The sequence below is a fragment of the Myripristis murdjan genome, chromosome 5 (genome assembly GCF_902150065.1).
Source record: "Myripristis murdjan chromosome 5, fMyrMur1.1, whole genome shotgun sequence".
Taxonomy (NCBI): Eukaryota; Metazoa; Chordata; class Actinopteri; order Holocentriformes; family Holocentridae; genus Myripristis; species Myripristis murdjan.
This window is the reverse complement of record NC_043984.1, coordinates 7,184,935-7,246,001: the sequence shown is the minus strand read 5'-3', so window position 1 is coordinate 7,246,001 and position 61,067 is coordinate 7,184,935. Positions and strand designations below refer to the sequence as shown.

The window sequence follows — 61,067 nt, the reverse complement described above, 5'->3', positions numbered from 1 at the left end:
CTTATGGAAAACATTTTATATAATATATAATTCCATTTATGAGTGTACATAGAATAAAAATCGTTAAATAGCTAAACAAAGAAAGTTTAAAGAAAATTACAAGAAAAACAAACAAACAAACAAACAAACAAACAAACAAACAAACAAACAAACAAACAAACAGGGAGTGTACTTTTCTGCGGCCGACTGCGTACTGACGTCTAGAACTCGCAGAAGTTGAAGAAGTTAGAGTCGGTCCCCAAACCTGACAGCTGAGCTCGGCGTTTTTTAAAGCAGGAAATTCCTATTTACCACGTTTCCCGCAGAACTAGAAGGCATCATTCAGTGCGGGGAGGGGAGTTCTGACCCGGATGTTAACTTGTGTTTTCCGTAGCAACAACAAAACCAACCGCTAACCATTAATGTGCTGAATCCACACACCGTTTTTTTTGGCAAAAATACCCGACGCATCGCGAAAATGGTAAGATGTTATGTCTGTTTAACGCTTATTTAATACCTTGTGTTGATACTGTTGTCATATCTACTGCAAATGAATTCACACGAGATATTTTGATAAATTGCTAGCTAGCCTGCTCATGCTATGACTCGGAGCCAGGGCGTTGTCAACCAAGTTAGCGTTAGCCGTAACGGACTGTAGCTGTTAGCTGTGCATTATTGTTTAATACCTTATTGAACCATGTCGTTAGTCATATTACAGTTTACTAAGTGAGAAGCTAACTCATGTTGCCGTTTGCTAGGCCGAAGTAGAGGAGACTTTGAAGAGAATCCAGAGCCAGAAGGGAGTGCAAGGAATCATTATTGTCAACTCAGAAGGTAACTAACATCATTTAGTAAAAACTTTTATTTTGAAATGCGTTATTCAGCTTCTTCACAGGGAGTCGTACTCCTGGATGGTTTCTACAGATTGTTTTTTGAGTGTTATGCAGCTATGAAGCTGGTAAACAGCTAATGGTGCCTGCACACTGTAACTCCAATATGCAGCTGCTTCTTCCCTTCTGCTTTTTTTTCTCTCTGTGCCCATGTGATACAACCAGTGCAATCCAGTTTCACTCAATTACATGCTGTTTATGTACTGCAGAAAGAACGCTTCAGGTTATTATCACAAACTTATAAGAGGAACTGTTTCACAGATTTTTTTCTTTCATTTTCTCTCTCCTCCTTCTCCTACTCAGGCATCCCAATCAAGACGACCATGGACAACTCGAGCACGGTGCAGTATGTGGGCCTGATCCACCAGCTGGTGATGAAGGCCAGGAGCACCCTCAGAGACCTCGACCCCCAGAATGACCTCACCTTCCTTCGCATCCGCTCCAAGAAGAATGAGATCATGATCGCTCCAGGTGAGGGGAGAGAGAAACTGGGTGCTATTTAAATCAGTCATGTTTTCAGCTTTTCTACCAGAAAACCCACAAGAGCATCCCTGACCGCGTTAAACCTTGCTGAACCTACCTAAAGTTTTACTTTGCTGAATAATAATTCTTGCATCACATTGACTTTCTTAGACAATAACAGAATGCTCACCTTCTTGTTTTGTAATGTGATTTCTGAGGAATTTGAAACTTGATCTGCATGAAGGTACAGGGACGTACAGTGACAGAATATTTTGACTGTTAAAACAAAAGAATGATATAGTTACAAATCTTTGGTAGGAGAGCCAATAAGCTAATTTTGGACACTTGAAAGGGATCATCAAGCCCCTGAGTGAAAAGTAATACTGGACCCCTGAACTGGCTAGAAACTAAAAAGGGAGGAGTGTTACATTTCTAGGGCTCCTACACTGTCTGGAAAAATATGAAAAATGAAAAAAATATTAGTATGGAATATGATTCTGGTAATTCCTAGGTCTGTATAAGTGTGTAAAAAAGTGAGAGCGTATGGAAAAATATTTGTGTTTCCAAACTGTTGCTTGTATTAACAGTTTTTTAAAAAGCATAAATTGCAGTAATAAATTTTAAAATATTATTTAAAATATTTTGTTTACGTTTGGAGCAGGCAGCTGACACAGACAAACACATTCATGCACAGGGGCAGTTTAATATCTCCAAGTCTGTTCTATAATTGTGGGAGGAAACCAGAAACCAGACCAGGAGAACATGGGCAGGCGACAGTCGAATGCAGGACAAGCTCAGTCTGTGTTCGTCCATGGTCTCCCTTACATTTACCTTTTGCACAGCAGATCTATGTATTTTAGCCCCTGAAGAGATCATGGGACATAGCCAGAGCCACATAAGGCTCTGAATTATTCTTGGATTAAGACTTAGGTATGGGTTCCAGAAGTGCCAAATATTGTTGTTCTCCCTCCAGATGACCCAACCCCCTCACAGGTCAATGGGAAAATCCTCCTCTTTCATCTTGTGTGAGGAAACAAATCAAGAGTTGTGACACTTTGAGATTTTTGAGGATTTCAGTCCTCCACCTTAGAGTGATATGATGTGAAACTTGTGGAGAGAGTGTGACAGAGCAAGCCCCGTTCATCTAATCTTGTCAGTCAAAGGCAAAAATCAATCAACAAGAGTGTTTTTGCTCTTCAGTTGTCGGTAAAAGTCATTCTCCAGCGCTGGCTGTTTCAGTAGATTGCAGTCAGGCAGCAGTCACACACGAGAAGCTCTCACTGCCCCCTGGAAAAACATGAGGTCGTGTTTATAGCCTCTGCATTGCAGTTTACTACAGTCAGCAATCAGGGAAGATTCAGCATTTTATGACCACTCTGTGTTTGAGATCTGCTGGTGATTTTGTTATACACAAATCAAAATATGGTGCAAAATCTTTGTTCATAGTTTTGAAGCCATTACAATTAATCTGACTGTGTTTAAACTCTGAAGTTCAGTTTGAATCCGGAACCTGATTTTTATGTAAATATCCTGCCCTCTCCTTCACAGATAAGGACTACTTCTTGATCGTCATCCAGAACCCCTCAGACTGAACCAGAAGGACCCATCAACCATTTAATTTTTGTCTTTATCTGTCTCTCAACAGCCATATGTTTAGCTTTGTTTCGCTTTATGAAAAATTCCACTTTAGTAGAAGCTCTTTTATGCACTTACTGTACAAGGAAGTAAAGGCAAGGTATATGAAATTGGTTCTGTGCAGTTGGAGTGACAAAACTCTGTCCCTCATTCAAGACGTCTGAACCATGCGACAGTCAGTCGGTTTGGTACTGGACTTTTTTTTTTTTTTTTTTTCATGTATTAGCATTCCATTTATGTCTCCTCTGTGACTGTCTACTTTGCAACATGTCACTCTGTAGCAAAGGTAGCTTGGGATATATTGTCTTGCAAGATAGACATAAGAAATGCATGCATGTCTAAAATGCCCATGGCTGAAGTCAGAACTGTAAAGCTGGACCAGTGTGTACGTGTGCAGAGTGCACAGCAAACACAAAGAAACACATCTTTAAGTCTGAACACATGAAGTGCTTGTGTCAGTTTTAATTTAACTGAACATTTGAAAATTTAGGATTTTTATTTATTGTTGTGTTGGCAACAGCTGTTGAAGTGTTTCTTTGGTGAGCAGCGAGCTCCACACTACAAACATTTCCCTGCTCTTGCCAAGTCATTGTAGTTTGCGTTGGTTATTTGTAACAAATAAAAAGTTGAAAATGTTGTCTTGTGTTTCCTTTATAACACTACATTCTGCTAGAACAAATAAAGGTTGTAACATGATTATATTGTGTGAATAGGTGTCATAAAGTGTAGATCAGTCTAAAAAACGTGTCTTTATGACATTTAGTGTTGCTCTCATTGAATTTGTAGTTCAGAAAGAATTGGTGTAAGAGCCCTTTAAAGGGAGGGGATGACGTCAGCGCCTCGGTTTACTTGCTTTGTCCAGAGCTGTTTGGGTTCAGTAAGAGAGCAGACTGACTGGGGGTCGACAAATAACACCCAGCTCTATTCCCTGGCTTTAGTTTTGGAGCAAGTTGCGTTTGAAGCAGCTGTACTGTATATTTAGTGTCTTATAGCGGCGTAGTAACATCGACAGACATGCCATCCGACAGACCTTTCAAACAAAGAAGGACATTTGGTAAGAAAGCAGAAAGGTAGTTGGCTAGCTGGCGAACCAGCTGGCCTGCTATCGACCCAGCTCATCTTATCCGTTGTCAAGTGTACATTGTGTTCATTTGTAATGTCATGCTCACTTCACAGTGTCTGGAAACACTGCTTTATGCTCTAAATGGATAGGAAATCGAGCTAACCGAGTAAATTTCAGTCGTCAGCGAAGTGTATGTCTTAAGAAGTTAACATGTCTCGAGTTGGGTATATTTTATTATTATTTTGCCGTAATTCTATGGAAGTAAAGGGTGGAAAAATATTGTCAATAACAGCACTGCTGTAGATGGGCTATTGCCGTACAGCCAGCACCGAAAAGGCCTTTACCCCGCTGACTGCTAATGTTAAAAGGCCATCTGGGTCATTATCACATTAGCCTTGTAGCTAGCTAGGCCGGTGATTACAAGCAGTCTGCCAGCTGGACAGCTAGCTGACTCTATGGTTAGTTTACGTTTCAGCTCAAAAGGAAAACAACTTGTGCTGACACATTTCGCCAGTACACGTGTTCTGTGAATTATGTTGTAATTTGATGCCAAACGACTGCTCTATGTTGGGAAGGGAGGAGCCAACAATCAGTCCATTGCATAATGTCACCAAAGAGAGAAATGTGGCTTAACCAACGGCTAGAAAAATAAATAGTCCTGTCACTGGGTCGATTCGTTTAGTGTGATCTCCTGACAATGTTACTTGATGACCACAGTTAGGAATAGCATGGTACACACTCATTAAGTGAGAATGCTGCACACTGACCGACCCCCCCTGGCTTTGGCTTGTGGCTGTAGTCAGCCTGTTTTACTATGTATTTCATCAGCACTTGGGTGAAAGGCATCATGACATTGGTTTGTGGACTGTTTGTCGGTGCAGTCTGTGCTGCTTTGGCACACATTACTCAGATATTACACAACTGTGGAAGCCCATAAACAGATGTGACTGCAGGTCAATGTCAGGTATACAGCAATGTCTCCAGAGCTGGTGACCTACTCAGAAATATGTTTTCAGAAATGTGGCAAAATAATGAAGATGTGATCTGGTTTAGGTCCTGTCAAGGAAACATTAACTAATCAGTTTTCAAACTAAAGTTTTCAAAGTGTGAGAAAAAGAGAGAGACCTAAACTTTGTATTTTTAAAGAGGTTGAGCTGTTTTGATGCAAAGCCTAGGAAGGGCATTATCTCAAGTACAAGACACAAATGGCTGATTAGTGGCTTTCTGGTGAGCAGAATGGCCGCAGACATTTTTTGTTTATAAGCAGACCCATATCCTCGAAACAGCAAGGGTGGGGCACTCAGCATCTTACTTAGCTTAGGAAGGAAAATACTCTAAGAATTACACAAAAGAACCTTTCACAGGCACGCCTCGATGTCATTTGAGCTTTGGACTTGCCAGCGCTGGAAAAAGCCCAGGTTTTTCTGAAGTGGGGCAGTAGGCTATTCTTAACCAAAGAAAGAGCAGGGTCTGTTGTAAACCCAGATAACAAGGAAGTAAAAACATCACAAACATCAAGCCTGTGATGGACAGAGAGGACTGCTGAAGGAAGAAAGGGAGACTTGCACATACAAATTCTATGCAAAGTTATTAAATATGTAGATTGAGTTACCACACACAAAGAATCAAAGTGTACGCATGGATTGCTTCTTACAGAAGATGTTTGCAACAGACTGCGTTCTTTCCAAAGCAAAGGACAGAAATGTTAATAGCAAAAAACAGTGATTGATAGATATAAAAAATTATACAGCAATATTATGTAGCCTATAGAAATTCTCCAGACCCTTGTATTGATTTGTTTCATTTATGCATTTCATTTTCATTTGATTTTATGACATGCATTTTAGTGCACTGTATTAAGTGCGTGCATTGATTTAATGCAAGTAAATAACAACTGGAATCTTGAATTACATTGTCTGGAGTGAGTTTGTCACCTGATTTATCATATGTTGTATATTTTAGTAGCCCACCCAAGTGTTAAGTGTCAGTTGTGTAGAGTACATACCACTAATAGTATTACTACTACTACTACTACTACTACTACTAATAATAATATTATTATTATTATTACCACTGTTATTGTTAGTATTATCATTACTCCAGTATTAGAGAGGTGGGAGGTTGCGTGGTCAATTTATATGCAATTATGCCTCGAATGTTGCTAAAATGTTAGAATTGACTGGTGAGGAAGTAGTCTGACCACTGACTGAATCCTAAAGAAAAAATGGTAATCTCATAATGATTCCTGAGTGAAATTGACTTCCCAGATGAGGGGAAGATGCAGATGAAGGGAGGGAGACAGGTCAAAGGGGGGGATGGCACCTAATGTATGCAGAAAATCTGCTGGCAACTCCATGTATATAAGTGGAGACTCGTGGTAGTTGACACCCTCCCCAACTGACATGGAGCACATCAGGATTTGGCAACAAAAGCAGGAAAAATCAGAAAAAACTAGACAACATGTCTTGTCCTTTTTACCTGTAAACCTGTAAACAAATCTTTTCCACAGCTGCCATTTTGACATGAAATAGCAGGTAAACTCAGGTGATATTAATGAAGGTTCTGTCCCACTGAAGTGTAGCAGAGTCTTTGCAGTGAGCCAATGTGAACAACAGCAGGATTGTGGCTCTGTTAGACCTGAATGGACTATAACCTTCATTAATGCCATTAGTATATAAATTTGATTGGGATTTAATTTCTATGGTCATCAGTAACACCTGTGCTTACATGCTACTCATGTCAAAATGGCTGTTATGAAAAGGGTCTGTTTGCTGTTTAATAAAATGTATTTGTTATGTCTGAATGCTTTTAATTGTTGTTTTTCTGTACTATTTTGTTTTGACTGTATTTATGACCTGTCATAAAGTCTTATTACTTTGTTCTCTTACTTGTTTTTCAGCATGTCTGTATGGAGTCTGTTTTGGCACTTTAAATACATTTGATTGAATTTGAAAAGACTAAAAGTCTGGACATCAGTTTACAAATTTCTCCTAGTTCGAGGCTGTAAATTAGCCATTGGAACCTGTTTGTCTTGGGTCTCAGGACTGCTGGAGCAGAGACACATTTTAATGAACCTGATTCCCTTGGCAAGAATAAATTTCCAATTAAGAGCTGAAAGACTTTTCGAAACATGGCTATTAGTATTAGCAAGGAAAAGTTTGCCTTTTATCTGTTTAAAATGTAGTTTTTGAGTTTAGGCCTCATGTTTATGAATTGTCTACCTGTCTTTTTTGCCCACAGCTGACCGATGCAAAGAGGTCCAGCAGATCCGTGAGCAGCACCCCAACAAGATCCCTGTAAGCCACTGTAGCTTGTTAAAACATGGTTTTAATACACTACACTGTGCTACTTTCTTTTACACCACAAAACAATGGCCATATTTTCAAGTAAACTGGTGATCCATAGTCCCAAGCCTATTCAGTTTCATGTACATACAGTATGAAGACTTTCATGTAGACACAGGGATGGTGTGTGTGGTGTGTATACAGTATAAAAGTACAAGCTTTGTTTTAGCAAAATAGTCTGTAATGTGTCTAACAGCTAGGTAGCCAGGCATGTTTGTTTGTTGGTGTGTCAGGCCAGTATTGACGTTTTTTAACATCAGCCACTATCACTCCAGATCTGATGGAGGTGAGCGTGTCATTTTACTCGACATCATCAGCCTGCAAAATCTGTCTCACACCGCCCTGCAGAGCTGCCACCACACCCAAAAGAATTCCATTATTCTGCATTTCAGATAGTGAAGAGTTTAAGTGTTACATGTTGGTCGAAATCCTGTTTGAGAGGCTTTTTAACCACGTCAAAAATACAACTCTGGAGTAAATGCTGAATGACTGCATTTATTTGGCTTTTTTTGGAACAAAATTGGTAAAATTTATTTAGTATTAGCGCTGAGTATCAGCTATTGGCAGCTTCAGTTTCAAAGTCTTGGTAATGGCCTGGAAATATGCATATCAGTTTCACTTCTTTCCATAAACAAGTACATGTGTTATATCATTTTAACAGGTTGACACTTGACATTTTCGAAATGTGACATGTGTAGCCTCGTGTCAAACACTGACAGGCGTCAGCAAAACTAATATATGGGAGACGTATTTATGTTATGTTGTCTTACCTGTTCTACCCCCACCCCCAGGTGATTATTGAGAGGTATAAGGGAGAGAAGCAGCTCCCTGTTCTGGACAAGACCAAGTTCCTGGTACCTGACCATGTCAACATGAGTGAGCTGGTCAAGATCATCAGGTAAACACACCCATGCATATAAAAGTCTATACCTGCCGCAACCAGTTCTGCCTTGACTGATAATAACATGGAGTGTCTTGGTAAAGTTCACTGAGGAGTGTCTTTGGTGTTGCACATAAAGTATTTGTGTGTGAGCATGGCTGTCTGCACTGGTATTTCTGAATTGAGCAGGTGTAAGTGTATGCTGTGTGTGTATGTGTGTGCATGCACGTGTGTTTGGCAGGCTTGCTTAACCACTTTGAGTGTCGCGTTTCTCCAGCTGCCATTGACCAGCTTGTTTACGAGTCTGAACACTGCATCACAAATGAAAGAAGGGTGAATCCGTCGAGGAACACTAAACCTCCAATTGTAGGTTAATGGGGCAGTAAGTACAAATTTTACGGCCCTCTAGCACAAAATGACCATAATAGATCTGCAGGGGGCTGATAGGGACGTTAATCAATACCAGTGACTCAACCATAACTTCAGCAGCTGCTGAGATTTTCTTTCCCCAAAAAGTGAAAACTCTCTTTCCTGCCTGGATTCTGTTTTGAAATGAAACTTCCCATCCACTAGAGTTTCAGTTTCTGTGTGACACTGTTGCTCATGTCGGGTGTGGGCCACTGTAGCTCAGGCGACGGGATGGACGAGGTGCAGAAGGGGGGGGGGCGCTGTGCCAGAGACCTGTGTACGATGAGCATATCAATGCTGTTGCATTTCAAGTCCTAAAGTTCATAGATTACTTAAAGGGATAGTTTGACCATTTTGAAAGAATGATATTATTTGATTTCCCCTCAGCAGTTGGACAGTAACAACAGTGTAGGACAGTAGTGGTGCTATCTTCCTGTCATTAAGGTAAACTTTCCCCAGCTAACATTCTTAAAAGTGACCTTTCTTACTATGCTACCTTACAAATGGTATTGTCTTGTACGGTTTCGTTTTGAAAAATATCTAAATTCAAATTGATGAAAAACAAGGAAATGTTAAAAATCTAATTTGAAACTGTATGAATATAAATATATATATATATATGGGAGGTTATGTAAAGTACACATCTAGTTAAGCAAGTGTTAATTTGGAGATTGAAAAGCCTTCCACACACACTCTGCATCAATCCAATTTAGCCTCCTTGAAAAAGAGCAAGGTTCATTAAGAGAGTAATTAAAATTACCATTCAGTGAGCAGTTTCATAATGGAGACGCAGTCCCAGTAATTTAGATTTTTTTTGTACAGTGAGTATTATAGATTAATGTATTGTGATTTTAATGCAGCCTTTCTTCAGAAGGTCCCAGGTTGTAGTTTGTATATGTCTGCTGATTCTGCCCTGCATTTGATTCAGAAGTACTTGTTGTTGGTTTTTTTTTCAGTTAAGTAGATACCAGCACAAGGCTTTGCCCAGCCTTTTCTCTACTGCTGGATTTGAATAAAGGCAGTAACTTGTTCTGCTTTGACCCTGTACTCATTTTGAAGGGGTGGGTGGTGGTGGGGTTAGGGTTAAGCAGGTTCTGTTCAGTGTTCCCTGGATGGAGGGTTCACTCACTGCTGTTTAGGGCATACTTTATTTTTCACTCTAAAGTCTCACTTTGTTGCTTCCTGTGGGCAGAGAAGTACACATAATTTCATTTGGGCTGAATCTATATATAGGTTTTCAATGAGAAAAATGAGGTAATCTTCTGTGTTGCAGCCTTACCTTGTTATTTAAGCTAGTAGCATGGGTGTGCTTTTAAAGAAACATCTTTAGCTAAGTCATGCTAACAGTAATGAATGTGTCTGTAACCTCCACCTTTCAGGGATGTGATTAAAATGGCAATATGAAAATATAAAAATATGAAAAGTATGATTTAAAACTTGAGAAAACATGAGAATGGTGGAAGAAAAGCAGGGAGATGTTTTAACTCCATTAAAACTGAACAGGAATGATGTGTCCAAATGAAAAGAGGAGGGTAAAAATGATGTCTACTCTGAGTTCTGCAAGTGGAGAAGTGCATAAATACAACATGGGTGGATGGCAGGGACAGAAGGAATGCGGTAGGGAGGGAGGGAGGGGGTGCTTTGTAGTTTCCAGGTAGGTCCAAATGTGCATAAATGATGCAGCATTTGATCCAGAAATAGTAACGCTCCCACTTCTCTCCCGTCTCACCCCCCCTCAGGCGTCGTCTGCAGCTGAACCCCACGCAGGCCTTCTTCCTGCTGGTCAACCAGCACAGCATGGTGTCAGTGTCCACGGCCATCTCAGAGATCTACGAGCAGGAGAGGGATGAGGACGGCTTCCTCTACATGGTGTACGCCTCGCAGGAGACCTTTGGCTGCTAGAGGGAGGGGGGGGCTGGAGGAGGAGAGAGTGGAGGACGGGGAGGCAGGACATCTTCAGGTGCTAGGAGAGGAGAGGAGAGGAGAGGGGGAGCTCCAGGGGAAAGGGGGGGTATTTGGCGACAGAGGAAGGAGTTAAGAATCACAGAACCAATCTTTTCCCCCTCTAATCCCTAAGCTAGAAGCCACCAGACACCAGGGCCTCTCCGCTTCATTGCCTGTCAGAAACATAAGTCTACGTGACAGATACCAACTCTCCCCATATCCCCCTCTCTTTCTCTCTCTCCCTCTCTTTGTTGCAGCCGAGCGCCTTCCTCATATCGGTCAGTACATACACTAGCTACAAACACCAGAGGACATGTCATGTGTTTTCCCCGCCTCACAGGTAGAGTTGTGTTTCGGTAACAGAACTCCGATGGTTCTGGGTCTAATTCTGTCCTTTCTTGTTCCTTTGGTCCCACTTACAGCTGTGCTCTCTGATCTGAGGGGGTACACAAACCAACCAGTGACCTTGGAAGCTGGCTGTAAACATTCATTATAGCACTATTGATACAGTTTTTTGTCTGCCCCCACAAAAAGGCAAAGAAAAAAGGCAAACCTTAAAACCAGTCAGCTGCTTGCGAGGCAGACATTGGAGTTGACGATGTAATTTGAAGCTTGGCTGATAGAGTCACTGATACTGCTTGGTATTATACCCTCCGATATGTACGCAGATGGAAACACGGCACAGTTAGCTTCATAACTATCCAGTAAACTGTTGTGCTCATCAGTCATCATCACGGCAACAACGGACGTGCAAGCTACAAGATATTGTTAGTGACTGTTCTACCTTTTTGATTCTATTTTTTTAACTCACGTTTTTGTTTTTATAATTATTGTCTTTTTGTTTGAGGTATTAGACGTAGTTTAGTTTGTGTCATATATCTGGTTTTGTTTAATAGTGCATTTTTTTCTAGTTAGCCTGATTCTCACCTAGCCAACTCACTGCTGGCTACCACTGAGCTGACAATCGGGCTGAAAAAATACTGTAATCACGGTACACATTATTTACAGTAATCTCACGTGCAATACTCTATCCCCCGTGATGCTCTTGCAGATTCCCACACCATGAAAGACACTACACAGAGGAGCTGTAGCAGTGTTAGCTAGCGCTATTCATCGTATGTCATCTGTCCTAACATTGCCTTGCCAGACACTTCACTCTCTTCCTTGATAACAGCTACTGTAGCTACTAATAGTGCTCAGTCAAGGAGGGAAAGTTAGCTTAGCACCCGTAGCCACGTACTGCTGAGTTTGGCCCTCGGCCGGCAAGTCAGCAGCACACTCACAGCCATCGCCGAGAGGTTGAATTCTGCTAGTCGTGCCCTGCTTCAGCCTCAGCGGCCACTTTTCAGGCCACTGCCATGTTTGTGTGTCTTTGTCCTGTAAGCACAGTACATCTGTAGAATCACCAGTTCACCTGTCAGTCCTCCTGCTCAAGGCTCTCCCACATTCACTCCTTCATACATCTTATTGTCTCATTAACCAATCAATCAGGTGAAGCAGATTAAAGGGATACTTCACCCATTTTGGAAAATGTGATATAACTTCACTTCCACCTCTTGCTGTTCTGTAGGACAGTAGTGCTGCTATCTTCCTGTCATTGTTGCTGAGTGCTGGATACTGGATGGATGCTCCAAATGCTAACTGTTAGCCTCCTGGAGCATCCAGTCAGTATCCAGCACTCATATAGCACCACTACTGTCCTACAGAACAGCTAGGAGGGAAGTGAAAAAAAAAACTATTTTTCGAAATGGTTGAACTATCCCTTTAAAGACGTATCCAGTAGATTTTAGGCAGCCATGTTTGAGTGGTGACATCGGGGAAGCAGGGCTTCCAAGTTAAATGCTTCTTGTCCTTGTTTGCAAGAAAGGTGGTATGTTCAAAACACGCCGCTCCCCTGAAGGACTAAATCCACCTGTTCCTCTGAAACAAAATCAAAATGCAAGTCCAGCAAACAAGGGAAACATTGGGCAGTAAGCATTTACCTTGAAACCGAGTGCTCTCGTTTAGCAGGAAATGAGGGGACATTGATGCCACAGGATGTAAACACAGGGTTACAAGCAGAGGCACATTTGGGTGGCGCGGTTAAAAGCCTAAAATATCCTGTTTTGTATTTTGAGCAAAGGTGATGCAGCCTGCTCTTGGCAGTAATGGAAACCAGTCAGGATATCAAATCGCAGTAATGCTTTTCACCCTGAGGTGGGTAAAATAAGCCGCTGCACTTGAGTTGTATCCCCAGTGTGAGACTCCTGTGAGGGCGATGTGCCCCTCCCTGCCCCATGTCGGAGAGCTTGTAAGATTGCAGCGTGTGTTGTTTTGGTAGTATCCAGTTGAGCATTAGGGATATATATACATTAAAAAAAGGTATTTAATGTAGGAAATGAATGAGCTTCTTTTGCACATATATTAAATTAATACAAATATTAAAAACAAACCTTGGCATTGAATTTTTTTAGGAATTTAATTACTGTATCTATATAACATAATTATTCTTTTTCTATCTGCTCCACTCTTCTCTAGGGCACTGCTCTGTATCTGTATGTTTGCCTGTCTGCCTTTGTTTAAAAAGACTTTCTAGATACAAAAAAAGGTTGTGATGCACTACCTTGCATGTTTCTTTCTTGACATTTTCTTTTTTTATAAATGTATATTGATTTTATGCAATAGGTATAATTGTTTTATTTAAAAATGTAAGAAAAAAATGTCTTTTTAGATGTTTCCAAAACCAAAAACTGAAAATATGTATGTTTGCAACAACAACAAAAAAAAATGTGTGCGTATAAACGATCATTTAATCAATCCTTACTAAAAAGTGTGTTTTCTTTAGGCTTTCTGACATTGTCACTATTTGGAGGGGTGTACATAGATGCATTGCTACAACTTTATTTCCAGCATTTGCCAATAAAAAAATGTTGCCTTGAAAACATTTTCCTTGTCATTGCTCAATGCTTTGCACTGATTGCAGATATAGTGAGGCTCTAATACAGAATTAGCACTCAATACATGCTTCTGTAGTTATTTTAAGAAACCACGCCCTATCTACTTTTTGCTCATTTTATATGTAGGCATTTTTAAAATACAGTTCCAATACATGTCCCATCACAGAGCGAGCCATGTATTTAAAGAAGATGCTTTGGGTGCATTTGGGGGTCATTTTGGAATCCATTGGCTCCTCTGGACCAACTGGTGGAATCAGGTCCAGGTCAGAATTGGCTGGAATTACACTTTAATGAGATGCAGACACTCTTCAAAAGACTCAAAGCCAGAAACATTCAAAGATGTTTGTCCGTGAGGTAAACAGTGGATTATGTTGAACCGAGCTCTCTATCACCCTTGCATGCACACATCTTTTAAATGAACTTTACCAATCATGTCCACTGCATGTGGCAGTAGAGGGTGCTAGAGACCACCAGTGAGTCACCTGGATGAGAGAGCGTGTGCATTTACCGCAGATCAGGATAATCCATGCGTGGTTTTACTGTCAATATTGGCTATTGATAAAAGATCTACATGTCATAACCCTTCTGCAGCAGTTTAACAGATAACATTACTACTTAGTGATAAACTGAATTCTGATCCAGGTAACTTTATCAGACAATATATTGCAATAACCTCACACAAAGGATGCTCGGGTAAAAACTGGGTGATCTGCTTTTATTATACAAGACAGAGGCAAAAGGACAGGTGTCGTCCCCTCAGAAATCTTCACCAAGAGTTCACCAGGTAAGGCTTCATTTCTTACAGTTGGCAATCACACAAGAAGAATGAAGTAAAAAATATTGTACATTTTCCACTTTTCACAATGCTTTCTTTTCACACAGCTTGTGAAAATCATCTCTGCTGTTTAATTTCCTGATTTTTCGAACTGACATTTTTTCCTCCCAAGTTTTTTTTTGTCCTCCCTCTTTTACAGAGAAGCGTTTCATGTAAGCCTTTCATACAATAGCAGTGACAATTAAATTAGACTCTACCTCCATATATTGTTACTGTCAGTTTGCTGCACACTCCAATATTAAAACTGTCAGGTGCTTTCAGACCTGAAAAAGGACAAGTAAAAAACATTACTGTGTTCAGATGAAGTACCAGAGAAAATGAGCATCAGTTAAATGCTAACATGCAACTGCATGCATATCCTGTGCCCTCAATTATCTTTTTTTCACACATCTTTTCATGTTTTTGTTAGATCATGTCGTCTTATAATTAAGATGTAGTAGTGGGTTAGGGACTTCCACAGTTGGTGTCTGAGGTCTGAAAGCATCTGACTCAAGCTGACTTTCGGAGTGTAATGACCCTTTACGGTGGTGATACACTTGACAATTTGTGAGGGCCAATGTAGATGGGAATCGCTCGGCTGTAGGCATCAAAGTGAGACAGGATGAAAAATCTCTTCAAAGGATTTCATGGCTGATTTTAAGTGAGTAAAGCAACAAAGCTGTGAGAAATGCCTGGGTGCTGTTGCCCATCAGTGTTGACCAGGAAGTTGCCCTGTGCCTTCAGGGAAGTGATTCAGCAAACCAGGGTCCAGTTTCCCATCAGTTTTCAGCATTAAGATTTTTATCTGTGGCACAGACTGCCATTGACAGAGTTACACAGATTGTCTACCAATGGCAGCTGCTAGTCATTTCGACTGAATGGACACAGGCACGGGAATGAATCTGATTTCCAATTCTTTTTGGCACAGGCTCCGCATCTTTCTAGCTGTGCAGAAAAACAGGCCAGGGTTGAAGCCACATTTGTGCAAAAAAGCATTCAACATCAGATTCTTCCACTCCTGTGTAAATGCAGTCTCAGAAGCTGGGTTGCTTTCACTTGAACCATTTCCATCCCCAATTAAAGCAAACTCCTCCAGCAACAGTATCGCCTCAATAACAGCAGTCCTGCACTAAAACTGATGTCTGATTACCTCCAGTCCCAGTCAAAATGAGGTTACAGCTGCGCCCGTTTCAACTGCCAGAAATCAGTTGGTACACCTTGTTGTCTGGTTAAAAAAATGTGAAAAATGTTTAATTTATTTGTGAGGTTACTGGAGGAAACCGTGTTAAGCTTCAAACTGACATTGGACACAAAATGGTTGCCATAAACTGTCCGCAGACAGAAGCTGTGGCTTCAAGTGAAAGCAAACCGTTTGTGTGGAAGGAGGTGTCTGATGTCAGGAAGATGGTCTAGCAGCTTGTCGGCCTCGATGCACCGCAGCAGAGCTCCTCAACGGTGGGACGCCGGGCAGACGGCTTATGTCAGGCTGAGGGGAAGAGGAGGGGGAGAGGAGAGAGTTGAAGTTGTGAGGAAACTGTTTGGACTGTGTCTCGCTTTCTAAAAGATACTAAATGTAGTTTTTGTCCTCTAGGGGCACTACAGTGCACAGGGTCTCTTGTTTACACTGCATCAGGGGTTGGCAACCATGTGCCATGGAGAGCCGAGAGGCTGCAGCTTTTCATTTCAACCCAAAACTCCACCAGGTGATGTCACTGATGACCTCACCTTCAGGCAGAGAGGAGGAACTAGTCAGTGAAATCAGCTGGTGGAGTTTTGGGTTGGACTGAAAACCTACAACCTCCCGGCTCTCCATGGCACATGGTTGCCTACCCCAGCATTGCATGTACTTCCAACATGTCATGAACGTGGGGGTGACCTCTTACACATGCTGGTAATCAACATAACTTTCAAATTATTCCAAAATAACACTTTGCAAATGCCCAAATCTGTCACTAAAAGAAATAAATGCCCTATTTCAATTATTCTACAATATCAATTTCATGATTTAAATTCATTCTTACTTTTGGAGTTTTGGTGCTCCAAAGTCAAAATGTCAGGTGGTGCAAACACAAATGCACGCAAATATTCCTTCTTTGATCTCATTTAACCCCTTCCATCATGCATACAAACCATTTGTACCCAAAAGAGTCTTCCCTGTGAAAACACTTAATTTTGCTCAAAATCAGACCTAATACTGACTGAGTGCCTTTCCTACCTCAAATGACTTCTACTAAGCCTTATTGGGGAGTGTTGGGAACGTTGTATTGTTTATAGCAGCATGTGTAATCAGTGCCCCCCTGCTGGGAGGACATGTCATGTAAACAGCACAGAGACCCAGAGCGCTGCAGCACCACTAGAGGTCACAGACAGCGGGTGCCTTTCAACCTTCATATCTGTGGTTGACACAGGATGATGGGGTGGGAAATGTGGGCAGTCTGGACACCGAAATGTGTGTGTGTCTCGACCGTAGCTGCACTGAGTTGAGTGTGTGAGGTCTGTGTACTGGATGTGTGTACATGGTTAAAATAAACCGCATCTCCAGTGTGGTGAGTGGTTATTAAATGGACAGCTTGTGGAGACGAGCTTGTGAGAAAGGAGAAAGCGTCACAAATGCTAATTTTATACAGTATTTTTGTGAGTCGGCATGCAAGTGAGAGAGTGTGTGACGACACGTAGTGATGAGTCACTGTGAATCTGTAAGCACACAAGTCTTGCTAAGGTTAGGTGTTACAATAATTTGTCTGTGTGTAAAAGAACGAGATGTGGATTAGAGAGCTGGTGCAAATAATTATTTCATGCTGCTTGAACAGCCAGATGGATGAGAAACATCTGAAGTTAGTACAGTTACACAAAACTATTCCAAAGTTAATTTAGCAACAATTCTAGATTATATTAGAAACTCTAGATTATATTAGAAACTGATTGTCCCTGTGGTGGACATTAACAGCAGTTAACAGTGTGAAATATATAAAAGCCACAGCTGCAGAAAAAAAAAACATCAATCCATGCAGCTGAGTTTCGTGATATTTTTCCCAATATTATAATCGATCTTCATGCACCTTGTATTGGTTTTTTTTTTATGCATGTCATTTTCATATGGGGTGATGGCATATTCATTTTAATGCACTATATTAACCAACTACATATTAGCCAATTCTGTAAAAAATAAATCCAAATTAAATCAGTTTTTCACATGAATTATCAAATGTTGTATATTTCAACTGGTGTACAAATTAAAATGTATTGTTATTACTATTACTATTATTGCTATTGCACTAGGTTGCATTTTAAGATCTTTGATACATTTCAGCCAACTCCATAAAGTACTACAATGTATCACGATAAAACTGCATCATGAGGTCCATGCAAATGCCCAAGCCCAACTAAGAATGTAGCAAAATGGGTTAACAGACATTAAAACAGAAAAAAACAGATGAAGTCAATATATAACAAGTAAGAAAATATAACAAACGAGAACAATGAAAAAAAAAGTCAAATTCTGGATTTTTATTCCCCCAGTGACCAGATATCATCTCTGTATACGCTAATGGCACTAAACCGTGTGTTTGTGTGTGTGCGTGTTTGTTTATGAGTCACCTGTCGATCAGTGAGTCTCTCATGGTCGTGGCGATGGCGGAGGGCTGTGCCGTGTCGCTCAGTCTGAAGATGCTCTCGATGACGGACAGCTCGGCGCTGGTGGTGTCCAGACCGCAGAACGCACACCAGTCGTTGACCACCATCCCTGCCGCGATCACCTCGCTGCCCCGATTAACTGTGCCAGCCTGGAGGGGGGGCGGGGGGGCAGGTTCATTAAGAAGCACACTAACTGCCTGCTCCGTTTCCCTGTATTTGCTAACATTTTCATTCAGGTACATGTCTGTTTTGCCATTCTCTGTCATTGAATTTGTTCTAAACCCTCTGTGTCTGCATTACGCTCATGGAAATACTGTAATATATGTCTGTGACACATAACACTGTGACGCACCATTTAACTGAAATTTTTGCAGCAGCATTATTAAAACAAAAACCAACAAACAAAAACAACATCCTGTTTGCCAAACCAATAATGAATGAATGAATATATCACGACACACACTCCCATCACTCACCACTAGAGGAACTTGGAGCAGCGACGACAGCTCGTCCTGGTCTTCTATGGAGGTCTTGGGGTGGACGAGGCCTCCCTGGTTGCTGAAGGTGCAGTAGGAGCCCACCAGGACCTGCTCGGCCACCGTCTGACGGAAAACCTCTACCTTCAGTGTGTCTGCCAGGATCTCCTCTGTCTCCTGTGAGGCAAAGGAGGAAAGGACAGACAGAAATGGAAGATGTAGAACTTCAGTTGCCATCCTGGTGAAAACAGAGTGGAAGACAGCAGGTGCATCGAGGAGATGTCAGCTGAAAAGGTTAAACGTGTGCGTCTCCCTCACCCTGTCGAGGTCGGGGTGGACCAGTGCTACATAGTCGTTGCAGGCGATGACGTTGCCCAGGGCAGATAGCCGCTCCTCTACTCGCTGGATCTTCACTGCCTCTGGAAGGCAGTTTCTGATGTGCTGCAACTCCTGGTCTGTCGTGTTGTTAGGCACCAAAAGGCCGTGGCGGTTACCTGATTGGAGGACAAAAAGAAGGAAAAAAACAAGGGATGTAATCAGGAGCACAAAAAACAGCATGTGAAGTAAAGGAGGATGGGGTGGCTCTCTTATCATGTACTCTGAAAATTCACAGTGAATAAAACAATTTAATTGGCCATTTAAGAAACTGAGTGAACGTCAGTGATGGCTCTTTTGTGTCATGTCTGTTGTGTTTTCACTGAAGAACGCCAAGAGTGAAAGCAGGAGAGAAAACTGTGGAGCTGTGAATTTAAATAGAGGAAATAAATGAGAAAAGAGTGAAACTGAGCATGGGATGGGAGAGGGACACTGCAATAGAACATCAACAAGCTAATGATGACTTTCTTGGAGAAGCGAGATGAAGTAGGACAGAGATCTGACAACAAACAATGAGTATGTACGTGTTTGTGAGTGAATGTGCGTGTTTGCGTGCTCTGGAGCAATACTCACCCACACACATCCGCCCGATGATGCGGCAGCCTGCTATGGAGGCGTGAACCACTGGGATGGTTTCTGACAGTTCCCCTTCAAACACACTGGCATCACACAAAACACAAACAGCCTTAGCACCTCAGCACTGGATGGAAAACAAGTTCCTGTTTAACTCGCCACCAGATGCCAGCAAGGATTTCACCTCCTTTTCTCCACTGTCTTAGCAATGGACGCAGCAAACTACCACCTGACATTAGTAATAGCAGGCTTCATTGACCAACAGGGGTCAACAAGGTGCTCCTTGATATTCTGAGGTGACCCAGAAGCATGTTGCTGTCTCTGAAGCCACCCATCCCTGAGGCCTTGTTCTGACTGCAGGCAAATCTTTGTTTCTCGAATCACATCTTTAAGACAGACTGTCCACACTGTTATTTACAAGTGATCGGATTTCTGTGTCCAGACATCACCAACCTATCTGCATGGGTTGCTATGGTAACAACATAGGCGTCAGTATCTATGTGCGCTGGTGATGCAGCTTTCCAACGCGGAAGCAGGAGAAATGTCCAGAAGCTGCCGGCAGACAGATGATTTCAGTAGCTGCTGTTCTGTGTTGTCCTCCAGAGCTCTGCTAGTAACAGCCGCTCTGATACAGCTCCCTCTGGGTTTGACGTTGTCGTTGTGTGTCACGTTGACAGTGACGTAAAAGACACTTTGAAATCCTATTCAAGATTCAGAGCATCCGGGCTGAGACACATCTGTACAAATCCAATTGGAACTGCATTTCAAACCACCTCCAGATGTGATTTAGATCCAACTTGCAAAAAAAAAATTCACATTTCATGTGATTTTTTGATTTCCAGACTTCAAATCAATCTGGATACGATCTGGATGTGACAAAAAAACAGATCTGGGCTGGCAGTCTGAACAAGGCCTTAGTCATCCATCCAAACACAAGGCATTTCTCAGCATAATCTCAACTTTGGGAACTGCTTTACCTCTTGCTCCCACAGTGCTTTTCAACCACAACAGACTAATAAACCGATAAACCAATAAAGCAACAAACTGTGGATGGCAGTGGAGAAGTGTGTGTATCAATTTTATAGCGCTGCTTGGTTGATCAGTTATGAAATTCTAACCCTTCATAAAATGCCTGAGTCATGTTTTATCAGCTATGTAACATTGTACATGGTAACACTAAACACTAATGACTATACATGTATTTTACATATTCTATTCTATACATACTTATTTCTATACATACTTTGAAGATATATTTAATTATACATATAATCTATGCAAAGGTTCAAAGGTGAACGGTCTATAGATATTCTGTAATTTATCTTTTATTACTCATAGGGTATGCAAAACTTTTTCTTTTGTCTTGTATTCTTTGTATTGAGCCAATTTTTAAGTATTTTGTTAGTTGTGTTTCATTTTCTAAAGATATATATTTCTCTCCTAGTGTTGAGAGGCATGTTTTGTGTAGTCTACTGTTGTTCCTGTGTGATGTCTGGCCCTGACCAGTTTGGGGTCATATCATATTAAATCAATAAAATATTAATAATAAATGTAAAAAAAAATAAAATAAGAATAAAAATAAATTTAAATTAAAGAATAAAACAGAACAAAAACTTTATACAAAACCTGAAATAAAAATAAGAGTAAAAAAATAAAAATAAAACCGTGGCAGCTCAGCAGCAGATTGCACCGGGGTGACATCAGCCGGGGCAGCTCAGGTTAACTGTCCCGAGCAGCTAACTAACCTAACGTTACTGAGGCTGCTCTGGCACAAGACTAACGTAACATAACCCCGGTGAGCCAAGGTCATGCGGCTGCCTAAAATAATCTCTCCCTCATATCACGCAGCTCATGCTGTTCCCGAGGCTCCCTTCACCTGTAGAAGCCCTCCGAGCCGCCGATAGCCACCAGGCAGTAGGTGTTGGTCAGCTTGGCGAAGCAGCCGATCTCGTTGTTTTTCTCAAACGCCGCTCTCACAGCCATGGTGATCTACAGACACGGTGACTTCTGGTCCTGAAACGACAGAAATTGTGTTAATACATGTGCGGCTACCACGACACGTAGTTATCTTGTTAGTAGTATCAGTTTAAAGCGATGCCAGTTGGCTGAATCTGGCCACCGGAGGCTAACTGGCTGCTAGCTAGCTCGGGAGACTTTCAACAAGTTTAGTAGAGACTCTGCGGCGAGCAGGAGGACAAACAAACAGTCGTTTCATCCACTGAAAACTACAGTTTAACAGTTTAAAAACTTGAAGTCTTGCTGCGTTCTTCAACACGGTAAAATAAGAGAAAATTACCTGAGAAATGTTCGTGGCCTCCCAACGTGCGTGCTTCCCGTCAAACACACGTGTTCACTTCCGCCTTGGGCTGTGCGTCATGACGTAGCACGTATCATACAAGCTCATTCAGAGCCCATTCATACATTTTGCCCTCAAAAACAAAACAAACCCACTACCTACTATAGACCATACTAGAATATTTAAAACACTAGCTAAAACACAACAACAACAACAACAACAACAACAACAACAACAACAACAACAACAACAACAACACATTAATGATGTATTTCCTAGAATATATTCATGAAAACAGCCAAACATGACCGTGTGTCCATACGCATAAACCCTGGAGAGATATATGTGGTCTATCATAAGCCATCTTTTTGTTCATTTTGCTTTTCAGTTCCACACCTTGCATTTTACTAATCAATCTCATCTCACAATCATGATCTTATTATGACATTATACCATCACTTATATTCTTGTGTTTGTCAGTTCGTTCATTTGTGAGTTTTCAATAAGAGTCTGCTTTTCTGATCCTCTTGTGTATATACACTTGTTTTATATAGGACAAAGATATATTATATGTATTATATATATATACATGACACATGGTGCATCACTGTTGTGTTGTGTTCATATGAATGGCCCTTTCTGGTCATTCTGTTGTGTTTATAGTTTTTCTCTGTGAGCCAGTTCTTACAGCCTCAGCTCTGCCTGTTTCCATCACTCATTTATTCATTTCCTGCTGCTTGCTGACTTCAGTTGCTGCACACAATCAGTGATGTTTTCAGCCCAGATGCTCAGCGTGTGTGTGTGTGTGTGTGTGTGTGTGTGTGTGTGTGTGTGTGTGTGTGTGTGTGTGTGTGTGTGTGAAATGTGGAAAAGCTAACGACTTGGGGTGTGTGTGGGGGGTGGCCAAAGTGCCTCCTCTCTCAATAACCTGCATAGCAACTGCCTGCGCCGGCTTCCTCCTCCTCTGCCCTCGCTCGTCACCGGACTGGGAGCTGCGAGCCAATCAGCTGCGCCCCTCCGTGTGACGTCTTGTTTGTTGACACTTCCATTAGCTCGCCACCTGTGTGACGTCACTGCTGCAGGGGGGCCGGCCCAGACAGGAGGAAGAAACAAAGATGGCCTAATAGTAGCAAGACCTCTCACTCGTGCCCGTTTCCGTCTGCCTCACATTCAGCCGAGCATGTTTATCCTGGGGGAGGCTTATTGGAATTAGACAAAGTTGTGAAACCCACATATTGGCTGCTCCAGGCTTTAGACCGCTGCCATGCCAGTTGACTAGTAATCAGTGTCCTCATTTTAGAAAGCTGTATGCCTTATGTGAGCCGATTTCTAATCCTACATTGTTCTTAGTTCAGAAAATACATTATTTGGATCACATTCAAGCTGTATTCATTAAGACTGGAATGCAGAGTGTCAACCACGATACATTTACATAGAATATTGTTTAAGCATAATTTAGTCTGGTTTTCAAGTCCACAAGAAAAGCACCACCTTCTCCAGGCTGTTAATGAAGCCAACAAGCTGCGAGTAAGCACAGTCGAGAAAACTGAACACTCTGTGGGGAGAAATACAAAACCACACACTGTTTCAGTGATTTAAAGTACATCTATGAGCAGCTGTTTTCATCAGGAGATGAATTTGTGTTTTTAGCCACTCTTGCATTGTACTCCATGGATCTGGCTTATAGTTGCCAGGCTAATCTTTCTACAGCATCAAAAATTTGAAACCACTTTCAGGAACTGTACTTGTGTTTCCATTGGGCTCTGTTCAGACAGAATAACTTTTGAGTGGTTGAATTCATGTACCAATAAGCAAAGGCAATGTTTGGGTATATAACCTAACTGGAGATGGCTGGAGCCTTGGGATATCAAATTAGACATGAAGCACTGAAATTAAGGAGAATTAGGTGAAAGATTACACAAAAACTGAGGTTTATTTTGACAAGAAGTTTCCCTTTAACATTTTTAGACACACTCAGCAAGCAGAAGGGGTCACAGATCTGGTTGGTTGCAGAGCAGACAGAGCAGTGGGTAGCCCTCCTAATTATAAGAGCACTAATTGAGCGCAGATTGATGTCACCTGTGACTAGTTAGCTCCAGACAGGGTGGGTGGGCTTGATGCTTCTCTCAGAGCTCAACATGCTCACAACAGACATGAAGACTGTCAGCAGGCACTATATACAGTATAGTAGCCCTACTACATACAGGTTTTGGATTTTGATTGGTCATTTTTCATTATGGTGATACGAAAATGATTCGTGTGAATAAACAAGGTGCAATTAAAAATGTCCCACAGCACCTGAATGCAACATATGCCTATCTAATTATCATTTACAGTAGCACACCTAATTAGTCCTCTGACGTCTGACTGGGGATAAATAAGTTTAAGGAAATGCATTCGTAAGAGTCACAGCCTACTTTTCCAGACCGGAAGACACACCAGTATTATTATGATACGTTTTATTTTAGCCCTTGGTTCATCTCGCAATACATAAACGATCTTCGGAGGCGGCCGCTCCACCAACACGTCGGACAGGATTTTCTGCCTGGAAACACCGCAAACTAATCGGAACCGGCGGCCGAGAGAGACAGACGGGTCTCCTAAGCTGCGTGGGGGTCGAGTAGCGTGGGGTAAAATTAATTTTTGTTCCAGGCAGCAGCACCCAGCTTCAACCTCTCTCTCTCTCTCTCTCTCTCTCTCTCTCTCTCTGAGTAGGAGGAGCTCTACTGTGTTGTAAACAGTCAGTACTTACAGTCATAACCAGTGTGTAGTGAAAAATCAAAAGGTGGGTTAACTCTGACCTCCAGCTGGAAGTCATCATAAGGCCAGCAACCACTAACACAAACCAAAAAATGAAGTGCATTTACAGCAGCTTATTATTTTACGTTTCCCCCTGAACAGGCCTAGTCCTCACATAACCTGACCAGCCTGCTGTTTACGGTCATGTAAACTATGGCGTTCATCTCATACAGACCTGCCAGCCTATGAAAAGGTGGTTAAAGATAAAGTGAGTTGGGCTGGATTCACTTTGCACTACATCCCTGCCTGTAACCATGATATGACTCAGTGCTGGTTTTCTGCTCTCCAAAAAGTACAGCGCCTGCCCCTCGTGTGCTCATGTAATCCCAATCTGACATCCATCAGCGGACAAGATGCACATCAGACGACTCAGGAGGGGAAGCAAGAAGGAATGAGAAAATAAACAGAAGCAAAGTCAGACATAGTGCAGCATGTGTAGTTTTTTTTTTTTTTTTTTTTTTTTTTTTTTGCGTCCATGGAAGCGAGACAATTCATCCTGCTTCAACGTTATTTCTCTCAGAAGAGGGCAGCACCAGAGATAAGGAGGCGCACCCGTCAAAACAAAACAATTTCTCAGAGAAAAGAGAGAGCTATATATAGCCGAGCGCTCTCTCTGAGGCTGTGACTTGTGTTGTACAGACAGCTGGGGAGGGGAAATGAGGTGGCTACAATGAGCACTTATTGAGATTCTCTGGAGTGCATGAATGAGACGCGTGGCTCAGATTAGGTGCCGCACTTGTCTGGCACATATTCACTTTTGTTACAAAATTAGGTATGTAGTGAAAAAGTGAGACCCAGTCTTGGAAAAGATGGTGTACACAAATACCTAATAACAAGAATGGCAGTTTTTAAAGATAGCTGGCACACAAAGTCCCTGCTTCACATAATGATGACAATTTTTCAGACCTGACACGATGCGCTATAGAAACACTGACCCCAAAATGAAAACTGAGTCATTGTCTGCCCACCGCGTCCTGTGCCCGTCCAAACTCCATTGAAGTTTGTGGGACACAGAGAGCTAGCCCCAGAGGTTCAAATTCAGCCTTCTCCTCAACTATTATTGGTGAAGTTAATGGGGCCATCCTTTTTACTGCTCCAAAAAAAAAAAAAAAAAAAAAAAGCCTAAAAATGTCTCGATTTCTCCAAACAGCAACACAATCCAAGTGTTTTGCAGCCAAACAGTTGCACCAAGGGTCCAAAGGTTCCAGTATTTACCTCGTTATGTCTTAGATTTTAATCACAGGTCTGACACTTGTTGGTTTCTTTTTATGTCTGGGTTCAGCTGAAGGCCCCCCCTGGTGATGCTGTCAGATCAGGGCTAAGGTAAAGGTTAGGGTAGCAATTAACTTTTATGAGGAGTTGCGTGAGCGGCAGTTTGGCCTGAAAAGACATTTGTGAGACAGCTAATTCCTCATGCTGAGGACCAGCTCCTTATTTTATTTTACTGCCCCTCATTTATTTCTATTAGCTTATTGACGGACTGGTTACAACCTCCATTTGTCACTGTGATGTGAATAAAATCAGTTTGGGGAGTGTGGAAATATTTCGCCGTGGTATATTCCGGTGTGTGTGACAGGAGTGTGCCGCTGGATCGCAGGCTCGTGGCTGTCTTTGGGCCAGGGAGCGATTTGAACAGAGGCCAGTGAAGGTGATTTGGCCTGGTTTAAATTGTTTCTTAAGAGACTTAGGATGCATGAACAACCCAAACCTCTCTCCCATGTGTAATTCCCAGCTTGTATTACAGACCACCGCCAGAGCTCACACAGCTCTTGCAGCTATTATATTATGTAAAGTGTTAAGCAGAGTAAGATGATCCCATCAGATGTGTCCGCTAAACTGATTGTGTTGTGTTTGATTGGATTGGAGTCCTGGACGGATCATTCTGGAAGGGATTAGAGATGTCCGTGTTGATAACCAGGGGTGGCGGCGATCTCCCTCCCTCTCCCTCTCCCTCTCCCTCTCTATCTCTCAGTTTGTTATCTCCGTCTCTGTTTCTCTTCGTCCAGCTCTTTCTGTCTCGGTCCTTCCTCTCTTTCTCCTGGTTCTCCACCTCCATCTCGTCCTCTTGCAGTCAAGGTCTTCTCTGACTTGGTTTGCTGCCTCCTTCCTCGCTCTCCCCATCCATCTCTCCCACCCCCTCTCCCTCTCTGACACACACTTTCCACATGAAATATCTCTTAGATCTGCATGCATTTGGTGTCCTTTTCAAGATGAAAGTCACAGAGATTGCAGCGAATGCCTGCCTTGCCTTTTGACTCCTCCTCAGTGCAGTTTGTCATCACTGCTAGAAATTTCGGACCCCAAGACAAGAGCGTACTAATGTCTTGTGATACACAACGCCCGCCACCATTACTCTTGTTGTTATCAGCCCTGTGCACAAGAGCAGTCTTCTTAGGTTTCAGTTACAGTCTGAAGAATTTAACCATCCCGAAACACTTAAGATGTGTCATTTTTAAACCTGCGATTTCAGGTGAAGTAAAATTCTCTGACGGCCATATTGGAGGTCCTCAACTTCTGCATCAACAGTGAATATGCATTACAATTCATTATTTTACAACTGATGACTTCTCTCTTTTTAAATGGGGACTATTCTGTATTCAGAGTTCTACATATTTAGGAACACTGACAGATTGTGTACAATATGGAGTGGCAAATTGTTTTCACAAAGGACCCATGACACAGTTTTTGTCCATTTAGTGATGCTTCTGTGCCTGTGTTGGACAGCAAGATGCATTTCTCATTGCCATGGGAGCAGTTGTCCAATCGGTCTCAATACATAGAGTCAGATTAAATCACAACACCGTGAGACATCCCATGACACTCTCGCACTTTGGATTTTAAACACGACAAAAAAGAATTACTCATTTAACTCCTAAAACTTCAGCAGCAATATACAATATGCACTTCTATAAAGGGCTGGTGTTAAGTATTAATGTGTTCTCAATCTCAATACCTAGATCAGTGGTTTTCAAAGTGGGGTCAGGGGGTGCCCGGGGGTCCTTGAGGGACTTCCATGGTAGCCTCAGCAAATGAGATTTAGTTTAATTTCACTGTAATTCACTCAAAATTGTTAGAATGCAGAAATTTTAAGAGGGTTTTCATATTTTCGTCTTTCTGTTTTAATCTCGCCATAATTTGATTTATTGAAACCTGTGCCAAATGTGTGGAAAAAGGCAATTAGTAAATTAACACAGAATTAACAGGTAGTAAGAAAAAACAGTAAATGACCAGAAAATTAGCACACAAAAAAAGAAATGAATAATCACAAAAACCCCTACATTTATAATGATTAAAATGTTTAATACCTGACATGTAATACTTAACATTTAACACTGAACCCAATAAAAATAGCAAAATAGACGTAAGGGTCCCTGTAGGGCAAAATCACCTCAAAAGGGGGGGTCTGCAGCTTATTGAAAGTTAACTTGGGGGTCCAGAGCATGAAAAGTTTGAAAACCTCTGATCCAGATATCATGACCAAGTTGGAATATGACTTTTGCACTTTTCCACATAGGGAGGCAGATTTATGCCAGCTCTGAGCTCAGTGGAAAGCTCCAAACATCCACACAGCAGCAGAAAACACTGGAGCAAGCTATGAAACTCTGATAACGTCTGGTGGCTTTTTTAAAAGTAATATCCAGTCTATGTTAAAATTAATTTAAAAATAAAATGGCTCTGATGCCTTTCTGTGTGCCGTAGAATAGTTACATCGCATGGATTAAAATTCACCGCGTTTTCCCCCATAAAGTCAACAGGTTTTCTTCCAAAATAACTTTACAGCCCCTGAGTCATCGTTATACCTTTTCCTCCGCCTGCTGCACACAATAGAAATGATTTGATCTCATTTTGAAAATATGAAAAAAAAAGAGGACTGCTTGTTTTATCTTATTATTCAAGTAATATTCCCATTTTTGAGGTTGTTAAATCGCCTGGCAGTACAGTCTTAGTGCAGTTCAAGATGTTCAAATATTCAAAGCCTTGGAAAAATAGCCTGCAGTCAAAGGCATAAGAATTGATTCTTTTGTGAGATAAAGTCAGTCTTTTCTGATGGTGACTCATAGTAAGAGGGATTTCACATCAAAAGATGAAGTGTGAGGAAAAGGAGCTGCCTGTCAGCTATGGATTATGGGTCTTTATCGGCCACCATGCTAAACCAATTAAAACTGTTACAACTGCAGAAAAGACCAATTTATGCTTACTGTTCCAATAATTAGGCCACACTTCTCCTTCCAGAGGTCCCACTTCCTATTTGCTGCAATGCAACTGCATTGATATTACTTAGGAAAGAATACAGCAATAATGCAGAACACACACAGCATGAGGTTCATACTGCCTGAAACGTCACAGTGTTTTTGGTGCAATGAGTAAGTGAAAATTGGAGCCCTGCAGATCGTGAACCTTTTTTTATTTTTTTATTTTTTAAATTTTTTTTTGTAGCTTGGATGTGTGTGCACATTCCTAGTTTGTAAAAAATATTTCATCTATATCTTAACATTCACTTATGTCCTCAGGGAATATGAGAGGAACATCAAAGAGGGTAAATTATGGCATACATTATACACATTTATAGCTTATATTAATTTAAAGGTTTGTTTTGAGGCACCTGGTGGGATGACAGATTACCAAACAGTTCAATAAATAGTTAAAGTAGAATCCACATGAGTTTTATTGAGAAGCCCCGGTTTACTATTAACTGGTCATGGTGAATCTAAATGAACGAAATATAAAAATGCAACAAAGTGAAGCATGTCTGCTCTGGACTGAAGAGAACAGGCTGGAGGTGTGACTGTACTCTTCAACAACAGCAGAAAAGGCTTTAACTTATGGGCAGTTTGCACATCCTTGTACCTGCGTGTGTCTGCACAGGTGGGACTCGCTGTGTTTGCTATGGGAGGAGAGCAGAGCTGTGACAGGAGGCCTCAGCGGCCCGGGGACGTGGGGGGAGGAGGCGAGGCGTCGTCCCAGCAACAGCAGGAGGCTGTGGACGCACACGGCTCAGAGTCTGGGGCCTCTCAAGGTATGCACTGTGATAATAATAACACTCATAACAGCAGACACAAGTCATGTACGTACAGTTACACATGCAAAGTGAAAAACATCTCTTTGATTTTGTACAAGTCACAGGTTTAAGTGTTGCACACTGGTCCTGACTGCCCTTGCCTCACTGGCCTTGGTTTAGCAACATGACTGACTGGGGCATGAAGGAGTTCCTCAGCCTATTGCACTTCAATTGTGGGAGTCTGATTGCAACATCATGGTATTTAACATACTAATAGTATGTTAAATAAAGTACTGTATTAATTAGTTTTATAAGCTTAAAAAATCCAACCCTTAAACATTTGATGTAAGTCACTCTGGATAAAAGCCTTAAATGTAAATTTGGCCCTTTGCATATTTCAAATTGTACCTCCCTAAGGGTTGGGATATTGCTTCAAAATCCACTGTATTATTTCAAAATTGCCATGACCTTGAAAAGTAGTCTGTTTTTCTTGAAAAGCTGCCTTTATGAAGATACAATTTCTATCATGTGTCACCGGCGATGTGTTTTGCTTCAGGGCTCCTCTTGAACTTCTGACCATAATACAACAACATGCAAGCAAAATGTCACTGCACACACAGTGTATCTTGTGAAAAAAAGATCATGCAAATTGCCGCATTAGAATTGCAAATCCTCACATTATTTCTTTTAGTAATGTATCTCACTCCCACACAGAAACCCCAGGAGAGCTGCCCCAGTGCCAGATGGGAAACAGGAGGGTGGACGACATGAGTTTTATGATCGCGTGCACCAACTGGTACTGAAGTGGTACGGGCACAACTGCTCAGTGAAACAGAGAGAGAGGCGAGAGAGCGAGCAGAGCTGAGGAGGAAAGTGGAGCTGGAGTCGCCCGGTGACGTCTGTATTCCTGAAACCACAAAGCCCAAGATAGATGGAGCTCCCAAAAATGTTGCCATCATTTCAAGTCCTACTTTCTGCATGCTTGCTTCACTGCTGCTCCACCCCCAGGAGGACTTGTTGGAAAATCCTGCAGTGCTTTTAGAACAGATGGAGGACAAGGCGGGGTGAGTGACTGAGCGCTGTAGCAGATGGGTGTCAAATATTGTCCTGCACCACATCTGACAGACTGACGCTGGAACCATTTCACCATAAATCCCCTTTACACCTTGATAAGTGCAAACAGACACAGATAAAGCCTGCTCTCTATTGCATTTCCTCACCGATAAAAAAAAAAATCCATATCCAGAAACGTCTCCGCTGATCTAATGTGCTACATGTAGCATTTTTAAGCTGTTATTCTTTTTTTTTTTTTTTTTTTTTTTTTTGGTATTTTAACAGTGTGATGCCACAGCTAAAGGAGGCAGGAAAGACTGGTGGTTGGTACCCAGGATGCTGCACTGTCATGATGTGCATGTCAGCCAGCTGAGCCACCAGGATTTCACCTCCGATTCTAAACTTGTTCCCCTCACTGTCACTGCTGAGCTGCGGTTTCACAGCAGTGACAGATTTGAAGCCACTCTTTCTACGGCCTGTCGGTGGCCGGATACGAGGAGCTGCCGGGTATTCCGAGGTGTAGAATTATGTGTCCATCCATTGCTCCTAAAGTCGAAAATTTTCATCTTAACACCAAATTTACTGTTAAATCTGACAGTAAGCGAGGAAACGATATTGTTTCAGCAAGAGGTCAGTGGAGAAAGTACGACATAAGTAAACAAAATGAACATAGCACGATGTTAATATTGATTGAAATTGACAATTAAAGGTCATGTGTAAGGTTATGTTTCAATGACATATATGAATAAAAATGTGTAACTCTATTTTGTGTGTGTGTTTTTAATTAAAACTGTTAATTGTAGCTACAGTTGGCTTCAAAGTAATGAGACCTTGGTTGCATCTGCAGACGCCAGGATGAGTCTTGCCCCGTGATGTCAGACAAGCTGTGGTTGGCGACGTATTCAGCAGTTATGAACGACTGACACTAGAGGGCGTATTGCCACTGTGCCAATGTGTGGTTGATTACAGTAAAAAGGCGTTTTTGGTGATGCCCGAGTATAATTACTGTAACTAAATGAGGCCGCGGCTGAGACAGCATGGCCTGTTGTGCTTACCGTCCACTCCGGTGCTTCCTGGCATCATTCTAAACGCTAGACAACCAGCATCCTGTTTTGTGCCATAAAGCAACATGTCTTTATGTCATAAACCAAGTAAACCTCCTTTGAAAGCTGACCTTGTAAAATGTAAAATGCCGTGTCCAGGCTGGCAGAGGCTGCAAATCTTCTCGATCATGGTCAAAGATTTTGCTGTAATGTCTCAGAATACAAATTCTTCAAAATAAATATGCCATATCGTCCCTCTGTTTCTCAAAACTATTTTAAAGATCACTACATTGGCCAACAAAGCCTTTTTTTGGAAAGCGCAGTTTCTTGTATGATTAGTTATTTAAAAGAAAAACAACAACATAAAATAATAATAATAATAATAATCATGCTTTTGTTTGATTTTGTTTTACGTTTGTGGTGTTACAAAAAAAGTAACCATTTTTTTGGAATAGGATTAGGGTTAGGGCTTTTTTAGACAAGACAGTGTGGAGAAAGTGTATCTTTGAAAAATAATAAAGGGAATTTTGTTCAGAGGGTTAACTAAAGATTTCCAAATCAAAGTCCATGAGTTTGAAATGGTTACAAAAAGATGCCAGGCACTTATGTTGTCCAATATACTGTTGTGTGGTGTCTCAGAGAGGTGAAACTGTAAAGTAGGAATATCAACTGCAGCATTTGGCATTCCCTGTGGAATTGAACTCAGTTCCCCTTAGCTAGAATAGAAAATGGACACTGGAGCATGTGATCAGAGGGGATCTGTGACCTGACATGACAGCAACACAAGGAGAACACATGCCTGTCTGCTCTTTTCATGAAAACAGACTGACCAGGTGAATCCAGGTAACAGCTGGGATCCTGTTTAATGCAATGCAGCCTTAAAAAGAACAGAGTGGGGCTGCAGGAGGATTTTTAAGGCACGAGATGATAAGGTGTTCTTAAAATTGTGTACAGCCAGTGTGTGTATCCCTCGCTGCGCCAACAGCGGCTCACTGTCATAAATATCATTACTGCAAAGTGTCTGGAGCTTGAGGTTAGAAAAGTGGACTTGGCTGTGGTTGAAATCCCGTTTTATGGACTGTCTACTGACCAAGTGAGGTTTGAACTTCGGCCAAATCAACAATTTCAAGGGCAATGACTGAAATAAAGACCTGTCTGTTTTTTTCATTTGTGCCTCATTATGTTTCAAGATTGAAATTAATGTGCGGGGCTTTGGTGCACGCAGCCTGAAAATAGTTGTGCTTGACGGCACTGAAAAAATCGATTCCTGATTTATGTTTTTCCTTTGGACCCTTTATTATTAACTTTGGTAAATGGTGATGCATCGGGCCATTTAGATCCATGTTACCTCTGAGCATGGGGTGTGAGAACAAAACAGAAAAGCTGATCTAATGATCCGTTAGGTCATACACCTGCCAACGGAAAGACAAAAAAAGTAAATATAAATATGGTTTTCATAATGGGAGAGAGAATTTGTCTTCAGGTTGCTTCAGCATGCAAGAAAAACACACGTTTCCGTTCACTCCTGCTTTTCAGTGCACAAGCAAGAGCACAGTGTGCACACTGACTCAATGACCGACACACTTTAGACAATGAAGTTTTCACTTTTATTAACATCTCATTGTTAACAGAACATCGTGTTATTGGTAGATAATTGGCGTGGGAAGGTTAAATCAAACCAAACATAGAAAAAAAAAAAAATTACCTCAGCTCCAGTCATATTTTAAATAATAAACTTTGTTTTATTAGAAATAAAACTACAATTATAGAACATCCTCTTAAGTCATTAAAGTAAACATGCCTATTCAGTATAAGCATTTTCATAAAAATGGTATAACATCATGTGCAAAGGATGATGATTTTCATCTTAAATAGGAGAGAAATAAAAATACAAAATCTTCAAAAGCTTTTGTTGGTCTTATTTACATGAACTGATATTTAATATCTGACTGGAAATTACATAAACTCTATAAAAAAAAAATCCACAAAAATGGTGCATTATTTTGCATGTAAAGAAGTGAGCCAAGGTCGGATTTTTTTAAATAATTTTTTTAATCAACCCATTTAGTCAAAAAACCCAAATCCGAACAAAAAAAATGCATACAGTATATACAGAAAACTTCTTTTTTTGTTGTTGTTTCATAAGAAAATCAAAATTGAATTGAATCTCTCTTAAAGCTATATCTGATAAAATCTCCCTAGTAGTAGTAGTTGTTGTGGTATTATCCAAAGAACTTCAATATATCTTGTTACTTCAAAAAGTCTGGATGGACTACCTTTGATATGTTTTATTCACCTATGTATTCTTTTACGAAAAGAGAACATTAGAAACTAAAGGCAACAACAGGCAAGTTAAAGGGAGACTTAGCCAAGTGAAGCCACACACCAAACTCACGGCACCGTTTGCCAGTGATGGATTTGCACTGTTTGAAAAAGAAGGTGAAAAAGTTTCAGCATTTGCACTGTACACACTCTCCATGTTTCCCAAAAAACCTGACACTGACTCTCCTGCTCTGCATTCACACCGACTGCGATCCAGTCGCAGAGTGCATTTTTAGTGCCAAAAACATTTCTAAGAGCTTCTCTGGGAGCAGGAATACTCTCACCGAAACGGTCCAGGTCTACGTCGAAAACGACAGCTTTGACGCCAAATGTAGCTCTAAGACGGGGCTGTTAATTGTTTTGCAGTGTGCTAAGAGTGGGCACACCAGCCTCAGGAAATCAAAGCATACTGATTTCCAAATGGGTTGCTAATTGTACACTAACACCTTGGCCTAACGCATTTCACTACGACTAATATTGAGTCCTTAATATTAATTAATATTAGGCACGTGATGCTAAAAAAAAAGTCACCGCGTCAGCCTGTAATGTAAGAAGCAGTGGTAGTCCTCTGAGTAAGACATGGCAAAAGCTTGGAACTGAGGCTAAAGAGCCTCCTTGTGGTAAAAAAAAAAACCCATCAGGTGTCATGTTTGCTGTCTTGAAGTGTTGTCTTTGTCCTGTTGTTAGCGGGTTCAAGTACACTGGCAATGCTTTTCTAACAAGCTACTTTGTTGGAGGTGACATACCAGATATCTTCTAGCAACTGAACATGCATGCTTATGTGCCATTGTTTTGATTATAAATATTCAGCTGAGATCATCTACATCTGTATATGGCAATGACTTTTCTTTTTCTTTATTCTGAATCTGGAAACGATGATCTTGGAGGGTCAGCTGGCTAGCTAACTAGCAAACTAGCTGTTGGCTAGCATGGAGATGTGCACCAACTACCTTAAATGTTAGAAGAGGTAAAATTAATCATTTAATTATTTTTTTGCAGTTTGTAGAAACAGTGCTAGGCTTCAAATTAGCTTTATGCCCGCTTGTCTTGTTCACTGAGCCTTGGTCTAATGTTATTTAACCAGACAAATGGTGGCTGTTTGGCTATGCCCAGTGACGCTTAACGTCTACGGATATTTCCGCCTCCAGAGAAGCTCCTATGAAATTTTGTATAACTAAAAGTACAATCTGCATTTGCATCACTGTTATTTGTCAAAGGCTGAATGCTAGCTGCAGCGCCAATGGTGTTGCATCCATAGGCAGGACATACAGTGGGATATTACTGGTTGCTGATGGTGGGCAGCTGCAGTCAACATATCCATGCTGATAAATGAGTGGATGAGGCAATGTAGCTACCATTGGCTGACATTTCTCTGGTTGTCTGCACAAACAGCACAAGGTGCTTTATGTAGATGTCACTATAAATCTTGACAAGTAATATCAGTTACAGGAAGTTAGAGATCATTTTTCTCATTTACTGTGATACACCATCTCTGGCAAGTGTCACTACCATTCTCTTTGGCAGTGATGATGTCACATAACTAAGTCTACCTTTAAAGGCAACTCACTGTTGTCCGAAGTCACCAGAACATCACCAGACCTGGGACAAAATGACTCAAAATACACCAGGGGTGAAGCTACCCTTCAGTTCCTGTTGGGGATCGGGTTCCCTACTCTTTTTTCATAGTTATTAGCAGAAACATTGCAAATCTGATCCCAAATTCAAGTAAAGTGGCAACTTCACCACTTTTCACAGGCTTTTTGCTTTGTTCTGCGATCGACTGATTGATTATGTCTGCCTGGCAAAATGGCAATCAACTGGCAACTTTCACTTTAAAGTTAAGGTAATGCTCACAAGAAGGTGTGCAAAATTAGATGTGTGAAATGGCCGCAGAGGCTGGCGGTGGTGGTGACGTCAAGTGAAAGCAAAGGGGCTCAGCCGGGTGTGGATGTGTCCCACCCAACCTGGAAATCCAGGGCAGACAAATCAAACAATGCAAATGTGAGTGTGGTACATTTTGATGACACTTTATCCCAAGTCTGTACATAATATCCATAAAAGAGGCAAATTTCCAGAGGACCCTTTGCCCTCTGATACAAGTATATAACTGAATAAATAAGTTTTAAACCGAAGGATAGACATTGTCCACCGCATAATCTAAAAATCTCATGTACACTTTGTCTTTTATGTGTTCTATAAGCAATATGAATAAGCGACAATGCAATTACTATGTTTTCTTCAAGTACCCTTCTTCCATTTCTCACAAACAGACATCTGCTGAAATACACCGTACTTTTGTAAAATGCTATTCTGCAAGTTTCAGTAAATATATACAGTTTCATACTCCTTCACCATAGCGATGAAGGGGGTGGTATCCATCTCATTAGTACATATCATTTAAATGTATTCCTCCCAAACTGAGTAAAGACATAAGGTAAATGTGACATTTTACAAGCTCACCACCCCCCTTGTTAAATTTCAACAAATCGCCCTCTCTTTACAAAGTACTGCAGTTCACTTAAGCACTGTAGCTGAATCAACAAGCCAGTCAAACTCACTACATTATTAAAAGTACCTCTGCAAAGTATCCTTTTATATTGTTTCGGGAATCACTCATTTTAATCAGGTAGCGGCCTGATTTGAAAGAAGCAAGCAATGGACCAGAAGGTTGCCGTTTTGTAGACATAAAACAGGGCAGTGAGGTGAGCATGAGGACATGGTTGAGAAGCGCTCTTCCCTCCTTCCGTATCTGCTGCTGACGTGCCCATGAGCAAGGCACTTGATCCCCAGTTGCACAAGTGCAGCGAGTCAATGGTTATAAATCTAAGTTTGATCAGCCTGCTCTTCACCTACTGTAAGAAGTACCTGATAAAAACATTGAACAGGGTAGTAATCATATGCCCGCCTTTATAATAATTAACTACACCTGACCTCTGTCAATTATATTATGAATGAGCACCAAGAAGAACAGTGAAGATGACTATGAGTGACATGAAATAACAGATATTATTATTAGATGTGTGGGTGTGTTGAAGAGCAATGACAACCCCTTGTTAGCTTGATTAAATGTATTCCCCTTAGGGAGAATACATAATGCAGATACACTCCCCTTTCGCATCATCTCTTTTGTTAAATTACTAAAAAAAAAAAAAAAAAAAAAAAAAAAAAAAAAAAAAAAAAAACGAACAATAACAACAACAAAAAACACTCGCTGATGATAAACCTGCAGTGCTTCACAACTAGCTTGGAGCTGAACCATTAACAATGGGAATGAGCGTTAACTAGAGAACCCTGACCCAGTACAAAGATTTACTGAGGACCACAAAATGTCATGACATATATGGACAAAAGTATTGGGCCACCTACATGTTACACCTATAGGAGACTTTATGACCTCCCATTCTAAATCCATAGGCATTAATATGGAGTTGGTCGCCCTTTGCAGCTAGAACAGCTTCCACTCTTCTGGGAGGCTTTCTACAAGATGTTGGAGTGTGTCTGTGGGAGTTTTTGTCAATTCATCCAGAAGAGCATTTGTGAGGTCAGACACTGATGTTGGACCAGAGGGTCTGGCTCACAGTCTCTGTTCTAGTTCATCCCAAAGGTACTGGATGGGGTTGAGGTCAGGGCTCTGTGCGGGCCAGTCAAGTTCTTCCACACCAAACTCAACCAGTCATGCCTTTATGGAGCTGCTTTGTGCACTGGGGCTCAGTCATGCGCCTCAGCACCTGACAACCCTGCTCTGTAATATTATGTGGTCTGCTGCCTGGTGGCTGAGTCGCTGTGGTTCCTAAACACTTCCACTTTGCAATAATCCCACTTATAGCTGATAGTGGAATATCTACGAGGGAGGAAATTTCACCAACTGACTTGCTGCAATGGTGGCATCCTGTTACAATGCTATTACAGCACCATACTGGAACTCAGTGAGCTCTTTAGAACGAGCCGTTCTTTCACAAATGTTTGTAAAGGCAGACTGCATGGCTAGCTGCTGGATTTTATACACCTGTGGTAATGGGACTGAATGAAACACCTGAATATCAGTGATAAAAAGATGTGGCCAAATACTTTTGTCCATATAGTGTATCCTCTTTAACTCTTTTCCAAGTTGTGTAAAAAAGCAGAAAACTAGAAAAAAATCTTTGAAAAAAGGTTTCAGCTGAAAAAAGAAATACAGGTTTGATACTTAGACCAGTACAGCATGCTGCCCCCCATATCACATATACCATATCACTGCAGTATAGAGGATAAACAATTCAGAGACTGAGCATTTAAAAAATCCTTGAAGCATAGCCAGGGACGTACTTATCAGTAGGTGCTGTTATCAACCTCATAAACTCCTCATGAATGTTGAATTTTGCCCCTAGCAAATATGCAGGCTGATGCCCACTGCTTCCTCATTAAGACAATCTAATTTTCTAATAATCTGGTCAAATCAACAGTCTTGGGTTGAGTGTTTAGCAACTCTGACCAAATACTAAGCATAAATGAGTCAATCACCATCAGATGCTTTCATTCCAAAATTATGTACAACCATTTTGAAAGAGTAACATTATTAAATATTAAAAAAAATTACACCCTCATAACCAATTCTAGTGCTTTTTACATAATAACTTCCATAATGTTATGTGAACACTTTTATATTTATGTCAGGAATTATTTCCTAGGAATATGTCCCCACAATTGACGGCTATCGAATTCTGGAATGTAGTCTGTAATCAATCTTATTTTTGATCCCATATATATTTCACCTGATTCAAGCAGCCCAAGTCAGTTTATTAAACACGCTGATAAAACAGACTAGAAGACAAGTTTGGTTCAATAGGCAAGTGTTTTTTTCCTTTTTTTCTGGATAGACATTCATTTTTCTATGAATTCCACAACCCAATCAGGTAAAGGCCATACTGTGTACAAACTTAAAATGTTCAAGAACACAAGATCTTATTCCATGTCTGCGTTTATTGTATACTCTCAGGGACCAAATGTGCATTTTCCGCTGAGTCTAAATTGCACTGTAGGATAGTGAATGAGATCGATTTGTGCTGAATGCTGCGTGTGCTGAATTGCCCTCGACAGCAGCAAGTAATTGTAAGGATATGGGCTAGGAACACATTCAATTATTGCAGGACAGAGAGCTCGGTGAATAAGGGACAAAGCTGAGGGAATGAGAACAAAGGAGAGAAATGGAGAGAGATGTAGAGAGCCAGACATTATGTTCCCATTTAACTATATTGAAAATGAATTAGTAGCCTTGAAGACGATGTGGAAAGACACACTTTTTGCTTGTGCTTTGCTGTGTGCTTGTATAGGCAGATCTCATTGCTGTCAGGTGAAAACCTTGTATCTTGTATCTATGTTTTTGGCTCGATGACAATGGACTCTTCCTCATTGAAGGGTTTTATAATCTTTGCACAAAACATAGAGAAGCATGTAATCCTTCAAATGAAGTGGCAACATGAAAGTCACCAGTTTTGGCATTGACAAGTTTTCACATGACAACAGTCATGTGTGTGCTTGTGTGCATTCATATGTGTATACATGCATGTGTAAATTTGTGCGTGCTCTTTTTGTGTATGTGAGTGTGTGTTGCTAATGATGTTGGCCAGGACAATGAGACAGCCACAAAGTCTCATTAAACAATGACTCAGTCACAACGTGCCCACTCACCCTACGGCAAAGGTTCCCAACATGAGGTATGGACCACCAAGGGAGAACTCAAAACCCCCGAGGGGGGCTGCATGGCCGTGGAGTGAACCATTATATATGAGTCATATTAGAAAGTGAATGAAATTACAAAGTGTAGCTGACTGTATTTTAAATACAGAGTTCTTAGTGCAGCTTTTCATTTAACTGGAATGGTAACTTGCAATGTGAAGTTTGAGACACACAAACTATTCCGTGTCCGGTAAAGGCCGAAGATGCAAGTAATACACTGTATAACAGGATGTAGCATTTTCAGACATATTTGAATGCAGTCTCCAGCACAGTCCACTTTTCAGCACAACTTGTCAATAGTAAGACATGTTGCAAGAAAGCATATGGTCCTATTTACACACGCTGTGTGTAAGTAATGCAAAGTATGTGTTTCATGGAAAATGTTCTATCTTTTCATGCGTGAAAGTAGATGTTGAACCAAAAACAATTAGAGAGAGATTTTGGCACATTTGTCATGACAAAAAAAAAAAAAAAAAAAAGAATTATGACCTCCTTAGTTTTACCAACAGCTTAGTCACAGCGTTAAAAGTAGTTATTAGCGTGAAATGAAAGCAGCCGGAAACTGATGTGCACGACACTGACAGAATGTGGACAAGTATTAAATTGCTGCTCGCTTAAAAGCTATCTGGTGCGTTAAGCAAACTGAATACAGATGGTTTATCAATAGAAAATAATGTGATATCGAACAGTGGAGAGCCGGGAGTGATGCAAAGAAAGACAAGGTGAGGAGGGAGAGTGACACAGACTGAGAGGGGAGAATGAAAAGAGAAAGATTAGATAGAGAGAGAGCGTGAACTGATAGAGGCTGATGGAGAGGATTGGCAGAGAGATCGAGACGATTGGTGGAGGGGAGGGACAGAGACGGAGAGAGAGAGAGCAGGACAGATGGACAGGGAGAGGAACAAGTGGACAGGGAGAGAAGAGACAGAGGGAGGACAGGAGGATTAGAGCGAGGGATGTGGAGGGCGAGTCGCCCCTATTAGAGCGTTGTGAACAGAAGTACTTCATTAAGCCTGGTTGATGTAGCTGTGGCACAGCCGGCATACTAATACAGGCCCACATATACCCTCTGTGCATCCCTCCCTCTCTCTCACACTCTCAAACTCTCTGTCACACTCCCTCTCTCTGTATTCATACCCTGCTTTGTTCTGCCTGTCTATCCCTTAGCCTTCTCTCATTCCTCCTTTTTTGCAGTCGCTGTGTTTTCCCATTCTTTCACATCTCTCTCTCTGGCTCACCATTCTGCAGAGCATGGAGGGAGAGAGACAAAAATACAAAGACAAAAATAAAGGCAGACAGAGAGAGCAAAACAAACGAAGATGAGATCAAAACTAAACAAACTAGTTCAGCTCTCCAGCTGTGAGCGGCTTGTTAAATATGGGCCAGTGCGCCGGGGCTGTTAAGACAGAGACGAGGCCGCTGAACTAACATTAATCTACTTTATCTTTATAAGCTGATGACTGGCTAATGTACATCTGACAAAAAACAGAGGTCCTAGTCGTCTAAATCAAAGCAGTTTTTGCACCACAAAAAGGCTGTGCCCTGGTGTTTCTGATGGATAATTTCTTGATTTTCACCACTTTATAATTTCAAGATAGGAATGACAGTTAAAATTGTACCCAAATAATCCCATCAACACTCTTATAGAAATGAGGGGAGTCAGGAGGTGTATGTCTACAAAGGTCGGGGTTATTAGTGATGAAGATGTTCTTGTTGTGTATGGTGAACAAAGAGAGAAAAAGGTCCTCTTCAACAAATCTATGTCTCCATACAACTGAAAATAAATTAAACCAAACAATTCAGTGACCCACAAAGAGATCATTGGTTTTCTTTTGTTATGGCCTTTCTACCTACATTTGATCAAGTTTGAGTTTTTTTTTTTTAATCTGTCTCTTTTTCTTTTTGTTTTTTTTTTTTTTCCATTTAGTTTCATCTGACTAAATAGTTAAAGTAGTTCACATGTACAAGCTGTTGTTAGAACAAACTTGGAGGTGGTGTCTGGCTTAGAGGAGCATATACTGCCCCAAACCCTCTCTCTTTTCTTTTCTTTTCTTTTCTTTTCTTTTCTTTTCTTTTCACTGAGAAGAAGAATCTTGTAATATAGGTCCCAGAAGAGATCGTCAAAGTTCAGCATCACGCATATGACTCCGTTTCACCTGCATACACAACCAGAGAAGATGTGGGCAAGTCGAGTGTGCAAGGCTGGAAAATCTTATTGGCTGTTTGTCTTCTCTTAGCCAATCAAATCCGCCCACAGTCTTTTTCGACTCATGCTGTTCCAGCTGTAGTCAGCTATGTTTCTTTTAAGGGTCCTTGCCAGGTGAGGAAAAGGGGGTTAAGACAAAACCAGTGTAACTAGCCTTGCCTTCCAGTTTTACACAGAGGTGTTTGTGTCACAAGACAGGCACGAGTCACACACACTCACCCACACATTCACCCACACACACACACGCACACACACACACACACTCACACAAAGTCACTTCTACTCTGAGCCAACATCTGCATTTACTCTGCAGATCATTTTCAGCAGGTGTCCCTACATTTAGCATTTATCCCTAATGTTAGCAAGCGCAATTAGCGTCCTTCAGCATTGCCATTCAACAGCTTTGCTACCTTTCTCGGCATCAGCCAGTGTCAGCCAGCGTTTTAGCTGGCTAACAATGTCACAACCTCTCAATCTCCTTCAGCTCTTGAAGCTTGACCTATGATATCTTAAGAAGAAAAGCATTGTGCCTGTCATACCCACTCCTGTACGGGGTATTTGTAGTAGTGCTGTGTCATGGTGCTCTGCTGCACCCCTTTGTTTTTAAACTGAAAAATCGTGTACACCAGCACCAGGATGCAAAGTGACAGAATGCAGGGGATCACCACAGCGATGGCGTTGACTGTCGTTGGGACGTCATTGATGGTCACCATGATGTCCACATCATCAAGGGGTAGCTGGCGGTCGCCCCGGTTACCGCTGCCACCGGATCGCTCCATGTCAGACTGGTCACAGCCCATCCAGTCACGCAGGATGGACTTGGGGTATCCCGGTTCCACTGTCAGCTTCTGGTTGTCAAACTTCCAGTATTCCTTCCCCTTGTAGAAATACGTGTAGTCTAAAAATGCAAGGCAGAGAAATGGGTGGGGGGTTGGGGGGGTTGGCGGGTGGGTTGGATATTGGAGGAAAAGTCAGGAAAAGGGGGTGGGAGGTGAGAGAAAGATGGGTGACAGTGGGTTGGGTTTGTGTGGAGAGAGGCAGAGGAGCGAGAGAGTAAATATTGAAATACTCCATTCAAACATGAAAAACATTTGCTAGGACTACAGATCAAATCCATCACACCATTTGTTCTTAAAGATGTTTATTTTCCTGAGCACCGGAGCTACACTATCTCAGCTCTCAAACGGAAAGCCAATTTTCAAAACTATAAACCCTACATTTCCATATCAGAAGCATCCTGCATCTCAAATTTTATATTTTGTCCTGTAAGCTGGAAGCTAACATTATTAACCAAATGGAGAAAATCTGTCTTGAACCTCAGAAGCCATGAGGTGCAGTGTTAACTCAGTCAACGACCAAGATATTTATCAACCACTCTTGTTTTCAAGCACATGATGGTGACTAAGACTTGTAACTTGGTCTGGCTGTATCCATGCAAAATGACTAAATGTATAAGTAGCATAATTTTCAATCTGTCAAATTTGCATTCCCAGTGTTTGTCTTTTGTGTACTACAATGAAAAAAAAAAAAAAGAAAAAAGATTGCAGTGCCAAATAATGGCTTGCCCATTTGCACATCTATGATGGTTTAAGTATGCAGTTCTGTGAGTATTATGTGTAAATAAATGTTAGAAAACAACAAGTCCTGGTACCCATTTTTTGAGGAAATTAAATGTCTCTTGTTATTTTCCCATTTGAATTGGAAAGTAGATCTGGCAGGTAGCACCTGCAGGAAACTATCAGGAAGAAATGACCTGATCGTCCTTTCACAAATAACTGTAATTACACACACAAAAAAAATGGGTACCAGGAATTGGTGTTTTTATATTGGCATAATCTACTTTGTTGGCATTTGTTTACATGGTAAAAGTGCTATTTTGGGAGCTGTCCTTCTATGGGAGTGAATGGAGAGATAGAAATACAGCATTGTGGATTAGCAGCCCAGGGGAGCACAGAGCAAATAATGAGGATATTTCACCACCATGAGGACTCATAACTGCCAGGGAACCAGACAACTTAACATTCTACCAAAGTTCAACTTTACTTTAACACTAACTAGATTAAATCAAAATGAAATGGCTGAATTGTGACTTGGACTATTGGTCACACTGGGACAAAAGATGGAGACTTGACTAAATCAAAAAATGGGTATGAAAATTGCGACTGTGTGACAATGACAATAACAAATACCATGTTTTATTGCCTAGGGCAATAACTTAAAAAATATTTTAAGCATATAACAATGAAATATTCAGTTTAAATTATATTGTAAGTACAATGTATCACTATTTCCCCTGGAAACAGTGAAAATGGGCCGTAAAACATTAAAACTGCAGGGGTGTCGACAGGAAACCCCACAGATTTTTCTCAATTCCTCAAAAGTTGACACTCTGGAGATGTATGGTTTCATGCACCACACTGACAAATACTATGCTTTGCTTGTGAACTCTCTAAAAGTCAAAAACATCCATCTTCAGTATCCTCAGCTGTACCCACTTCCTTAGTCTTGGTGTAGGATCTCATTAGAGGCAATAACATTTCTAGTGTGACACAGTGGATATAGACAGCTACAGCGTTTTGGTCCCAGCAGTGCTTGTTTTTATTGAAGGGCAATATTATGTAATGCCTGTGAGAGAGACACTGTAGCTGGGAGACAGATGGGACTGTGTGAGAGGAAAAGAGACAGAGATGGGGGTGGGAGTAAGAGGATACCCCCTCAGCAATAACACGCACACTCAAACACACACACACACACACACACACAAACACACTTGCATGCAGATACACACACAAACCAGCATGTGTGTATATTAAGTTTAGACTGATAGAACAGACCAACACTGGCCTTTTATAAAATATCAGAAATCAGTCAGATAAGATGGACGTTCTGTCATTGGGTTTCACCCATTTTATTTACTCTCATTAATTTTTCAATTATGCTTCTTGCATTAATTATGCATTTGAAGGCAGTCATGTGTCACTTTTTCAGTTTTTGCTCCCAGCTAACATAGAATAGGTATGATGGGTCACCCTTCATTAAACCACTGTTGAGCCATAAAAGAATTTCTTTTCAGTCTTGGTTTCATTTGAGAGTTTTAGAGTCCTGTGATGGCCTGAAAGCTGTTTCAGTTGCTTTTCTGGGGAAAACACTAAAAAACAGTTTTTTGTCATGAAAGTGGTCAGATCTACAGCTTGTGAAAGATCTATATAAATACTGTAGCATGGCACACATGCATACACAGGAACATGTGCGTGCATGCGTGTGCAAACATGCACATATTGAGAGGACACTAACAGAAGCCCCCAGAAGGTGTCTTCAGATTGATGAAGCCTGCTTTTCTGCCTGCTCTGCCACCTCACAACCCCCCGCAGGAAACACACACACACACACACACACACACACACACACACACACACTCCCCTTTTGACTCTGAACTCCCTGTAGGACACTTTCTGATCTAACACCAAGAAACCACGCCCGACTGCCCATGTCACCACCTCTGATCTTAAACACACATGCATAAACACACACACACACACACACACACACACACACACGCACACACACACACACACTCATGGACACACAGAGCTCTGGTGTTCTTCTTTCCCTCAGTGGCAGCCATGGGGCCATGGGGTCGCATCTCAACAAGCAGAAGTGATGATGGGCAGTTTCCTTCTACAGAGCAGTGTGGGCGTGTGTGTGTGTGTGTGGCCCCAGTGCTTGAAGCATTTTATGCTGCTACAGCATAAACGAGAGGTTAACGGATAAACAGCCCTACTGGATGTGAATGAACAGTCTGATTGGCTGAATGACTAACTGGCAGGATAGCCGATTGGCAGATTGGTTGGCAAACTCAATCAATGACCATTTGACTGGCTGACTGATCAAGTGGCTAGCTATCCCACAACAGCCAGCCAGGGAATAAAAGCATGGTTGGACCACATATTTGATTACTCAGAAAACACGGCTGAAACTGGCATTTAATGAGAGTAAATGTAAAATGAATGATACTGAATACTCACATCCCTCCCTACTGATGAAGGCTCCCTGCGGTGCGTCTGGTATTCCCTTCCACACGGTGATAGGTTTGGGGTAACCTGGATCTGCTGTACGCTTCTCCTCATTGTAGCGCCAGTACTGGTCCCCTTTGAAGAAGTAGGTTTTCCCAACTGGCTCCCAGCGCAGTGCCGTGTCGATGCCGTCTTTTGGGAGGCAGCTGCCCAGCTCCACCAGGCTGTGAGGGTACCCCGGCTCCGCAGTAACTTCCTTAAACACCCAGTACTTATCACCTGCAAGGTGGGACAACACATGAGCTGGTACTTTATTGATAACAGAAACATTTTTAGTGCTATTATAGCAAGTTCATTTTTGTCACATTCTGCTGGATTTCAAAATGTGGAAAGCCTTGTCTTGGTTCAAGAAAATTCTGGAAACAAGTTGATCAGCATTGGAAACAAGTGGGATTATGTCTGGCAGATTTTTCACTTGTTTGAAAAAACAACAAGATTTTAACACTGAATATGAGAATAATTGATTGTTAACAAAGAATGGCTGGTGAACATGTTTTTGCAGTGTACACAAAATCACCAGTGTACTTCCTGGTAAGTGGCTGCTTCAAGGACTCTGTCCATGGATATCACCTCTACCACAGTGCCTGGAGTACGAGCTCTGCACGTGGCAAGTGATACACACAAACAAACATACACACAGAGCATGGCTCTTATGGAAGTGCTGTTGGGTTCATAGTTATGACAAATATTAACCTATATCAAATAACACCTGGCATAAATAACTGTCAGCATAAAAGTGTTGTTGGTATGTCTTTGGTATTGCCTATATTAAACGTTTGTCAGAAATAGGAAGGAGGCGGGAGTTGACAGAGATTTTACTATTTGCTGCTATCTGTTTCACAACTTGCTGGGATATTCTGCTGACAGGCACAGAAACTAACAGGGGCAAAAAGCAACCTCTTTGAAAGTGATAAAAATACCCAAACACCACATCTTTACAAAAACAAAACCCAATTCTCACCGCTTGAAACTGAATACCTGGTAGCCGATGACAAGAAATAAACAAACCACAACCAGGAGGCCAAATTATTGTAAAAAAACAATATCAGCCTCTACTGCATGGAAAAAAAACACGACTCTGCTCGGTCAGGCTCTGAACACAGCACTGCTCATTGGTAACTTCTTTAAATATCCAGTGATATCCAAGACGATTTTGAATGCAAAGAGAGATTAATAGAAGTAGCTAAATGATACTACCCTATGAAAGATTTGAACTAGGCTACTAAATTAGCCTGACATGGCAGCAACTCATTTAAATACCATGTACTTATCACCAGGAAGAAACATGTTGGAACAACAAGGAAGCTTAATACAAGTGGCTAAGTCATAATACTCCAACCCTCTTCAGACACTACATTAATAGCTTTCAACCGGGCTGTTTGGCCAGCCTGGCTCAGTCATACCTTCTTTAAACAACTAGCCTAGCACTTATCACCAGCAGAAACAGACAGAAAAGCATGCCCTTTAGCAGGAGCTTTTATCTAAAGCACCTTGCAGAGCTATGAGTGCATACATTTTTAGTCAAGGTGGTTTCCTGGGAAATCAAGCCCATAACCCTGGCAGTGTTAGTGCCATGATCTACCCACTGAGCTACATAAGGGATCAGCCCCATGATAACGGTTGTGTCAGTGCCATATTTAACCCGCAGGGATAAGAAGAAAATCATTTTTTTTCTTTCCCTGGCAATGTAAGTGCAATTGACTGAATTATGGGAGATAAGTAAAGCAAAGGGTGAACAGGTATGGGGTCAACTGAGTCTACCAGTGCCACAAGATTTAAAGCTGCACTACTTCACATACTGGCAGCCCCAAACAGCAGGAGGTGACGAAAATATTAACTTCAATACCCAGAGATGATGTGCCATGATATCAGTAAATTGTGCACACAACACACACACACACACACACACACACACACACACACACACACACACACACACACACACACACTTTTGTGTTTCGGTCTTTCAGGTTCAAATTGTTATTTCCAATGAGAGGAGAAGACTTGCTGCCAGTCACCATACCAACAACAGAATTAAATCTGGATAAATACAGGACAAATATATAGTGTCTCTGTGCTGAAAATAGGATTAAGAGTACAGAGTATCCACTTTCCAATTCTAGTTACCATATTCTGCACATTGCAGTAGAGAAATGCTATTTCCCTCATAAAATTTGATAAAATACAAAAAGTTAATCTCTGTGTGACATAAAGGTACCTTCTCTGCCAACCTAACCATGGCTGACGTGCTTTATGGCTTCTGAATTTCAGGATAGGTGCTGTTTCAGAGCACTGCTTCCTAACAGCTACCCATCATGCATGCGGTAAAAATAGAGATTTTAAAACGAAGCACTTTAAATTTGAACAGCGACTGAAAGTGCAGTTCTGTTTCACCAAATGCCACCCCATATGGGTTTATAGAGAACTGTGTTACCTGGGAACAAAAACAGACACACACTCTGGATTTCATTGGATGGACAAGTGACAAATCCTCATTCTTATTCTGTGTGTGAGCGTGTGTATCCTGTGTACACGTGCCCCTCTGTGCTAGTCCAAATGTGTGTGTGTGTGTGTAAATCATGTGTCTGTGTATGTCAAAGTCAATGCGTGTATTGTGTCACAGCCTGGATGAGCTGTGTCATTGTGTGTGTGTGTGTGTGTGTGTGTGTGTGTGTCGGTGTATGTGTGTATATGAGAGAGCTCTGAGAGAGCAAAGCTATTAATATCTGCTCCTGGCTTGCCGCGATAGCAGGACACTCAGTCAGAAGATGTGTATGTGCGTGTGTGAGTGAGAGTCACAGAGAGAGAGACAGAAAGCGAGAGAGTGAGGGAGAGATGGAAATGGAGAGAGAGATGAGTGACTCCTCCGTCAGCAGAAAGGGGATGAGGGAGGTTTCATACATGGGCTGAAATTCCATTACTTTAGGTTGGGTAGCCCTCCCTGCTTTGCTATTCTCTATTTCACACTTTATTAAATACATTTTCAGGAGGAGGAGGGAAAGTATGGAGCAGGACAGAGTCTAATAACACTGGAGCAGATGGCAGACAGGGATGTGAAAACACCTCTGTGATGTTGCAAAGTTTTTCCCCCAACTATTGTAACTGGAAACAGCTGATGCTGCAGCGGCCTTCCCAGGGGAACTGCCACACTGCAAAACTGATGCATTCATTGGTAAGAAAAGCGCAAGGATTAACCAATAAATCAGAAACTCAAAGGGCAAATGTGTGATGATTTGCTTGTTAAAGAGACATTAAAAGGGATAGTTCACCCATTTTGAAAAATCTGATATTATTCCACTCCCACCCCTAGCTGTTATGTAGGACAGTAGTGCTGTTATCTTCCTTTCACTGTTACTACTGGATTATTGAAATTATTAAATTATTAAAACTATTAGCTGGGGGGGAAGTCAAATTGTTAACAAGAGAAAGAAAATTTGAATCTGATGATGTGATCAATGGTAGAACTGGGGCTGGCAGGTGGTTGAAAAAGTCCATAGCACTTTAACATATTGTGCTCAGGCTCCAACTTTATGTCTCTTTGTTTAGTATGTTGTCTGTCATTTTAATTGAATTTTACTTTTATTTTGTCTAGCTCTTTATTGATTGTTGGTGCTGACAGAGGCTGGGGGAACGATATTTCATTTTTTATGTAGGTAAGTGAAATGAGAAATGACAATAAAGCGATCTTGAATCTTGAACAACAGAACAGGTAAGCTACATAATCAGAGCAGAGATTCAACATAAATATTTAGTGAAGATGTAATACGCAATATGCAAAGTGTCACTGCAACATCATTTGTATTTTTGGCATTACAATTCTTGTGATTCAGAGCGCTTGTGTGTAGCACTGTGGCGTACAAATGGGAAAGAAACTGAGATATTGTTTTGCCTTCTTCTCTATTTTCTCCCAATTTTATCATTGAAAATTCTCCATGTGCTCCATGCTTCCTGTCACTGTACAACCCCAGTGTCAGCCAAGGAGGGTTCACATGACCATGTAGCTCTTATGCACGTGGAGTCGCCCCCTGCCTCTCACCTGACAGTGAGGAGTTTTCCCAGGAGAGCACAACACATGGAGGTTCACACAACCTCCACAAGACTCCCCCCACCCCTCCTAAAGACAGCCTTCCTCGCTCGCTTCCCACCCACGAGCACTTCCCATTATGTTTGTAGGGACGAATCCCCGGTTTCCATGACTGGTTTTCGACATGGTTCACACATAACAATTATGCTTTCATGTGCCTAAGACTGTGGATTAAAGACTGAACTGTACAGCTAAGAACCATAAAGATGACATGTTACTGTAGCCTTTGTCTAGATTGAAAACAAGCATGAACACACAATCTGGATATAGCTAACAAGTGTGATCAGTCTCTCTTCATGCAATTTAGCACAGATTTTTTTTTCTTAGTACTGCAAAATAGTTGTAATATTAACAGACATAAAGAGTGAGACTACCCAATTAGCTGTAGCCCAGCTCCATTTGGAAGAATTGTATTCGGGTTTGCTAGTGGAATATTAACGCTGAGATTAGCCTGAAACCTTTCCTTAATTTCCATTTTGCTTTGTTGAGGAAATTTCAAAAGCAGATTCAGGGGCTGGTTCCAGGCAAGACTGTGATAACTTTGAAGAAATGTTGAATAGTGGAAACAGAGCCAAACGGCATAGGCTTGTCATATTCTGCCGAACCTTTGAAGAAAACAAATTTGCCGTCGGATCTCTCGTAGGCAGCGTCGATGCGTGGTGGCAGGCCCTTCCAGAACTGGTCGATCTGCATGGGGTAGCCCTCCTGAACCTTGTTGTTCCGCAGACGCCAAAACCATCGGTCCTGAAACACATGGAGAGCCACAGTTCAAATCCACTGTCACAGCGTCACATAAATCTGCAACAAGATTTTGAAGAGAGACTAAGAGACACGGTAACCACAGGCCACCCACTCATTTTAGAAGTGTAAAGTTCAAACAAGAGTCAAGATGAGGGATAGAGAATATTATATCAGTTAGTATTTTTTTTTGGCATTGCTGCTTTATTTGACAGTCACAGTAGAGAGAGAGAGACAGGAGAGGCAATGACATGCAGCAAAGGGGCTGGGGTACGATTTGAACCCAGGATGCTGCGATCAGGACTCAGCCTGAACATGTGACACGCGCTCTTATCTGGTGAGCTACCAGGGCGCCCTGTGAGTTAATTTTTTGTCTAAATTACAGATTGAACAGATTGATTGTGAACTCAAGTCGACACTCACACTGTAGCTCCAAGTGTAAAACAACTGGTGTTTTCTAATCAGTGCCAACAGTAACAAGCTGCACAGTTATTTTGTTTTAAAATGCTGATCTGGTTACAAAACCAGATCCCAAGGCAGGCAACCTACACGTGACTTGTATTTGAATGCTCTAATCAGAATTTGGCAGCACTGCCATGAAAATAAGGAAATTTTACAACACTGATCTTAGGCAGTTGTTACAATTTTGGTGCCAAGAGCATCTTTGCTGAGCCAGCATTAACACAAATGAGACAAAACATTGGAAAGGAACAGCAGAGTTGATCGCTACTTGGGGAGAAGTGTCAATGAAGACAAATACCACATCCAAAAAGACAACACAGTTGTGACATAACATGTTACTGTAACTCTGTGCACAAAGGGGCCCTGCTCTTTGCTACAGTAAAGATATCAACAGTAATTCAGAAGATTAGATGTGAACAGCACTTTCAAATTCAGTGAAAAGGGCAGCAGTGCAAACGGAGCCCCACACCAACTGAATGTGATGTGAGCGAGAAAAAGGAGGGATGGCATGGAAAAGGAAAGAGCAGAATTTTCAGCGAAGATGTCCAAACTTGCTGAGAGTGTCAGCAATAAAAGTGAGTGGTGCCGCTTTATGTTTAAAAAATTGGTGGCTTTGCCTCTATTAGAGCAACATGTTGTGGTTTTGCCCAGCTTCAGGGGCACTGCTATTGGCTGGAAACGTCTGTGTTGCTCATGCTGGGAGAGCAGAGATGGATGAGGAGAGGTGTTTGTAGTAGTCTTCATTCATATCACAATGAGTCAACATAAAAAGCAGAATGAGTCAGCCATATGGGTCCCTACATAGCCAAACTCAGAAAAACCCTGTCAAGTGCAAGTGTGGGGCAACAAAGCTACAGCTTGCTCAACTATTCATTATTCATGTCACTGAATTTCCAAACAGTTATCTGTGTGATTATTCTCCTTTGCTTTTTGTTGCCAAAAGGGATAATTAGTTAGTTGGGCTATAGCTTGAAATATACAAAATGTGCTTTTAAATGTCGTCAGTTTCAAGCAAACAAACTGTGATCTTGAGCAAGTGTTACAAAACATTTGAGGATGCTCTGATCACTGCAAACTCCCCTTGGTTCGGTGTGGAAAAGTGGCAAGTAAGAGTCAAAGCCTTAATCAGAATCACAGTTTCAAACATTGATTCTGATTGGTGGGGGGAAACAAAACACTGGAGAGGATTTTGTCATTATTTATTAAGTCTTTTTTGATGTGTGGTTATGTAGAAGTTCCATGTATGACGCACATACAAGAGGCAAGAAAAGGGAAGAGAAGAGTCAGACAGGAGACGAGGGAAAAGGAATCAACTGAATACAAAGTAAAGAAAGAAAAGAGAGGACAGAGGGGAAGTGAGGAGAGAGAAGCAACAGAGAAGATAAGGGAAGATGGGAGAGAAGGCAGTGTGAGAGGTCTGGAGAAGAGTGGGACTGGAGTTCAGGAAGAAAGGAGACGTGAGGAGGAGACAAGGGTGAAGAGGAAAGTAAAGGAGTTGAGGAGGAGGAGGAGGAGGAAGAGGAAGGGAGGGTGAACATCAATCTTAGCTCTTTATCATTTGGCTCCGGTGAATCTAGGACACAGCCAAGCTCAGTCCCCAATGACTGCTACACACACACACACACACACACGCGCACGCGCGCACACACACACACACACACACACACAGTCACACTCCCCCAAACAGGTGCAGATGCACACAGATACGTGGACACCTACTCTCACACTCTCAGAGATGCACAAACTCAGATAGACACACACGCGCATACACACATACACACACATCTCAAATGATGAAACATCATCCACTGGCTACTAATGCTTTTCTGTCTGAACCGAAACAGAAAAAAAAAAGAAAATCAATGCTTCACATCTAGTGAAGAAACCATGAGTGTTTCTCTCACTGAGGAAACATCCCATAATGAGTGTCTCCTTTTAAACGCCCACTGGCTCTTGATGCTCTTTGTGTCCTAGTATGCCCCTGTCCTCGGGTTAAAGCCTTCCACCTCCAAACAGCCAGCTTCTAAGGAACCTGGAAAAGTCAGCCTTGCTTGCCTGATTGATGATGAAAAAAGGGTCTTTTAGGGGCATGAAAACGAATCACTAAATAAAAAATATGCAAATGATGAAACTATGTGCAAAGAATGGTCAGGTGACTTGTAGTTAAAGAGATTAAAGTTAGATTAAAGTTTTGTGTTTCAATTTGTCTGAGCATGAGTAGCTTGCTCAGGTAGGAGCCGGATCTCTGCTTTGCATGTCAGTAATTTTAAAACTACATTATCTTGGCTTTGACAAGTGAAGATAAAAGCTTTTCATCTGGCATCACTGATGACGTACATATGCACGGAGTCATACATTTTTCAGTTCTCAAAGGAACCTAACAGTTTAACATCGTTGGCAACAGCTATTGGCAATGCATGCGTGGGTCGACTGTAATCTGAGTTTTTTTTTTTTTTTTCTTATTCTCGCAGATGACTGGCCAATCAGACCATGAAACAGTACCTGAGGATTTCAAGCAGAGCTACAGTGGTGTTTAATAGTGGAAACAATTCAACAATCTAAAATGTCAACCTTAACTGAAAAGGTTTTGGTGTCAGTCCCTCAAAGAGCCAGAGCTTTTTTTCTGGAGAAATCCATCAGGGAAGAGTCAAAGATACCACACTGTCTACTGCCAGTAGCCTCATGCAGCAACATGACATGAGTAAATGATACGTTTCTTTCTTTCTTTCTTTTTTTTTTTGTAAATACCTCTTGCTCTCTTGCCTTTACAATACTATCATTCTCTCCACTTACATGCACTCATTGCAACAACTTTGAGTATCTTCTGTGGAGGTTAGTGAAAGGTATTCTGGGAAATGCAGCAAATCAGTAGGTGTAAATGCGGCAGACTGAGGAAAAGCAGTCACAGCAACAAAACAACAGCTGGAATGCACTGAGCACATCACAGCTATTTCACTTGTTGAAGTATCCAAGACAATGAGCCCCTACCTGCTCTATCATTGTGAATCACCCTGAATAAGGGTGACTACATACATTTTAGGTTCTTGTTGTGCCTGTTGTGACATACTGCTTTCAAATACCCACTAACATACATTAGTGGTAATGCTGCAGTTTTAAAGGAATATTCCACCCAAAGTCGATACTGTAGTGTAGCCGCACCATTGCACCTCTTTTCTTCAAAAACTTTTCAATTTTACTATTTTTGATTCTTGTATTCACTCCACAGTCTATACTGAATGTGCAAAATATTAGGACTTGGTCTGCTCAAGGACATTGATGAGTTGAATCCAGGTAAAAGCCATTCACCCTTATTGATTCCCTAATTAAATCTTGACCAATCATAAAGAAGATGTAGCCGTGATAAGCTGGAGAAAAAGAATGTGAACAATGCAACAAGAACTGACTAAATATCAGGACGGTGTCTATTATTTTGCACATTCAGAAGCACTATTTTTACACTGCTACACTTCTGCACTTTAAATTAATATTTCATACCAAAAAAAGATACTACAGCTGCTCCTGAAACATATCGTCATTACCCCTGAATGTACACCAACATGTTAAGCTAGGAATGACCCACTTTAAAAGAGCTGATCCACCTGAAATGTATATATATACACTAAACCTTTACTTAAAATATATCTATTACTGCACCTCTTTTACTGTAGCAGCTGCTCATTCCTCCCAATCTATTTAGATCCAAGAAGCTGTTTGAAACAGGCAAGCTTAAGAAATATCTTGGATTTCTCTCTGCAGGGAAGCATGAAGTGAGTTGGGTTAAACCGGAATAGGTGTTTTCCCACCAGGTAAGTGTTGCAGGTAAAAAGACTAAATGGGATTCAGTTGGCTTATAGTTTTGCAACATCAGAAATGTTGATTCTGATGAAGAAAAGAACTTGACTCATTTTGACAAAACACAATAGATTGATAAATGAAATCAAATGAAATTGAGACCTTATAAATTCAAATTTTCTGACTTTTAATAAACTTTATGGGGTTGTATTCATAAAATAAATTTCTAAAAAACAAAACAAAACAAACAAAACAAAACAAATAAAAACAAAACAAAAACAAGACTTTTAAGGACCTGGAGACACCCTGTTTTCCACACATGCAATTACATATGGTGACACATATGTGTGATGTGTAGTTGTTAACCCATGTCATGTTGAAAAGCAACACTTGGGGCCCTATCTTGCGCCAGACTCCCTAAACCTGCTATTTGCGGATTTAGGATTTAGGAAGAGGCGTTCCCCCGTAAAAGTTGCTATCTTGTGCACCTCCCGCTATCCGCAAAACACCTCCGCTACCCGCTATATTATGCATAGGTGTGTTTTGGGCGTTACGCCAGTTAAACCAATCAGTGTGCCAGGTGCTATTGCCTTTAAGGGCAGGATGCGCTATCCTAAATCCTAAATCCTAAACCCGCGATGGAGAGAGGGAGGTAGATTTCCTCAAGGCTTCTACTGAGGCTAAAGCAAGTTGGCTTTATATACATATTATATATTATATTATAGGCGAGTTAATTCGGGAGGTGGAGCCACATGTGTCCAAGTGGACGTGTCACAAGGTTGTACTGATTGAGTAAAATCCCCGGGCCACACCACAGACACACAAGAGGCAGAGGTGGAACTATGTGTAAACTAATTTATTGACAAGGTAGATTGGGCAAATAAAATATTAAAAATAAAAATATAGCACAGCTGCTGGCTTATGATAAAACAATAAAACGTGCTGGCGTAAGTGTCCAATTAAAACAGTCTTTCCTCTAAACAGTCTATATGAGTAATATACTCAGTCCATTCCGGCGGCGTCCCGGTATCAGTCCGACCGTGTGCGTGGCGAGGCTCCGTCGGGGCGCGCATTGAAGCCGCCTGGGCGCGCTCTCCTAACAGCCCAAACTTTAGGGATAGCGGATAGCGGGTGGTCAGGACCACCCGCTATCCGCTATCCCTAAAGTGTGTGCGCAAGATAGCAACTTTAGGGATAGCAGATGAAACACGCCCACGGACACACCTCCAGGCGCAAATGACGGAGATAGGGATAGCGGGTAGCGTGGGCGCAAGATACCGTTTAGGGATAGCGGAAGTTCCTAAATCCGCAATTTGCGGGTAGCGGGTAGTGGCAGCGGATAGCGGGTGGCACAAGATAGGGCCCTTGATGTGTGCTGAAGATGAGGCAGTTTAATGTGTGACAGCAAGCCAGATGTGGGGACACATCTGCCTCATCAGAAAATTCATTTTCATTTAGAATGTAGCTTTTTAAGTGTCTTTCTATTTCCCATTCCACTGGAATTTATTTCATTTCTTGTGAACAAACAATTGTGGATCTTGATCACTGTTGCTCGTTTCCAGGACATTTATGATGAAGATACAAAGCCTCTGTATTAAGAGACAGCCAGTCGGACTGACACTAAGAGAGACAGACAGTACAATAAACTGGCTGGTGGAATAAGTCCAACAGACAAAAACAGAGTGAGACAGACAGATGGATAGACAGGCAGACAGGTTAAGCAGCTAGGCGGACAGAAGGTCGACTGGCCATCAACAGGACAGCAAATAGAAAGACAGGCAGATAGGAAAGCAGTGAGAGAAACAAAACAAAGCAACAACATAACAGCAAGATAGGTAGGAAGCCATAAGAGACAGGCAGATGTGGACAGGTGAAGAGACAGACAGAAGACAGACAGATGAACAGCCAGGAAGGCAGAGAGACAAAGAGCTAGACAAGGCTGTGACCTTTTCTAACATTCAGTTTAAAGATCAGAGACATCAAAATGGATTTTTCTCCTTTTCTCTGTCTCTCTGTCTCTATCTCGCTACCTCTCTCCCTCATTTCAAGGACCGATGTCTCTCTCCTCTCTCTGGATGACATACACAAAGGCTGACAACAGTCAACAGTCAATCTTTTTCTGTTAAAAGGCAAGTCTAACTTTTCTGAGTATGTACAAATGTATGAGTTCATGTGAACATACACTATATTGCCAAAAGTATTCGCTCGGCTGCCTTCACACACATATGAACATGACTGACATCCCATTCTTAAACCATAGGATTTAATATGATGTGGGCCCATCCTTTGCAGCTATAACAGCTTCAACTCTTCTAGGAAGGCTTTCCACAAGGTTTAGGAGTGTGTTTATGGGAATTTTTGACCATTCTTCCAAAAGCACATTGGTGAGGTCACACACTGATGTTGGTCGAGAAGGCCTGGCTCTCAGTCTCCGCTCTAATTCATCCCAAAGGTGTTCTCTCGGGTTGAGGTCAGGACTCTGTGCAGGCCAGTCAAGTTCATCCACACCAGACTCTGTCATCCATGTCTTTATGGACCTTGCTTTGTGCACTGGAGCTCAGTCATGTTGGAACAGGAAGGGGCCGTCTCCAAACTGTTCCCACAAAGTTGGGAGCATAAAATTGTCCAAAATGTCTTGGTATGCTGAAGCATTAAGAGTTCCTTTCACTGGAACTAAGGGGCCGAGCCCAAAGTCCGAAAAACAACCCCACACCATAATCCCCCCTCCACCAAACTTTACACTTGGCACAATGCAGTCAGACAAGTACCGTTCTCCTGGCAACCACCAAACCCAGACTCGTCCATCAGATTGCCAGACGGAGAAGCGTGACTCGTCACTGCAGAGAACACGTGTCCACTGCTCTAGAGTCCAGTGGCGGTGTGCTTTACACCATTGCATCCGATGCTTTGCATTGTGCTTGGTGATGTAAGGCTTGGATGCAGCTGCTCGGCCATGGAAACCCATTCCATGAAGCTCTCTGCGTACTGTACTTGGGCTAATCTGAAGATCACATGAAGTTTAAAGGTCTCAAGCTATTGACTCTGCAGAAAGTTGGTGTCCTCTGCGCACTATGCGTCTCAGCATCCGCTGACCCCGCTCTGTGATTTTATGTGGCCTACCACTCCGTGGCTGAGTTGCTGTCGTTCCCAATCGCTTCTACTTTGTTATAGTACCACTAACAGTTGATTGTGGAATATTTAGTAGCGAGGAAGTTTCACAACTGGACTTACTGCACAGGTAGCATCCTATTACATTACTATTACAGCACCATGCTGGAATTCACTGAGCTCCTGAGAGCAACCCATTCTTTCACAAATGTTTGTAGAAGTAGTCTGCATGCCTAGGTGCTTGATTTTATACACCTGTGGTCATGGAAGTGATTGGAACACCTGAATTCAATGATTTGGATAGATGAGCGAATACTTTTGGCAATATAGTGTATGTGCATGTAGTTGTATGAATTATTTATGTACATGTGTACTGTGTACTGTATGTGCTCTATGTGTGTTTAATTCTAATTAGGAGTAACACACATACAGTAGTATGTCAGGCTGTAGGATACTGCAAGTGTATTCCTTGAACTAATGATCACACATAACATATGCCACTGGGTGGACTCTTTTATCCAAAGACATTTTTAGCATGTGTGTCCCCGGTGGGAATCAAACCTTGAACGCTGCCAGTATCGGAGCCACTGCTACCCGCTAAGCTACAGAGCAACTACAACGCAATCACAGTCATTTAGGTCGTGCGTTTTACCCATTCTAACGTTTAATTGAGCTTTAACTGAATCCCTTGGTGTCTGCCTGCTATATATAGCCACATGATTCACTTTGAACAGGATGGTGCATCGACAGTAATTAAGAGTTGTATGTGCCTGTGTCAATATCACGATAATTTCATCGCTCACCTTCAAAGGAACAATCCACCCTCGGATACTCTTACGCTGTTAGATATCATCAAATTCAGATGTTCAGAGCAGTCCTAGGAGTTATTTTGTGCTAAAGTTTTATGATTTCCCTTTTTTTGGTGTGCCCTTGCCCTCAACCTGCCTCGTCTACTTCCACTTCACTGAGTGATTTTCTGCACTTTCCCAAAATGTCTTTCAGCTGTCCCTAGAGAATGGGAATGAACTTGTTGCTTTGAATAAAAGGTGGGCGTATGGGCACATCAGTAGCATATAAATTGTGTGATCATAACTTACTCATAACACCCAGATTGCCTTTTGACAATCCTCAGAGAAAAGGCATGAATTTGCAGCATTCAGCTGTGGGTTATGTGTGGACACGACAGGGCAGCGGCTATAATAATAGTAATGACATTTTTGGTGCAGCACTTTTCAAAACAAGCCTAGAAAGTGCTTAACAACAAACCTAAGGCTTTAAAACATAATTAGGATGGTAAAACATAAGTAAATGTTAAAATACAAGATAACAAAACATTAACACAAATAAAGAAGGAAAAATAGGGGGGATATTTTTGGAGTATTTTAAGAGACTAAGAGAGTTAGTCCACCTGATTTATTATGCAGGTAAGTCCATAGACTAGAGGCTCCTGAAGCTCAGTCACCCTTTGTTTTCACTGCAACAAGAGGCCTCCCAGGCGGTCTCAGGCTACACTTTGGCTCACAGGGGATTAAAACCTGAGAGATATGAAGGTGCTAACCTCAGGAGAAGTAGGAGCAAGAGAATGAGTCTTTCCAGTAGAGAAAAAGTGAGACTTGCACCCCTCACTCAAAATGCTACACATTTTGAGGCTGCATTATATTCTGATCTATTGAGGGTGCTGCTAGTGGAGAAATTGGTCTCTCTGATTCCTCTCTGATGGATTTCTGCAGGTATGATTGTTGAACATCAGCACAAAATGGTGCATCTAGACAGGAGCCCTTGCTCTTTGATTCTTAGGGACTGACACCAAAACCTGATGTTTACTTCATGTATCACTCTTGTCTTTTTTAGACTGTTTGAATTAAACCCTGCTTTGCTTGGTTTGTTTGGTGCAGTTCGTTTGGCCATGTGTGAAACAGGTGCAGACCAAAAGAACTGTTGCTTCGTTTAGTTTTCAAGTCTTCAAGCCTTTTGGGTTAAAACAACTCGTATAGCTGCTGCACAACTGGAAGACGCAATGTTATCAGCTAGCACTTAGCAATATACTGTAGGGACAAAATTAGTCAAGGGTTGACATAGAGCCACAAGGTAATACATTGCCTTCTTGGTACTTGCCCCAGATGAGCACTGCAATATTAAACAAATACCAAAGCAGATGATGGCACTCCATGTTGGATATTATGCAAGCCAGATTGTTTGTGCAATAAAGTTATAAAGGGTTATAAAGGTTATAAAGGGAAAAAAACATCCCAGAGGAAAACATTTCCTTTCTCTGCCCCTCAGCCTCCTTATATTTGTCTGACCCGGACCCATGAGCAGATTGACTGTGCCCACATGGCTTTTGCTGATGCTTTTTTTTTTATTATTATTATTTTTGCCATGTGAGATCAAACTAAATCAAAGGAACAATGCAACAAAAGATCAACTATTCCACTGATTGAAAGCAAACGGACTATGTGTGAAAATGACCATAGATAGTTACAAATTTGTGCTATCACACTCAGATTTCAGATCATATTTTCGCTGTGCTTTAAATGTATTTTGTACATCTGACCTCTTATCCATGTGAATGTCAGAAATACAAGGTCATTTTTTTAGATTATTTTTTGGCATTTCTGCTTCTTTGCTAGAGACAGTAGAGAGAGAGAGGAAAGGCAGGGCAGAGAGAGGGGATGACATGCAGCAAAGAGCCTAGGCTCAGATTTGAACCCAGGCCGCCGCAGTAAGGACTCAGCCTTGATTCTCGATACACACTCTATCAAGTGAGCTACTAGGGCACCCAAAGGTCATCAGTATTTAAAATGTCTTTAGGGTGGATTTTTTCCTCTGATGACAAATACACTGTGTGTGTGTGTGTGTGTGTGTGTGTGTATAATAATGAAAGCCAACAAAAATTCTCCCAGCCTGTCCTCTAACTATCCACTAGCCCAGTAACAAGTACATTGAGCCTATTCCTTCTCAAATG

The 61,067-nt window shown here is 41.5% G+C and overlaps 4 protein-coding genes and 1 long non-coding RNA gene across 5 annotated transcripts in view; 3 read left to right on the top strand and 2 right to left on the bottom strand.

Moving 5' to 3' along the window:
• The first annotated feature begins 333 nt into the window (after nucleotides 1-333).
• On the top strand, nucleotides 334-3,603 carry dynlrb1 (dynein, light chain, roadblock-type 1). Its single transcript, XM_030050625.1, has 4 exons — nucleotides 334-460; nucleotides 738-813; nucleotides 1,173-1,340; nucleotides 2,880-3,603. The coding sequence occupies exons 1-4, from the start codon at nucleotides 458-460 to the stop codon at nucleotides 2,921-2,923; spliced, it is 291 nt and encodes a 96-aa protein (XP_029906485.1). The 5' UTR covers nucleotides 334-457; the 3' UTR covers nucleotides 2,924-3,603.
• Nucleotides 3,604-3,815: 212 nt separating this feature from the next.
• On the top strand, nucleotides 3,816-13,528 carry map1lc3a (microtubule-associated protein 1 light chain 3 alpha). Its single transcript, XM_030050624.1, has 4 exons — nucleotides 3,816-4,020; nucleotides 7,270-7,325; nucleotides 8,165-8,271; nucleotides 10,401-13,528. Exons 1-4 carry the CDS (start codon nucleotides 3,981-3,983, stop codon nucleotides 10,561-10,563), a joined length of 366 nt encoding a protein of 121 aa, XP_029906484.1. The 5' UTR covers nucleotides 3,816-3,980; the 3' UTR covers nucleotides 10,564-13,528.
• Nucleotides 13,529-14,230: 702 nt separating this feature from the next.
• On the bottom strand, nucleotides 14,231-21,830 carry eif6 (eukaryotic translation initiation factor 6). The gene is made up of 7 exons (XM_030050622.1): nucleotides 21,709-21,830; nucleotides 21,289-21,425; nucleotides 19,413-19,498; nucleotides 18,783-18,958; nucleotides 18,465-18,641; nucleotides 17,953-18,137; nucleotides 14,231-15,841 (listed from the first exon to the last, which is right to left on the bottom strand). Exons 2-7 carry the CDS (start codon nucleotides 21,393-21,395, stop codon nucleotides 15,832-15,834), a joined length of 741 nt encoding a protein of 246 aa, XP_029906482.1. The 5' UTR covers nucleotides 21,396-21,425; nucleotides 21,709-21,830; the 3' UTR covers nucleotides 14,231-15,831.
• Nucleotides 21,831-24,209: 2,379 nt separating this feature from the next.
• LOC115358672 (uncharacterized) lies at nucleotides 24,210-31,323 on the top strand. The gene is made up of 3 exons (XR_003928202.1): nucleotides 24,210-24,338; nucleotides 29,374-29,524; nucleotides 30,221-31,323. It is a non-coding gene; the product is annotated as an uncharacterized LOC115358672 (long non-coding RNA).
• Nucleotides 31,324-41,579: 10,256 nt separating this feature from the next.
• The window catches only part of mmp24 (matrix metallopeptidase 24), a 71,449-nt gene continuing 51,961 nt past the window's right edge, over nucleotides 41,580-61,067 (bottom strand). Inside the window, exons 8-10 of the mRNA XM_030052600.1 lie at nucleotides 50,608-50,746; nucleotides 45,871-46,137; nucleotides 41,580-42,743 (exon numbers count right to left, since the gene is read on the bottom strand). Coding sequence (XP_029908460.1) covers nucleotides 42,379-42,743; nucleotides 45,871-46,137; nucleotides 50,608-50,746 — 771 coding nt within the window. The 3' untranslated portion in view covers nucleotides 41,580-42,378. The remainder of the gene's footprint in view (nucleotides 42,744-45,870; nucleotides 46,138-50,607; nucleotides 50,747-61,067) is intronic.

What these genes read in the sequence shown, in the direction of transcription:
- dynlrb1 (XM_030050625.1), top strand. An exon ending in CATTATTGTCAACTCAGAAG is followed by an intron (nt 814 to 1,172) that starts GTAACTAACATC and finishes TCTCCTACTCAG; the next exon opens with GCATCCCAATCAAGACGACC. An exon ending in TGAGATCATGATCGCTCCAG is followed by an intron (nt 1,341 to 2,879) that starts GTGAGGGGAGAG and finishes TCTCCTTCACAG; the next exon opens with ATAAGGACTACTTCTTGATC.
- eif6 (XM_030050622.1), bottom strand. Translation starts at nt 21,395, where the DNA reads ATGGCTGTGAGAGCGGCGTTTGAGAAAAACAACGAGATCGGCTGCTTC. An exon ending in GGCTCGGAGGGCTTCTACAG is followed by an intron (nt 19,499 to 21,288) that starts GTGAAGGGAGCC and finishes GTGTGATGCCAG; the next exon opens with TGTGTTTGAAGGGGAACTGT. An exon ending in TCCACCCCGACCTCGACAGG is followed by an intron (nt 18,642 to 18,782) that starts GTGAGGGAGACG and finishes TTTGCCTCACAG; the next exon opens with GAGACAGAGGAGATCCTGGC.
- map1lc3a (XM_030050624.1), top strand. Translation starts at nt 3,981, where the DNA reads ATGCCATCCGACAGACCTTTCAAACAAAGAAGGACATTTG. An exon ending in CAAACAAAGAAGGACATTTG is followed by an intron (nt 4,021 to 7,269) that starts GTAAGAAAGCAG and finishes TTTTGCCCACAG; the next exon opens with CTGACCGATGCAAAGAGGTC. An exon ending in GAGCTGGTCAAGATCATCAG is followed by an intron (nt 8,272 to 10,400) that starts GTAAACACACCC and finishes ACCCCCCCTCAG; the next exon opens with GCGTCGTCTGCAGCTGAACC.